This window comes from Alligator mississippiensis, chromosome 3, assembly GCF_030867095.1.
Source record: "Alligator mississippiensis isolate rAllMis1 chromosome 3, rAllMis1, whole genome shotgun sequence".
NCBI classification, from domain to species: Eukaryota; Metazoa; Chordata; order Crocodylia; family Alligatoridae; genus Alligator; species Alligator mississippiensis.
The window spans coordinates 228,902,007-228,974,095 of record NC_081826.1 but is presented as its reverse complement, the minus strand read 5'-3'; the positions used below and the strand labels follow the sequence as shown (position 1 = coordinate 228,974,095).

At 43.8% G+C, this 72,089-nt stretch overlaps 1 protein-coding gene across 1 annotated transcript; it reads right to left on the bottom strand.

Moving 5' to 3' along the window:
* Positions 1-22,213: 22,213 nt before the first annotated feature.
* On the bottom strand, positions 22,214-70,747 carry LOC132249570 (transmembrane protein 232-like). Its single transcript, XM_059724953.1, has 5 exons — positions 70,629-70,747; positions 70,008-70,233; positions 42,226-42,404; positions 23,408-23,655; positions 22,214-22,751 (listed from the first exon to the last, which is right to left on the bottom strand). The coding sequence occupies exons 1-5, from the start codon at positions 70,677-70,679 to the stop codon at positions 22,619-22,621; spliced, it is 837 nt and encodes a 278-aa protein (XP_059580936.1). The 5' UTR covers positions 70,680-70,747; the 3' UTR covers positions 22,214-22,618.
* Positions 70,748-72,089: the final 1,342 nt, after the last annotated feature.

Here is a 72,089-nt window from a genome sequence, read left to right as displayed (position 1 = left end):
TGCAAAATATTCCTTATGGATTTCAAGCCTCATGTATACATTTTAGCATAAGAGTTGGAATATTCAAGTTATAAACAATGTTGATAATTAGAGCAAAAAATTTACTAAAGCCATATTTTTACTTATTTATTTCTTAGATCTATTTAGTAGTAGTCATTTGGTTTAAGCCTTTTTTCCCCTCCTTTGAAACCTCAAAATAACAAGATGACTATGTCAGTGTGTTTTGGTAAGAGGTAAAATTTGACTCCTTGACATGACTAAAAATATCATCAAGTACACTTCATGATTTGCAAACACTGGTCTGATTATTTCATAAACATGATTGATACATTTTTTCGGCATAGGTTGAACAGAAGTAATTGGAAAACATTTTTAAGAACTGAAGATCACAGATAACATTATTTTTATAGAACACTGATTTAGGTTGCCATCTTGTGGCACATACATATTTTTGGGCAGGAGAGAATATTCTCACTATTGGCAATACAGTCCTCCCCTTAGCCATGACTAATGTGGTTTAGAGTTGTCTAAGAACAAACATAATTCAGCTGAAAGGATATAATAACTACAGCAGTTACAAATAAACTCCAACACTGCTTGAGATTAATTTGCCTTTTCTAGGTAGATATGTAGGTTCTTTTTTTTCTTTGATCATTTCCCCCCTTTATTATATTTAATATTGTACCATTATAAATATTGCAAAAATCATGGAGCCCAGATTTAATTATATGTGCAAATTAGGCATGTAATTACATACAAATGTTGGTACACTGCCATGATTCTTCCTGATTTGAAAGGAGACTCCTCTACTACCGTTTTACATAGAAGGTGAGCAGGTACTACAGTGATAGACAGAAGTACAAAACCCTTAGATAACTATGGCACAGGGTTCAAATTTGAAGAAAGCTGTGTAAAGAGAAGACTTGAGGCTTGGGAAGGTGGAGGCCTAAAAATCTTATTGAAAGTACCTGCCAATTGGTGCAGTTTGGTCCATTTTAAAAGCAAAAATATTGCTCCTCGGTAGGACTTAGCCCCAGTGATGTTACCCACTGAAGGGGTGAGATCCATAGAGGCTGGGATAATCCTCTTTAATTTTTTGCCAGAATTTTAAAAAAGAGCCTCTAAGAGCCACCCTCTCCCCTATGATCCTTCTTGTCCTTTTAAACAAATATATTCTGCTACACTTCTCCAGAGGATTTTCAATTGTGTCATTCAGAGTAACTGCCTGAAAGTTCACATGGGGAGAAACATTCTGCACTATTGCATGAAATGTAAAATACAACATTAAAGGCTCCATGCTGAAGAGCTGAGGGGAGCAAATTAAGGGAAATGATTGGCAATTCCCTGAAAGAAGCAGGGCAGGAGGGAGTGAAAAGAGAAGCTCTGTGGCATTTTCCTTTCCTCTCTGGAGCCCACGGGAGCTCATCTGCAGTAACACCATGCAATTGGGACTTGACAGGTCTAGGGGAGGGAATCATTAAGACAGATGGGGGCAGAGCCAGGGAGCAGCTGTTCTATGCAACCTGCTATCCTCCAAACACTGGCAGGTTTATGAATGGAAATCTATGCAGTAATTAATTCTGGTAAAAGACACATTAACAGTTCTTGGGCTTTTACCCTCCTCTGAGAAGGAAGCAGCCAGCTACAGTGGGAACAACAGTTCATGCCAACATCAAGAAGTCATGCTGCTAGTGGATAGACCAGCAAGATGGCTGGGTGGAGGGAAAGATCTCCATGGATGATGAAGGTTGTGAGGAGAAAGAACCTGATTTCCTGGGAATCCTCCCATTCTTCAGTTGTTTTGCCCATTCCATCCTATGCTGGACAACTCCTGAGATTTCAGATGTTTACCATTCTGATAGGTCTCAAGTGGCCTAGTAGAGACTGATGGTTGTGCTTAGATTGACCTTTCTGAGCCCGCTGCTGACCTTCAGCAATCCAAAATTCCAATGTTTAAACCAGTTTCATTCCCTCTATTGGTACTTGTTTAACAATTTGTCATTTTGGGTTCCCACATGGCTGGTATCACAAAGTTACTTATCATGTAAATAACATAAAAAGCATCCATCGGCAGTAAAATTCAGCTGTCTAAACCCCACTTAGAATTTACAAGATCAAAATTAACCAACCTTTTAGCAACCATTTCTGAACTAATCTCCCAAACCAAAAAAATATTTTTTCAATCTATTTTTCCCTCTTGCATTCCCTGAGAGGTAGGTTTGCTCTCACTTGTGTATTTCTTCTGTGCAAGTCCTTGCAAGTCTCTGAGCACACATTTCTGGGTGAACTTCTCCTTGAAGTCCACTGGCTGAACGTCACACTTGAAATGTTTGCTTTGTGAGAATGGGGGTTGTGTCATCTTTCCAACAGTTATTCTATGAGTAATTTCTATAGCGTCAGTGTTAATTATTATCTATTGAATGGCAGATATTGGTAAATGCTTAAGGGTTTTTGAACCTGAAAGCTCGCTTAATAACTTTTCTCCAACTATTTGGGTTGGTCTAATAAAAGATATCAAATTCACCCAAGGAATCTTGTCTGCCTATGTCCTTAGACCAACACGGCTACAACCTAAACATCCCAGTAGTGCTTAAGTTCAAGAACAGAATCTTACACATTCCTTTCTGAGGTATGAGGTCTAGACCTTTGTTCCAACACTGGGGAGTCACAGCAGACTTTTTATTCCTTTTTCTCTATTTTGTATTTAAATTCCATCTTCATCTCCTGATGCAGCATCCCTCCCATTTATTCAAGAGGATCTAGGAAAATGGATGAGAGGGGGAAGAGAGACTCCACTCCACCAAGAATGAAGTAGAATTTTCCTTGTTAGGCTGGGGAGCCCTCCCTGTTTAGGAGACAAAATGGAGGAAAAAATCTTCTGTTTTCTACTTAGCTACTATATATTTTTAAACCTATAGGCTGGGGAACTCCCTTCTCATCAGTGCAGAGACAGAAAAGTATCTTGGAGTCATTATTAATGCCAAAATGAACATGGGCTGACAGTGTAGGGACGTGGTCAGGAAGGCCAACCGTATCTTGTCATGCATCCACAGATGCATCTCAAGCAGGTCCAAGGAGGTGATTCTCCCCCTCTATGCGACACTGATCAGGCCACAGTTGGAGTACTATGTCCAGTTCTGGGCGCCGCACTTCAGGAGGGATGTGGACAACATGGAGAGGGTCCGGAGGAGGGCCATCCGCATGATCAGGGGTAAGCACGGCAGGCCCTACGAGGAGAGGCTAAGGGACCTGAACCTGTTCAGCCTCCACAAGAGAAGGCTGAGGGGGGATCTGGTGGCTATTTACAAACTAGTCAGATGGGACCAGCAGGCATTGGGGGGAGTCCCTGTTCCCCTGAGCACTACTAGGAGTGACAAGAAATAATGGTCACAAGCTGGCAGAGGGTAGATTTAGGCTAGATATCAGGAGGCACTATTTCACTGTCAGGGTGGCTAGGATCTGGAACCAACTTCCAAGAGAAGTGGTGTTGGCTCCTACCCTGGGGGTCTTTAAAAGGAGGCTGGATGAACACCTTGCCGGGGTCGTTTGACCCCAATACTCTTTCCTGCCATGGCAGGGGTCAGATTTGATGATCTGCTCAGGTCCCTTCTGACCCTACCAGCTATTAAACTATGAAACTATGAAACCATAGGCTTTGCTAGGATATCAAAGTGTCTTCATCAGTCAGGAGGAGAAGAGCGATGAGCAAGAGCTAACTTTCTCACTCTTACCCCACCTCCAGCAGACAGAAGACCGGGCAGGGTAGAGGTCCAGGATTGTCACAAACCAACAACATACAGTATATTTACTTTAGGGCTGTCAAACAATTTAAAAAGTTGATCACAATTAGTTGCATGATTAAACAATTAGTTGCAATTAATTGTGATTTTAATTGCACAGATAAAAACTCAAAATCGTGTACAGAAAAACTCAAACTATGCAAAATTATGCAGGTACTTTGTATGGTTGGGGATGTGTGGGGTGTGTGTAGGAATTTGTGAAGGTGTGGGGAGCTGTGGGTGTGTGTGTGTGTGTGGGGGGGTTCCCACATACCCTGGCAGGATACAGGGTAATGTGGGTCAGGAGTGAGGGGCAGCAGCAGGGCTGGGGGGGCTGTGGCTTGTGAGTGAGGGGCAGATGCATAGATACAAACAAACACACACACACACACACACACACACACACACACACATGCACACACACATGCACAGACACTGCCCAGCAGGTAGGTCTGTAGAAGTGAAGGGGCATGGGGGAGGGAAGGGGTTGTGGGGGGCAGATCGAGGCCCCCATGGTAAGGAAGGGAGTGGGGTAGGGGTAGGGGCAGGGGCTGGGGTGAATGGGGCCCCAGGGCAGGGCAGGTTGTGGGATGGAGCCACAGACCAGGCTTGGGAGGGGGCATGGCTCCTGCCACTGCGCACATCCCCAGGGAAGACACAGGGGGTACATGCCCCACATATTTGCATGCAGGATTGGGGTGGGCTGCACGCTATGGGCTCAGGGCTCTTTGCCCTGCTGCCATTGCCCTAGGAGCTGTGCAACACAATGCTGTGCTTCCTGCCACTGGGCAGGCAGGGGACGCACAGTGCAGTCAGCATGCAGCTTCCAGAGCAAAGGCAGAATGGCACAGATAGCCGCAGCCTACCTCCACACCATGTACAAATCTTGGGGGCACGTGCTTCTCCATCCCATGACCTGCCCCAGCCCTGGGCCCCCATTCATTTCAGCCCCTGCCCCACTCCCTCCCTCACTGTGAGGACCTCAATTTGCCCCCTACCCCTTCCCTCCTCCATGCCCCTTCTCTCCCATAGACTTACCTGCTGGGCACTGCTCCACATGCTGCTGGGCTGCATTCCGCACCACGTGCAGGCTGTGGCTGCTTATCTCTATCTGTCTGTGTCTGTGAACACTCCTCTTCCCCCTCCCCACTGCTGCCACAGCAGCCCAGAGCCCATGCCCAGGCTGCCCTGTGGTCCTTTGTGCTGTCACCACTGCCCAACTGGGTGGCCCAGAGGCAGCAGTGATGGCAGTGGGGCAGAGCGCAGCCCAAGCATGGGTGCCAAAACCACATGCATGATTAATGTTAAAAAAAATAATGCCAACACTGATTAATGCATTAATCATGCACGTTAACTGCAATTAATTGACAGCCCTAATTTACCTGAATCATAGACAAACTTGAATTTAGGATGACCCACCTAATAATTAGATTCTAAACATGGAAAATGTAAAATGTGTTATTATTATAAACAGACCTACTGACAAAAACTAGCAAGTAATAACTTCAGCAAACATTACCTTTTCTATATTAGGTTCTGTCCAGAAAATCATGATGAATCCTACTCCATTTTTTTTTTCATCCTATAACTTTAGATTGTTCATTTTCACATGCATCCCCACTCTCAGGGCCTTGTCACACATTACACTTAGCACATGTTTTCTATAGATCGTAGTAAGCGTTACTATGAATTAGAGAGTTTTCTGAGCAGTTGCATGATAGTGCTTACTATGCTCAGCCCTCTGGACAGGACGAGCTGGCTATGTGGTCAATAAACAGCTGTTTGTTATTCCCAGCCCTGGCACCAGTGAGAACCGCTGGTACTATCTCTGTGGCACAGTCCCACAACAACATAACACATATAACTTAACTATCTGCAGATACTCCTCGCCCAAAAAGTCCTAACTTTACTTCCATATTATAGCACTTAACACATTTTCCTGTTTGAACATGTAGACATTCATGTTTAAGTGTAGTTAACATGTCCTAATTGTAACATTTGACAAGGCATTCACTCTTTTCACTACTCTTTTTTACTATTCTCATCTTCTTCCTCCTCTTCCCACTAAACATCTTCAGTTCCATCCATGACACTGGTCAGGTTATACTAAGGCACCTCTTGAAGCCTTTAATAATGAACTCTGAAGATAGCCTTCCTCATGAAGTCAGAATTTATTGGCAAAGGAATGCTGTGTTTAGCTTCTTAATCTTTACCGGGTGTAAGCACATGGTTCTCTACTGAGAACTGGTCTGAATACCAGAATTATAATTGGTTCTTACTGGGCTTATTCACTATGACATCTAGTACTTGGAGTTAAGATGTCATACCACCAGATATGACTACAAGATTACGATTCACTGACTGAACTTTTGCTTTCATGTCTGGTGTTACATGACCTGAATTAATCTAACACTAACATTCCTCTTTTCTTCACCAGTGCCCCAGGTCTCCTGATCCACATAACATCTAATTAGTCATTCATCATTTCACTTGACTCCATTTTTGTTCCTGGCACCTAACCACTATTCCTGGTGACAACATTACCTTTGTCAGAATTTTCTGTTTCAAAATCACATAGACTGACAATTTTCTAACATCTGTTGATACCACTAACACCTCTGTAATTCATGACTTTTCACTTCCTGTACTTCTCAAAATTATGGATGTTGCACTTTTCTCATGCACAGTGGCATTGCTCAAAATAGATACATGGCAAAATAGACAAGAGTCTCATTATTATTACCTATCTGGCCTAATAAGTAAATGAATCTTGTGTAGCCCAATAATGTACCATTGGAATTCAGCAAGTTTTTTGCTGCAGTCTGATGGTAACTTTGGGTAACTGACATTCTTCATCCCAGGTCTAGTGTACTACTCTGCATTATTCAGCTACAACACTCATTACTGGCCTTGAACAGTGTTAGTACTAGCTTGGAGTTTGGAGCAGTCATATCCTTAGTGTAGAAACCTTCTCTGACTGTCCTCCACCTGCACAGCTGTGGCTTGCTAGGGCTGTCAAATGGTAAAAAAAAAATTATTGCAATTAATCGCGAAATTAAAAAAAAGTTATGATTAATCACTTTTAATTGCACAGTTCCTTCCAGCTGCCGCCACCAAAGGCCCCCCCCCCCCAGGATCAGAATGAAATTCAAATTCAAAAGGAAGGGTTAACCTATCTGCCTGGCTGACACTGCTGCTGCTGCTCCCTGGGCTGGGCTCTGCCCAGAGAAGAGCAGGAGCCCAGCAGTGGCGGGGGTTGGGCAGGCAGGTTAAATCTTCCCTGCCTGCTCCTCTAGGGCAGACAGTGCAGGCAGCTACAAGTAAGCTGGGGCGGGGGGGGGAAGGGTGATGGGGTGGGGAGACTAGTATGAAAAGTAGAGACCTTGAGCACCCTCCATGGAGTGTAGCCTCTGAAAATCCAAGTAGCTGCCAAGTGTAATGTTAGAATACAGTGTTTTCTCCACCAGATAATTATCCCTGGGGAATGACCATCTTTCCCAGCATCCCAGAGCTAGTTTTTAAAGTTTTGCCCATAAAGAAACATTGTTAAAATTAAATAAAAAACATATTTTATGGAATCAACAAATATGTTGTAACCTAAAGAATATTGGATTCTCCCATCCCTATTTGGAATTTGACCAAAACGCAATAGCCTCTGCACTGTCTATTACAAAATGTGCCTTAAGAACTTAATTATCAGAGATGTTCAGCAGCCTTGTTTTAGCATGTCACTTGAAAGACAGCACTTTGTTCCCTATGTCCACCATAGAGCATTGGCTCAGGACTGATTTATTAGGGAGAGGAACACATACTGAATCATCAGAGATGCTTCCTGTGCCACTTATCTTCCATCATGTACTGGTCCAATGTTATCATTGTAAAAAAATATCTTGGTGGTATAGAACAAAGTGTATTGCAAATCACAGAAGCAGCTACCTTTGATTATAAAGTGAATGCTTACAGCATTCTGCTTAAAAAGATAAAATAACTAAACTTTTTATTATATGCTTGATAACATTTTGTCACTGTACAAAAGATAAATGTCAATGGAAGAATGAGTACCTAGCTCTGAATAAAATGAAATATCTCTTTCTAAGCTGTTATTGACATAAAAGAGGTACAAACAACCAAGTAGCAATAATCTCAAATTACTTCTTATGTGTATGCATTCTTAAACATTGAATCAAAACCTATCAAAGGAGCTTAAAGTGGAAGTCTTCTATAATGACAATATGACAAGCTCCTCCTCATATATTCTTTCTGTCTTTCAAGTTCCTCCCTATAGCATAGGTTATAATCTAACATTACACATTTTAAGACAGAAATTGCAACCAGCATAGTGGGTTAAATTTCTAGAATTGTAGTAATGAGGGCGTTGTTTGGCAAAGTGTGCGCCAACTGCAGCCCTACTGTGTGTGCTAAACTGTATCTCACATATGCATACCGATTAAATTTTAACCACTGACTTTCCTGTTATAATACAGTGTCTTTTGTTGGTGTAAGGCACTGCTACATGGCTTTTCTCCACCAATTAAAATGACAACTGACCTTGTTATAATATTACCTTTTTACAGTGCCCAAAATGAATGGCCTACTGGTGATTAGAAGAATTAATTAGAGTACTAAGCCACAGAAGGGTGTAATTATTTAAAGAATGAGAGGTGTAAGCATTTACAATATTACTTAGCTTATTTTCCTCCTTACTTTTCCTATTAAAGCTTCTGCACATCAGCAGAACCAGCACCCTGACAAAAATGCTTTTGAGAAGAAGAGACCTGGCAAAAATGCTTTTGAGAAGAAGAGACCTAGCATATTTGTTGGGGCCTGGACCCTGTCACTTGTACTTATGTTATGGAGTTTAAGCTGACCAGTGAGTTATATACTGTCAGCTATATATTATGAGTACAGGCTGTATAATCCTATCTCCCCATGAGTAGATCAGTATGGTATTGTTAGATTATCTAAAGTATTACATGGCTTTCATGGTCTTCACCAAGTTCTGAATGTGTATGCATGATATAAAATATGGGTTCTATTGGTAGATTAGTCTTGTTTTGGTAAAACTGCATGTCTTACAAAATACTTGCTGAAATATCTATGTATCTCTACACTTCTCTGACTCCAGGGGAGCCCAGTTCTGCTCTCAGGGGATGTGTCTAGAGGAGCCCACATGTGCCTCTTGTTGCGTCTCAAAGCAGTTTGAGATGCAGCAAGAGGCACGCTGGAAACAAAAGAAGTTTCCTGCACTGCATATTTGCAGTACAGGCTCAAAATGTGATACCTGGATATACAGATATCAAAAAAACCGAATCAGAATAAAAGTGGGGCAGGTCATGGCCCAGGGCTGTACCCTGAGGCAACTGGAGGCTCGGGTCTTCCAAAGACATTCTCTAGTAGCTGGCCAGAACATTTCTATGGCTGCTTCTTGCCCCAGTGCTGCAGCATGTGAAGGGCAAGGAGCAGTGCAGGCTGCATTGACCTGGTCCTGGGCTCTGTCCCCAGGTAAGTAGGAACTGGGGGTGGAGGAGACTGGAGCCAGGGCTGTGTGGGTGTGGGAGATTGCGGGGGAAGAGGACTGTGGGAGGGTGCTGCTTGGGAGGGGTGGGTCTCTCGCCTGCCCCTCACAGGTCCCTTGCTGGGGCTACAGTCCCCCCGCAGGGCCCATAGCTCACCCCCGCAGCAGCAGTGACTGTCGGGGCGCTGGGAGCCCTCCTGGCACAGCCCCCGCATGGTGTGTGGCTGTGTGGCTCGGCCCTGGCCACCTGGCACCCAGTGCCATCTGTGCTGCGGTCACTCAGGGTCCTGTGCCACTCACGGAGACCATGTGTCATGCCGGGCCCAGTTCTTCCTGCATAGAACTAACCTGGCTTGATGCCACATGGGACCCATGCAGGCAGGACACAACACGTGGTCCCTGTGAGCAGTGTGGGGCCCTGGGTGACAATCCGAGTAGCACAGAGCTGCCTGAAGCCGTGTGGTGCTGCGCTGAGCTGGGCTGGGCCTGCACCATGCAGCACAAACAGCACCGAGTGCCAGGCAGCTGGGGCTGAGCAGTACTGCCAGATGCCGCATGGGGGCTGTGCCAGGAGGGCCCCAAGCACCCTGACAGCTGCTGCTGCTGCAGGGGTGAGCTGTGGGCCCTGTGGGGGGACTATAGCCCCAGCAGGGGGGGCTGTGGGCCCTGCAGGGGAGCATGTGTGTCCTGTTGGGGAGCTGTGGTCCCTGTAGAGGGGGCTGTGGGCCTATGGGGGGGCTGTAGCCCCTGTGTGGGGGGGCAGTCTATGAGCTTTGTGGGGGGACTATGCCCTGCAGGGGGCAGGGGACCCACCCCACCTGAGCAGCCTCCCCTCACATGCCCCCCACACCCACAGTTCCCCCACAATCCACCCAAAAACCCCACACCCCCAAGCCACCCTGCAAATCCCTCACCCACATACTTGGCCCTGTGGGTCAGGAGTGAGGGGACTGGGACAGGGGGTAGGCTGTGGATTGGGGCTAAGGCAGAGGCAGGGCACTGGCATATCAGTGCTGCACATCCTGGTGAGCAAAGCAGGTAGGGGCAGCTCTGATTTTTCTATGACAAAAAAGCCAAAGGTAAATGCCACAGTGTATAAATATTTAGAATTTATTTTATTATGATGATAGAGGCACCAGTAAGCTTCCAAATTGCTTTACACTTGTAAAAATATCAATAAAACATTGACCAACTGATCTCTCTCTATATAGTGGCATTTCATTTTAATAGCAGAACACTATTTTGGGTATTTTAATGAGAGAATTTGGGTTTCTTATCAGAGAATTTGTAATTTTTAAACAGGGAACACCAGGATCTCTGCTGGTGAGAGGAATGGCAAGACCTGGGCAGAGGAGCCTGTCCAGAGCCAGCACCAGGGACCCAGCTAGAGGGCAAATGAGGTGGCTGATGTCCTGGCCATTTGGGGCCAAGAGGACACACTTACACAGTTCAAAGTGGGCCACCACAAGCAGCACATCTTCTGTGTGATAGTTGCCCAGATGGCAGAGCGGGGGCACCCCATTGGGTCTGGCAGGCACACAGCCATGGGGCCGCAGGTTAAGGGGCAGATGCTGTTGCAGGTGGCAGCAGCCCCCACTGCCAAACTGCTACAGGGGAGTAGAGGGTGCAGGGGCCACTCTAAGTTAGGGCTGCTTCACTAGTCCACCTGGCACAAGGGGTAGTGTCCCCATATACTAAGTGGCTGGACCTCAGAAGCTCCTGAGGGCAAGTAGTCCTGAGCTGCTTGCCAGGGCAGCTTTTTATACTGCTGGAACCAGCAGAGGTGCTGGTCCCAGGTTCTAGCTCCCCCTGGCTGCAGATCCAGGAAGAGCTGGGCAGGGTTATGTTGCCCCAAGTGGCACAACTTGCCCCACACCAAAGTGCATGTCTGGCCATGTGCACTGAAGCAAAAAACCCTGGCTCAAATTTGTGCCGGTCCTTTTTGCGCTGCTGCAAATGCACGTGCCTGCATGTGTAGATGCGCCCAGGGAGGGTAAACTCTCTGGGCCCAGTTCTGCACTCCATTAGACGCAATGCAGCAGGAAGTTACTGAATGTGTGCTTTTGAAAGCTTATGCATCTCTAATTTAGTTAGCCTATAAGGTACAACTCTACTCTGCCCACTGCACAACAGTTAGTCATGAGAGTAGTCATAGTCAGGTGGCACATGAGTGACTGCTCTCTTTAAGAGAGAACCTAAGCAATCCCTGAGGTAGCACTTGGTAAACCTCTGTTTGGAAGATCAGAGGAAACAAAGATAAAGTATTACAAGCAGGTTTCTTTTTTGGCTTGGCAACATTAAAAAGAGCTCTGCTTTTTGAACTGATTGTGAAATGACTTCCTCATTATGGTGGTGTCACTGCTGCTACAAGAAACAAAATGTGTTGTTTACAATAGGAGCTGATGAAAAGACAGAAGGGGAGAGGGGAATAGAGGAGATGCTGAGAAACAATTCAGTCCTTCAGATGACACATTTTTCTGTGTGACATGTCTTTAGCATGTTTGCCTCTGTATTCTCGACATTAGAATGCCTAATGGGCAATTTGTTTAATTGGATGACTGTGCTTAGAATATTTTACTGGGAAACAAAGGGACAACAAGTAAATATGTCTGCTCAGATTTAGGACTGCTGAGAAAAATGGGAATTTGCAGAGTTTATTAGGCCACTGACATAACATAGTGGGAAGGTGGGGTCTTATCTTTCTCCCACTTGTTTGTTTTTGTTTTGGTATCTGTGTTAGCAGTGGGTTCACCGCTTTGCATGAACGTTTTTATCTCAACATAAGACAAGAGAGAGAGAAAATGACAGGCTTTGGCCACTGTGCTCTGGTTAACAGTTAAGTCTGTAGGGACAATTCACTTTACATATGATGGATGTTTAACAATTACTAATCTTAAATTGCAGGGGCACAGCTGGAGAGGGAAGTAGAAGCTACTCAAGAAGATAAATGATTATGACAATTTATTAAAGATACATGGTTAGTGCTTGATGCAGCTCCCCTCTTTAAAAGAAGTAGTAGTAGATGAAAGGAAGGATGACTTGAATCATTGTAAGGAGAGATTTTGAAAAAAGGAAATGAGTACTAGGATGGTGGAGGGAATGAAAATGGCAGTGATAGACAGTGCTTTTTAGCTCAGAATGGACAATGTAGATAGACATTTTTAAGCGTGGCTGCAGGCATTCAAGTGATAGTGCAGTTTGCAGGTGAGGGAAAAAGTGAAGGAATATTATTGTTTCGAATAAATCTGGCTAATGAGAAAAACAAGCAAAAGAACTCAGTGAGAAGCTCAGAAAAAGTTAAAGATGTTAAAGGAGAATAAAGAATTGGGCCTAATTTTGCTTAGATTTGCACTGTATATTCTGAATGAACTCACTGGTATGTAAGTTGATTTCCAACTTGATTTCCTTTTATGATAAGGTGACAGGCTTTGTGGATGGAGGGGAGAGTAGTGGATGTAATATAACTTGACTTCAGTGAGGTATTTGACACTGCTTCCCATGATTCTCATTAACAAGCTAAGGAAATACAGACTAGATGAACAGATCCATACATAACTGGATGGATCATCATGCTCAATGAGTAGTCATCAGTGGCTCAATGTGTACCTGGGAAGATGTATTAAGTGGGGATCCTCAGGGGTCTGTCCTAGGTCTAGTATTGTTCAATATCTTCATTAATGATTTGGGCAATGGGACTGAGTGCATGTTTAGCGCATTTTCAGGTAACACCGTTTTTGCTGGAGTTGCAGACACTCTGGAGGGTAGGGCTAGGATCCAAAATGACCTGGATATTAGGGCAGTGCAAAGCTTTGGTCACTGATTCAATTTGGCAGAGATTTGGCCTGATTTGGTGGCCAAATCTCTGAATCTGAATTGAATCAGGAGACCCTTTAATCTCTCCGAATCGAATCAGAACCCTACAAATCAATTTGGAGAGATTCGATGATTCGGACATAGACACAGCTTTAAATGTTTTTTTCTACATACCTCAAGGTACCAGGCAGCTTGTGAACACTGAAATGCTAGAGAGGATGGAGTGTCCCATGGGAGTGCAGTGGGGGGAGTCCCCAGTGCGCTCGGTGATGGGCATGGAAGTGGACCAGAAACACTTCCAGTCCACTTCTGTGTCTGTCATGGAGACCCTTCCCCTGCCGTCCCGGCTCAGTGATTAGAGCCTCCTGGGTCGGGGGGGGGCACCCGGGGTCCCCCTGCTGCCAATTACCAAGCCGGGGGGCGCGGGGGGGTGTCCCCCATGCACTTGGCAGCAGACCCAGATGTAGACCGGAACTACTTCTGGTCCACTTTCAGGTCCACTGCTGAGCATGTGCCATGCCCCCCCCCCCCCCCACTCACTTCTGTGCTAGGGCTCCATCTGCCCTAGCATCTCAGCATTCACAAGCTACACCTGGTATCTCAAGGTATGTAGAAAAAAACATTTAAAGCTGTGTCTGGCCAAATCACTGATTCTCTGAATCAGAATTGAATCTTCAGATTTGGATTCAGCCGAATTTAATTGGGACAGTGATCTGAATCAATGAATCAAATCACTGTCCCCCTAATTGTGTCAAATCTGAATCTGAATTGAATACAGCCTGCTTCACACACCCCTACTGGATATACTGGAAAAATTTCCCACAATCAACCAAATTAAATTCAGCAAGAATACATGCAAAGTCCTTCACTTGGTATGAAAAAAGCACGCGCAAATACAGACTGGAGAATGACTGGATGGGCTACAGTACTGTAGAGAAAGGTTACAATAGACCATAAACTGAATATAAACCGGAAGTGTTCTCTTGTTGCAAATAAAGGCCAACAGTATACTGGGCTGTATTAATAGGAATGTCACTTGCAAATCAAGGAAAGGGATTCTTCCACCCTATTCAGCCCTGGTGAGGCCTCATTTGGAGCACTGCATCCAGTTTTGGGCCCCACACTTTAAGAAGGATGTGGATAGATTGAAAAGAGTTCAGTGTAGAGCAACAAAGTGCAGAGCAACAAAAATAACTAGGTGCTTGGGAAGTAAAACTTGAAGAAAGGAAGACAGAATTAGGGTCATTCAGTCTGGAGAAGACAGGATGGGGGGGTGGGGGTGGAATGTAGTGGGTTGCCAGCTAGACCAGCTCAAATCAATCCTTGGGACCTTTAAACTGGTCTCAGTAACAGTCCTTCTCTGGGCTCAGAAACATGAGCTATATTGCCCTAGGTTGTTCTGCTTCCCAGGGCTCAGCCAAAAGTAAAATAATTCAAATGAACATCCCTTCAATCCTGTCCCAGCAACACAAGGTTCAAAGCCCCAGGTTAATCTACACCACGGGGTTCAGTTGCAACTATAAAAGAATCCAATATAACCACTCCCAGCATGGGTTAGTCCTCATCCTCTAGTCTTCCTTTGAAGACTCCTCCCTCTCCATGTGAACATTTTCTCCTCTAAGTCCTCCTCCTCACTTCTTCCTGTCCCCTTTTATTTCTGGATCAGCCAGTCAACTTCCCCTCATTTATTTATTGACTGAGACAGCTGCAGCCCCTTAGGCAGGTGGCCTGTTACCAGCTAACTAATTGATCCAGGCTTCCACCCTGCAGTCTGTTACAGGGGATTTGATTAGTCTCCAAAGGGTGATTTTAAAAAGAATGGAGATAAATTTTATTTGTGGCGGTAGGGGAACAATGGCCTCAGACTATAGCAGAGAAAGTTTAGGTTGGGGATTATAAAGGCCTTTCCCACTATGAGGGTGGTTAAGCTTTGGGTAAGGCTACCTAAAGAAGCTGTGGAAATTCCATCCCTGGAAATTTTCATGAGCAGGTTGGACAGACACTTCACTGGGATGGTTTAGTCAAGGAAGATCCTCCCTTGAGCATGGTTATGCTAAATGACCTCACGAGGTCACTTCCAGCCCTACTTTGTTATGATTCAAAGTGCTGCTTCCCTTACAGGGCTTGATTCTGTACTCTTGAAGGCAAGAGAATTCACTGATAGCAGGACTGAATGACAGTATGCACCAGACACCTATACTTTTAGTTCATTCTTGTTTTATTTTTTTTAACAGAGCAAAACTGAGCCCTTAGTGACTAACAGCTTTGACAGACTGCCTCGTGTTAGCATCTGAAAAGCACTTGAGAAAAAATCAGACAGTAAAACAAGACAGCTTATTTGCTGGACCCCATTGTGGTTTCTTTCAGGCAGATGCATTTGCATATTATCTTGGTATTTCAAAGAAAAATATTCTAAGCACAATCACCCAATTAAACAAATTGCCCATTAGCCATTCCCATGTCATGAAATGAGGCCAAACTCACGAAAGACATGTCATACAGAGAGATGTGTCATCTGAGAAATTGTTTCCCAGAATTTCTTCCTTTCTCTTCTCACATTCTTTTCATCAGAGCTAGAGTAGTTATAGGCTATAAGCTTGACTTTTTTTTCTTGGATCATTGCTGGCCCAGCAGAGACAGGGCTATAGTAAGCAGTCAGGTGAGGTTTTATGAAATTGCAAGGCTCACATCACCCATTCTTTCCTAGTGGCAAGTGGTTTAAATAATTAGTGGCATTGGGTAGGAAGGAGATACAGCCATGACTCCTAGTGGATTTGCTGATTTAGCTTATTCCTGGCCCACCTCCACTAGCATGGCTCCAGGAGTCCATGTCCTCGTGTACAGAAGGGAAGAATGAAAATCAAGCCAAGTTTACTGTAGGGTCTCCTAATACTTCAGAATGAAGTTATTGTGGAAACACTTAGTGAACAGGGCAAGGTTATTGTGGCCTGGCTAGAAAGGAATATTAATTGCAATAAATTATCTATTCCCCTCAGATTTTTATATAGTTATTCAGATGCTAACATGCTGAGGCAGTTTGTCAAAATTAGTATCCTTTGCAGATTTGATTGTGCCCTTTGTTTGGAAAAACAAACAACTAAGAAAGTAAGAACATCTCTGAGCATTATAAAGGCAGTAGAACTTGCACCAGATACTACTATTTTTGTACTAACTGATGCGTGTATGTGAGAGAAGGGGATGCACTACCCATCTGGCTCTAGAAAGAGTTTCTTCATTCAAGTTCTAGTAAATGCAAGCAATATTTGAATTGTAACTCTGGGTCTATCTGCTCTTCTTTTGACTACTGAGTTTATCACATCCTGTCTGAATTTCCTTACTGTCTTACCTTCCTGGAGGCCTCCTCTTCCTCTTCTTTACTGGGAGGTTGGCTTTGTTCACCAGCCTCCATGGCTCAGGTGTCCCAGCAGTAGTAATAACAATATGCTAGAAGAGCCATGGTGTGAGGCGATATGGTTGTGGGATGGAGGGCTCTTGGTAGATGGTAGGAGGAAAGAAGGACTTGCAAGAGGCTTCAAGTAGAAGGGAAGGGTAGCATATAGATAAGCTACTCAGGGAATGGGTGAGGTGGACAATAAAATTATATAAAGTGGTTGCCTACAAAGACCCCTTCCAGTTCTATGTACTGTGGTCATAACCCAGTGCTGTATCTGGAAAGAAAGTTAAGGAGTAAATAAGCAATATATCAGTGAAACTAAAGGCTCAGAGCAGCTATTCAACACACTTATTTATTTGTTTAGAAATTTATAGTGTCACCTGTCTCTAAAACAACTAGATGCCATACATCAATAAAAACAATCAATAACAAATCAAGAGAATATAACAGAACCCTTGCTTGTTAACAAGCAAACCCCATTCCTTATTATAAAATTCAATGAAAAGCCTAGCCAAACAAATAACTTATGCTGTGCTTTGATGCTTGCCAAATACACTATCTGATGGACTGCCAGAGAGAGTAGGTCCCTGAGGAACAATGCTTCCACTCAGAATGACCTTTGAACGGACATGTAAGGTTTCCCACCAAGAACCTGCAACCAGAGTGACCTGAAAGGGCAGGATGTTGGGAGTGAGATAATCTCTTTGATATGTGGATCACAGACTATTTTGGGGTGTTTTATCAAGCATAAGCAATACCTTTGCCTTCAGCTGAAAGTGAATAGAATCATGGAAGACTGATATTACAGACTTATAAATGTCTGTTGCATTCAAGAGCCTTCGTGAAAGTTTCTGACTCCTCTTGAAGGGTTGCTGTCAGTACAGTGCATAGCAGAAATCTAGCCTTAAGATTAGCAAGGAATGGATCTCTCTGAGAAGTCTGTGTCATAAAGGAACCACAACACTGAGTTCTCTGGGATAATATATATTTATTTAGACTTATAGCTCACTCCCCCCCCCTCCCCCCCCCCCAAAAAAAAGTCTTGGGGTAGCTTACAGTTAAAGCCAAAAAAAAAAAAGAAGAAACAAAATAAAATAGTTAAATAAGAAGATACAACAAAACAAACTTGGGAGGAAGTGATCACAGAATTTATGATCCTGAGATGGGGAAAACATGAGGTCAGCAGAACTAAGGCACTTTTAAAAAGAAACATTTCAACTGACTCTAGGAGATAGTTGGTATGGTGGCATGAGAAGATAGACTGAAGGATAAAGGTGCCCACAATGTTTAGGAACTACTAAAGGCATAGTACTGGAAGCCCAACAATACGGCTGTACAAGGAACTTCTAGGATGCCTCATGTGAAAAGAAAGCATATACACAATGGAAAGATAGGCAGATCACCAAAGCAGCATGCTAGGAAATAGCAAGAACTTTAAAGGACAGAATCGGGAAGGCAAAGGTAAAAAATGAGCTTCAGCTGGTGAGAGAAGTTAATGACAACAAAAAGAGGATCTATAAGTATGTTGGCCAGAAAATAAAAACCAAGGGAACTGTGGGTCCACTGTTAAATAGACAGGGTGAACTCCTAAAAGAAGATGCAAAGAAGGCAGAGTTGCTCAACAGTTACTTTGTCTTAATCTCTACAAAAAAAATACCTGCAAACAGACAGTTTATAAGGATTATCTGGACAAGGTAGAGGACAAGCTGAGTGATAATAACACAAGAAACAGTCAGATAACTTTTGATTGGACTGGATGAATTCAAGCAGGGCCTGATCAAGCCTGAACTTAACCTCAAAGGTACTGAAGGAACTGGCAGAAGAAATCTTGGAGCCCTTGGCAATAATATTTATGAAGTTGTAGGCAAGATACCAAGGGACTAGAAAAGGGCCAACATTGTGCCCTCTTTAAAAAAGGCAATAAATAGGACCAGGGGAACTATAGACTGTTTAGCCTCACCTCAAAACCCAGGAAGCTACTGGAGCATAATAAATTCCTATTGTCAGTATCTGGAGAAGGAAAGGCTTATCATGAGCAGCCAGCATGGATTTACCGGGAACAAATAGTGTCACACTAACTTGATCTTGTTTGACAAAGTAACTACTTGGGTGGACGAAGTGCAGTAGATATATTGTATCTGGACTTCAGCAAGACTCTTGACAAAGTCCCATATGACCTACTCATAAACAAATTAGAGATATCTGGGCTAAGCAAAGCTACTACAAGCAGGATAGACAACTGGCTCAATAGCCACAAGCAAAAAGTAATTTTATCAGAATGGCAGGAGGTTTTGAGTGGAGTCCCACAGGGGCCTGTCCTGGGCCAAGTGCTGTTCAACATGTTTATTAATTATTTGGATGCTGGGAGAAAGAACTTCTTGAGCAAATTTGCAGGTGACACAAGACAGGAGGGATTGTAAACATGGTGGAGAAAAGGAATGTGATTCAGAAGATGTTGATAGGTGGGAGGCTGGGCAGGAGCTAACAAGAGGAAGTTTAGCATTGACAAATGCAAAGTGCTACACCTTGGGAAGAATAATTAAAAACACAAATACAAAATGGGTGACAACTGACTGAATGGCAGCACTACAGAGAAGGATCTAGAAGCCTTGGTGGATCACAAACTCTATGCAAGTCTGCAGTGTGATGTGACAGCACAAAAGCCAATTCAATTTTAGGCTGCGTCAATAGAAGCATTAGGTGTAAGACATGGGAATTGATAATGCCTCCTTACTAAGCACTGGCTCATCTAGGGCACCTATAAATGGACAAAGAAGCTGCTCTGACATGCTGTAATTAATTACAATGTGTAGGAGCATGGTAATTACCACCCTCCAACAGACTCCAGCATTACAGGGATCACTGTTTCTGCACTGAAAAATGGCAGCGGGGGCACTTTAACTAAAGCTTGTTTGACAATGCTGAGACACATGATGCTCTGGGGGGAAAGGGGAAGATACTGATACACATGATGCTCCAGGTGCTTTAATTAGAGTGGCTCTCTAAGAGCCTCTCTAATTAAAGTGCACCCCCTTTCTCCCGCTCCTGGAGCATGTCTACAAATGCCCCTAGAGTACTATGTGGAGTTTGGGCCTTCACACTATAAAAAGGACATAGAGAGGTTAGGGTCCAGAAGCAGATAACACAATGAAACGTAGTTGTGTTCAACTTGCAGAAGAGGCTATTAAGAGGGGACATGACTATTAAGGGGGCTATTAAGAGGGGTGAGGTGGGCACGCTAGTAGGGAGGGAAAGACTGCAGAAAGACCTGGATAGGTTGCAAGGGTGGGCTAACAAAAACAGGATGTGTTTCAATACGGACAAGTGCAGGGTGCTGCACTTGGGCAGTAGGAACCAGCAGCACACTTATAAGATGGGAAACTCCCTTCTTGAGAGCACGGAGGCAGAAAGGGATCTTGGAGTCATCATTGACTCCAAGATGAACATGGGCCGACAATGCGAGGTCACGTTCGGCAGGGCTAACCAGACCCTATCATGCATCCACAGGTGCATCTCAAGTAGGGCCAAGGAGGTGATTCTCCCCCTCTATGCAACACTGGTCAGGCTGCAGCTGGAGTACTGTGTCCAGTTCTGGGCACCCCACTTCAAGAGGGATGTGGACAACATTGAGAGGGTCCAGAGGAGGGCCACCCCCATGATCCGGGGACAGCAGGGCAGACCCTACAACGAGAGGCTATGGGACCTGAACCTGTTCAGCCTTCACAAGAGAAGACAGGGGGGACCTTGTGACCATCTATAAACTCACTAGGGGGGACCAGAAGGGTTTGGGGGAGACCTTGTTTCCCCTAGCGCCCACTGGGATAACAAGGAATAATAGCCACAAGTTGCTGGAGAGTAGGTTTAGATTAGACATCCGTAGGAACTACTTCACAGTTAGGACGGCTAGGATCTGGAACCAACTTCCAAGGGAAGTGGTGCTGGCTCCTACCCTGGGGGTCTTTAAGAAGCGGCTCGATGCCTACCTGGCTGGGGTCACTTGAGCCCAGTTTCCCTCCTGCCCAGGCAGGGGGTTGGACTTGAAGATATACAAGGTCCCTTCCAACCTTACTTCTATGATTCTATGACATCAGTCACGGAGAGCTGACTCAGTGCCAGGTGAGGTGACATATCAGAGCACTTCTGATGAAGAAGGGCATGGCAGAGTTTTCACATGCTCCAGTGATCTTTAGATACTGTTACAGCCAAGCACAACTTACAGCAGCTGAAACACAGTTGCCTGAAGAGAAAAAAGTCCTGGGTGCAAGTGTCAAACTGAATAGGAAGGAACTTAATGGTAGGGCTGCGCAAAGCTTTGGTTCCTGATTTGACTCGGCTAAGATTTGGCCTGATTTGGTGGCTGAATCTCCAAATCAAATCAGAGGACCCTTTAATCTCTTCAAATCAAATCAGAGCCCTCCAAATTGATTTGGAGAGATTCAGAAAGATTCGGCGATTCGGACATCGACACAACTTTAAATGTTTTTTCTAAATACCTCTAGGTAGGAGAAAGATCATGAACACTGAGATGCTGGGGCACATGGAGTGTCCCACAGGAGTGCAGGGTACTCAGCAGCAGACTTGGAAGTGGACCAGAGGCACTTCCAGTCCACTTCCGGGTCCCCCAGGGAGCACATGGGGGGGGCCCTACGCCCCACCGCACCCTCCTGGCTCAGCAACTGGTGCCTCCTGGGCCTGCGGGGCACCCAGGATCCCCCTGCAGCCGATTGACAAGCCAGTGGGATGTGGGGGGGCCCCCAGGTGCTCCCCAGTGGACCCAGAAGTGGACCAGAAGTACTTCTGGTCCAATTCTGGGTTCACCACCAAGTATGTGGAGGGCCCCCTGCACTCCGGTGGGACACTCCATGCACCCCAGCATTGCAGCATTCACAAGCCCCGCTGGTACCTGAAGGTATGTAGGAAAAACATTTAAAGCTGTGTCTCCAAAATCAGCGTTGAATATTCAGATTCGGGTTTGGCTGAATTGAATCGGGGACAGTGATCTGAATCAACAAATCAAATCACAGTCCCTGATTCAGGCCAAATCTGAATTGAATAGGGCCCGCTTTGCACACCCCTACTTAATGGCAAAGGCCAATAGAGGCCTCATTACATTTACGTATGTTGAGTGTCACAGTTTTAAATTTTAAACACCACCAACCTAGACTGTAATGGTCAAGAGGTCCATTTCCAAAAACTTTTCTGCTCAACTGCTCTCTAATCCTGCTGCTTTCAGAACAATGGTTATTTCAACGGTTATAAAGAACGTTTTTGGATCTTAAGGCACAATGTAACTCTAAGCATGCAAAGTTTCTGGGTTACAGTTCTCCCTGTTTATGCAACAGACTGTATTCATAGTTCAGTTCAGATCTGACATATTTTTCCTTTGATACACATGGAAAAATAATGACTTATCTTTTTCCAGAAGCTGTAATATGTTTATATATAGCTGTCTCATCTGAGGATATTTTTCCCTATTACCATTCATTGGTTTGTAAGAACTTCCCATCCCTGAAGAGAAGTATAAATTGTCATGATTGTTTGTAGCTGAGGGAAAAAAAATAAATAATGAAGTCCTCTGGTCATATTATAGTATGAACTTTACCATAAGAGTTTGATTTTAAGTCGTTTAGATACTTGATTTTTCCAAATCAGGAAGTGATGTTTTATATTGACCATAAAAAAATGGCATAGAAAATACACAGCAGGAGCACCTTGTGGGTGTGCTTTTTATTTTAAGGAAAATGGGGCACTACAAAATGAAAGCAACTTCTTAATTATACAACAGCAACAATTATACAATGCCTTTCATCTTCAGGAGATTTTACTATTATTAACTAAGTTAGTGTACTACGGCAACTGAAAGATACATAGCAAAATCAAGTATGGCAGGCAAAATTGGTTTGAATATCTAGTCAACATTTCATTTGTATTCAAAAGTCAGAATGAGTGTTACATGTGATTTTTCTTCCCCTTTCAAAGAAAATAATACAATGAACAATAATAATTTCCTACTTACCTCTGAACATTTGTACACAAGTTTTGTAGGTAGGCATATCCATTTGTGCATGAATTTGTGTAAACAGTTCTGTTAATTTCTATCAATTCCACAAGACTTATCTACCACTGTCCATTTACACTAAGAATTATAGGGACAGCTGAAGAATTAAGAACTACACCACAGAGAAGAGACAAAACAAAAGTGTGGAGTATAAAAGATTTAACTGACATTCCTGGGCACCATTCTGCAGACCTGTTGTACAAAAAGAACATCAAAAGACTCAGTGGAACATAAAGTTAGCATAACAAGTAATGACTAGTTCCAGGATTAGGCAAATGGTCAGTATTTTGCCTGAGTATGATGTCTTTGTAATGTGTAGTTGAAATTTCAAACTTCTTATTTGCCCTCTGGAATAAAATGCATGTGCACTAATAAAACTGAGTTCCCTGAAGTTACTTTTGTATGTGGCATGACTGCAAAATTGGGCAATAAAGACTTCATTTAAACCCAGTGTACGATATTGAGTGATCTCATTTTACCTTGATTACCGGTTACCTTCTTGAAAACAGCACTGCTAAAGCACCCTACTCAAAATAAATTCAGAAAGCCCTTAATCTTGGGCAAGATGTTTTCCTTATTTAAGCACTTGCTTTAGACTTGATAAAGCATCAGACTGAGATGACATGCAGACAAGACTGTCTAAATGCAAAGCATATAAGTGTTTCATCATAAACATTAGACCTTATCCAGAAAGATTAACTATTTTGCCGAACGTTTTCAGATGCCAGATTCAAGGGGCAGGTATTGTTGTAAATTATAAATAATATTAACTTGGGATCTCTGCCTCATTTTTATAAATGGAGGAAAAGTGGAACATATACATGTGCCACGACAGAAAAGACTATTACCTTAAAGAAGGATGTGCAGGTTTTTTTTCCATATGGGTCTGCTTTGAGTCTTGATGTTGTGGTGAAGGTTGCTTCTTTACAGGTTTGTTTGACAGAGGGATGTTGGGGCCAATGGGTGGTAAAAAGAACTGGCACATTGCACTGGCAATTCGCCCGCCTATACAGTGGAAGGAGATTATGGTTCTGGGAGCTGATGGTGCTTTTCCACTTGAACTAATTAAAGGGTTTGCTAGAGCCTTTGCCTCATCCTATTGAATGAAAAGTGGAAAAAAAAAAAGAATGACATATACCAGAATAAACTTCTTAAACCAAGCCAATGACAAAAATGATCAGAGCTATAATCCATCTGCAGACAGAATTATAAATAAAGCATGTAGTGTTCAATTCTGTTTTCCATGGCTCACTTTGATTCACTGCTTCTGCTAGACTCACTACATGTAAGGGAAAAGTACACTCCTGATTATTTGCTTAAATTGATAGAACAAAATGATAAAAGTGAAATAATATCTTTGTTTTTAATGTTTTGGACATATGAATAGCATCTCTCAGTTCTAATAAATAAACAGGGTTTTTATTTGTATGTTTCTCCCCAGTGGTGAAAATCTACTACACATGCTTGTGAAGACATTTTGAATAAGTTACCAGTCTTATAAAGAGGTCTTTTATAAAATTTAGAGCCATGGTTTGAAGTATAGCTTCAAGATGCATATGCAAGCTTGCTTGTCCAACCATCAGAGTATGAAAAAAGGCAGTTTTGTACACAAATAAAGTAAAAGGTTTGAGTATGTGATTTGCAACTCTAAAATGCTCGTTCATAATGATTGCTAAAATGGGTTTATATGTGCACATAAAAGCACATGAAAAATTTCAGAGACCAGACTGAAAATTTATTTAAATGGGACATTGATCAAATGTATATTGGCACACACAAAAATAAATTATAGCCTTTTTGATTAAATGTTTGGAATTGTCCCTCAATCCAAGAGGACAGACATTAGCTGTTAAAGAGTTAAATTACAAACTCAGGCTTTTTTTTTTTTTTAAATATAGGTCTTCTTTCTTATTTATATGTATATTCTCACAGTACAAACAAACCCACTAGTAACATGTTTCTATTTCTATTCACTTTGGTGATGATGTCCTTGCCTATTTTTTAATTACTTTTCTTCTCTAAGCAAAAACATCAGATGAAGCACCCATAAGGCATATTATTCTTGGCCAGAATCTGGCTATAGTAATTGAAGCTGCTGGCTTCAAATCTCATGTAATGTTATAATCAGCCACTTTTTATGTTTACAATATAATTGCTCTTCCTTGAAAGTAAATAGGATGTCATATCCTGTCAATTTTTCTTGAAAATACCAATGACAAACTATTTTCTGAATATTACAAATCTTTATGCAGCCTTTTACCAGTCAGTCAGATTTGATTTTACTTGCCTGTCAATCCTTGTAACGGTAAACAGATGGAATGGGGAAAGCTTTTTTGTATTTGAATGTCAATCATACTCCTTAACATTACTGGGACTTGCTTTTGGGTAACATGTTTATTAATATCATTATGTAGGTACATTTGGTCAATTAAGAAAGTTAGTAACTGTACATCTTGTTCCCACAGTTTGCTGCAGTTTGTAAGCATTTTAATTGTTGTTATAGAAGCTTCTACTAGTGTCACTGTACAGTTACAGATGTGTCAGCATTTTCATTATACATCCTAGTTTTTAGGGGTTTATGACTCAGCTGTAAGAATATATTCCATGAGGCTCAGCTTACATGGCTCTTCTGCACATCCGATTGTGTGTATAAAATTTAATTTAAATTATTTTCACCTTTTTACCATAATAGAGGGGAAAATGTTGCAGTGTTGCAATATTTTTCTCTCAAATGTTTTATAGTAGAGGTGCCAAAGATACAGTCTATGAAGCCATATCATCCAGGCCACAATGCTTCCTGTTGCATGCAGGATGTGCTAGCCCTGGCTCTGGTCCCATGTGGTGCACAGAGCCATAGACTGCAGACTGCATATGACATGGGGCTAGTCTGTGGCAGGTGCTACATGTTCCACCCATACCAGATTAGCCATATGTGATGCATGTGGCAAGTGGGGCTAGATCCGGTGCACATACCGCAAGCAGCCCACATAGCCAGTCCAGGGTGAGCCTAGATCAGCCCAAGGGGCTGGGCCCAGAGACTGGCCCCACACCCCTCTTCCAGCCTGCAGGGACCACCCCTGTTTTATGGTATCCTTGTCTCTTCATAAGAGAATCTTGAACCTAAAACAAATACAAAGAAAGCTCCTTTAACTGGTGAACAGAGAACTTGTTCTCTTCTATTCTTACTTGTAATTTAATTTTTTTTTGGTGTATGGAAAAGGTGGCTTCCTCCAGATCCAAATTTATAGCAAGCAGGCCCACTATAAATTCCTTGTTCATTCACAGAGGACTTGGGGCCAAGCCCAAAATAGGAGTTAGATGTCTAAAACAGGACTTATAATACTAGAGGTGCCTAAATCCAAAGCTGCAATTCAAAACCCCACGCAGTGCCCACTAAACCCTGGAGGTGCCTAAGCTCAGATCCTACCTAAACTTTTTAAGATCTACAAGGGACCTGAACTGATAGACATCATCAAAGCACACTGTAGCAGGGCACTAAGGTGCCTGCTCCTCTTAGAGCAGAGAGGGCGCAGCACTTGAGACAGGCCTGTGAGCCCAGAGCCAGAGAGGGCACGGCACTGAGACGGGGCTGCAGAGAGCTCAGTGCCAGTGAGGGCGCAGCACTTGAGACAGGGCTGCGGAGAGCCCAGTGCCAGAGAGGGTGCAGAGACAGGGCTGTGAGAGCCCGACAAGGACAAGGAGCCAAATTAATAAGAGTCGTAGGCAAGACAATGCCTATGTCATCTGTGAGGCTTGGGGCATGGTAAAGGGGTGGTTGGAGCCATGCATATGGCCCATAAGGCTGAGAGACTTGGGAACTATCCACAGTGAAGCGGGACATCAGGGGGTTTAGAAATAACAGGGTTAATAGGATCTAGCCTGACTGTGTCCAAAACTAAAGCTCTAGGGCAGCTTCCCTATATTCATCATACCATCAAGACGTGGCAGGAAAGAAAGAGGGTGCTTGTAGGGCAAGACTGGCATGGTTAAGGACCTGGGGGTAACATGGCCACCCCCCAGGTACCCCACCCTGTTACACACACCTAATGCATACCAGCAAGATCAGGCCCTCCCCAAAAATAGTTGTAGTTACTTTCTTTTTAAAACATAAATAAGGAGCAGGAGTTGGTCATGGTTGTACCACCACCCATCTTTTACAGAAGTGGCTAGTGGTTAGAGTTATCATTCAGGTAGTAAGAGACCAGGGTTCTGGGCTGTCTTCAGTCTGAGAGAATCCCGAACTGGAGCCCTAGGTTCTGGTATCTGCTCCCAGGACTTTTTATGCATTTTACATTAACCCGTCATTCAATTACAAATGCTTAAGTGTGTCCTTTGGTGATGACCGAGGCAAGGACCAAGGGTCTTTCTTTTTGTTCTACTTTTTTGTTAGGATTCTTTTGAAATGTAGTACTGTATTTGAAGGAGTTAGGTGTGCATTTTGAGGAGAGGGTGACAGCCACAGCTGCTCTGTAGGACAGGGCGTATGGGCTGGGAGGGGACATTGGTAGAAGGTAAGGGCATCTTCCGTGGGATTGAAGTGCGGTAGTGGGGTGGGAGTGTGGGGAAAGACAGAAAAAGACTGCATGCATTCAGATGCGAGTGGCAGCTGGGAGGCATAGCTGGAGTGATGGGGAGGGTTTGTTTGGGTTGTCTCTGAGTTGTTTGTTTATTGTAAGCCACTCTGAGCCTTTTGGATAGGGCAGATACAAATCTAATAGATAAAATCAAAATAAAAGAACAGAAACAATCTTGGGAAAGGGGACTGGAGCCCACAACTCCTGCCCTCCCAACTGAATGCCCTCATTACCAGGTTTTGGAGCCATGCTCCTCTCTCAGGGGTGCCTCCTGAGTCTTGGGGGGAGCACACTTTGTGGGCAGGCCCGGGGTGGGCCAAAAGCCCCATATACACTCCTATACTTCTGTGCCATGGCTTAGTGCTCCCCCCCCACCGCCAGCCAGCACAGCAAAAAACTGCTCCATCCTGAGCAATGCCAAGTTGGAGGCCAATCTCAGGGGGGGCATGTGCCCCCCCTCCCATATCCCCCTTACTAGTCACCTGTGATTGAAATGTCTCTTAGGGTAGGGAGGATCTCAAATCCAGGACTCATGCTTCATGGGAAAGTGTTGTAGCCACTAGACTATTATATAAAAATTGGGGGACTCCACCACTTCTGGCCACATCTTTAAAAATACTGAGCCCTGTTTAATTCTTTCAAAGAGCATTTGCAGGCACCTCCCTTCAGAAGAGTCCAGGATTTGGCTCCCAAGTAGCTAGAGATGCCTGCCTCAGACACCTAGGCTCTGGAGAGTGGCAGAAATTCAGGTATCCCAATGTTCCACATTTTTTTTATTGGCTAGTTTGATGCCCCTCCTTGCCCAGCCTGTGGTAAACAGCAGTTTCTTCTCTTGAAGTACAAAGGAAATACGAATGTAAGGCAACACATCCATGAGGCTGGCTTTATGTCAGTCAGAAAAGTTACTCATTCGTATTTTCATTCTATACCCATTATTATAATTTAGTTCTACAGAAAATAAATGTAAGAGAAACCTATAAGAGAGGACTATATGACATATGAAGAACATAGCATTTAGCCTTATAGGTCAAAATGAATAAGAATGTAGTCATAGTTGCGTATATAAATGTATAAGAGCAGGGTAAGCAAGCGAAAAGGAGGGGGAGAGGAGTGAGAGAGAACATTTTTTAATCTTTCACTTCTCCTAGCAGATGGTAGAAAGTACTTAGACATGATGACTCTTCCTAGATGTGCCAGCATATGCTGTGGAATTGCCCATACAGAAAAGCCTTGCTCATTGCAAATCTCTCAGGAACTATCACAAACAAAGCACATCCATTAACATTTGCTTATTATGTGAATGTGTGTTTGTGGCAATTTCCTATTTTCCTCTCAGACATTAGGGCCACAATTTAGTCTGTTTGATAGATTTATCAGATTAAGTTCTCAGCATTTAGGACTCTGCTCTTTTCCCTTTTCTTTTTAAAAATGCATACTTATCTTTTTTTTTGGACTCCCAGGTCCAATACTCACTCTTGAGTCTTGTTAGCAAGCCCATACCTTTAACTTATGATACCAGTTCTGCTGCCATGAATCTGAAAGCTTGTTATGGGCATGTGGCAAGCCCAAACCTATAAGGCAGGGAACCCTATGGGGCCAAATTTTTCATAGTTTGCACCAATCAATCAACCACTGATGTCAGTAATAAAAGGTTGCTGAGGTACAAATAAGTCACATATACAGTGCCTCTATGGTATGGTGTTGTATGGAGGTACCCCAGACAACTTTGGTACCAGAAGAATTATACCTGTATCAGCACAGTATTCCACCCAGTGTAATTAGCCCTACTGAGAAATGGGATTTTAGGTACATAGCAGCACTGAACTAAGTCAGCTCTATTTCTTCTCATACCCGAGTTAGCTTGGATTAGTATTAGGGATACTTTGTGAGTGATTACAGCCAGGGACTGCTTCATATCAGCTGCCCTTTTTTCTTCAACACTAATTCTCAGAATATTACTGACCACACAAAAAAGCCATGGTCAATTTAGAGAGAAGGCAGGGTACATTTGCACTTTCTGGAATAACTAAATCAGAGATGTATAGTGTATGCTTTTGTGAGCCCAAGCTCACTCCATCAGATGCTGTGAAAGGACAGGAACAGAGCAGTGTATAGAATGGAGTTTCTGTTTTCCGGGGCAAGGACAACAGAATTCCTTTGGTTGTCACCTACAGCCCCAGCTTCAGCACCTTTGGAGACATCAATAATGACCTCCAACCCCTCCTGGAAAAGGACAACTGTCTCAAGGTAGCCATGAGGGGCAAACTTGGTTTGCAGGTTTGTAGCCCCCAAACCTCAAACAGCATCTCTCAAGCAACAAGCTACTTAACTCCTATTCTCACCAAGGCACTAGACATTGCAACAGACCTAGATGTCAGATGTGTCCCTTCATTAATATAGACCACTTCATCTCTGGACCAAATAATGCAGATTATAATATCAGAAGTTCATTCACTTGCAACTCTTCTCATGTCATATATGCCATCACCTGCTTATCATGTCCATCTGCTGTCTACGTTGGACAGATGGGGTGATCCTTATGTGTAAGAATGAACAAACACCAATCTGACATCAGTTCCAGAAGGACATACAGTTCCAACAGAACACTTTATCCTCTCTGGACACTCCATGGTTGACTCAGGGTAGCAGCTCTTAGACAGCAAAATGTTAAAAACAGTCTTTCACACAAAACTGCGGAACAAGAAATCATCCACAGACTGAATTGTGGTAAGTATGATCTAAAGAAGACTATGGATTCTTATCTCATTACCTTGATTAATTTTTGTGACCACTGGGCACAGCTACACATACAAATAATCCAGGAACAGTTTACTCTAGAGTAAAGTACTCTAGAGTAAGCTCTCCCAAGCATGCATCTACATATGCAGGGACACAGGAGCAGATTTGCTGCTCCTAGCAGCCGGGGCCCACTACTGGAGTGGGGCTGGAAGCTCCCTAATGCCTGGGCCCTGGTGGTGGAGCCTGCCCTAGCACAGGCAGCTCCCAGGGCCAGGAAGCAATCTCTCACCCCCTGCTGCCCGGCTGACCAGGAGCATATTTGCACTAGTCTGACGTCTACACGTGTGCTACTGTGTAGTAAGTAATCAAGCAAATTAAGATTAGAGCAAGTTACTGAACAGTATGTATCTCCTGTGTAGATGGTGAGGCTTAGCGTGTAATAATTAGGTCTAACCTCAAGTAAAGCATTTCATGTAAACACGCCCTCTTCATTCCTATTGGTTTACTGCTTGTTTGCCTCCATCAGCACCGTCTGGCTCTCCCTTCTCCTTTCTTTCCTCTCCAATTTCTCCTTCCTTTCCCTGTCTTTGTATTTAAATCACTTTTTCCATTTTATACACTGCTCTGTGCATGTCCTTTCACAGCAACTGAAGAAATGAGCTGAAGTTTACAGAAGCTTATACTATACATCTCTGATTGAGTTAGTCTAGAAAGTACAACTATACCCTGCCTTCTGCCTGACTCCAGTCTAACACAGCTAACTGCCTGGAGAAATCATAGCTAGCTACCCACTTATTAAGGGAAACTGGTGAGCTCGTAAGAGTAAACCCAACTTAACAAAAGATAGGTTTATATGGTGACACATCATCTCAGGAGGAAAATAAGGATGGCAGCTCTATGCACTTCTGCCAAGGTCACCCACAGCCAGATGGCAAGCTGCCATTTCCTCCAGTGTGCAGGTAGGATTCCTTCTACACTGCCATCCCCAGCTGTCCTACATGGATTAAAGGTGAAAAAAAGAATTTAGTAACATTGCTAGCATATAACATTCTCTCAAGACATTCCTGTCCTGGTGTATAAACTATACCACAGTCTTTGCACTAAATCTAGCTCTCAGTGTGGGTTCCGTCTGGTGCTTTGTGGTTCTAGCTGCTACTGTGAGACCTTGGAGAGTTTCCATTGGCTTCGCTATTTCATTGGTCCCTTTGCCACTTCTTTGAGGAGCTACTCATGTGAATAAGTCCTCACCAGTGGAAGTAAAAGATACACACCCTAGCAAGTAATTGGATGAAGTAGGCTGTAGCCTACAAAAGCTCATGCCTTTCTGAATGAGTTAGCTTATAAGTTGCCACCCTACTCTGCAAGTTACAAAGAGGAAAATGGAGCCCTTGGAGTAAACCCTACATCAGGTAGGCTCTTCACTTGTGAGTCAATTCTTCTTGGTCTTTGGGTGGCCCCGGTGGGGTGGAGGGGGGGGAGAATACAATATTACTAAACAGTGTATTTGTTAGGTTGCTGTTTATATGATAGAAAGAAATGAGAAGTATCAACTAGAAGGGAGAATGAAAAAAGGGGTGGCATGATAAGATAGGGCAGCATCTTTTTTCAGAGGAAAAACCTGTTTCATTAATCAAAGTAGCTCAGGATATGATCATGACTTAATATCTACAAAATCTAATTACTTGGGGTAACTTAATCTCATTGCCTACTGTCTTTCCTAGCTCTAAAAATATGCATAGCAGCTCTCAGTCTTTTGCATATGGTTGCGGTGGTCAGACCACTGAAAAGTTACATTGCTTTTTACTGAGGTGTCAGACAAAGATGTACATTTCCACATGCTGGGAGGAAATAATCCATTAAAATATTGTAAACACCCATGCTGAGTGCAAGTTCAGGAACGTTCAGGAGGTGCTTTCTGTGCATTGAGTTAAGCAGCTGTATTTTCAGCTCTTTCACCTTTCATGGACTGATTAAATTGCTGTTGCCCCTCTAACCAATTTCAGTATTTTGCCAGCTTGAACATCAGGGATCTTATAAAGAAAAAAACCCCTTTTTAGTAGTGTACTTAAATGCAGATGTTGTTATATAGGCATGTGGATTGAGATTTCCCACCCCCCTGGAATTTTGTGAGGACATTGCATGGAAATCTCATACCTTCATGCAGATACCATGCAAGGAAAGCGGAGTGGTAGTACCAGGGCAGATCTGGGGGAGGTGCACTGGTACAGTTGTACCACATGATTCCTGGTCCACCCAAAGTTTGAAACCAACAGCCTGAAAGTGGCAGTGGCAATGACATTTCTAGTCAGGCAGGGCTGAGGGAGTCAATTGACTTCATGGCTCATTGTAATCTACCTAATCCCTTTTAAACTCTTCATTCCACAGGTGTTAACTACCCCTCTCCTTTTTAATGGTTTTGGTGTTTTACCAATAAATCTATTCTTTGTTCTGCAATTCTGTTGTCTTTTGGCTGTTCCTGGTAATTAATCTCCTATTTCACAGCCCTGAAGATTATTTTTAACTCATTCCAAGTTGTATTTGTTTTTGCTTCAATCTTAAATTGAATAGTACAGCTCTAGAACCCTAACATATAAATAAATCTTCTAGTTTATTTTTAACTGGAGAAAAAAATGTGTTGTTTTATATGTGATGATGCACCTCACCATCTGCACCCCTCTGCCCTTTTCAAAATTTTAGATCCACCTGTTTGGTGGTAGGTATTTTGCTGCGCATGGGGGGCACTTGTGAGGCCTACTCTAAGATGGGGATATCCCTAGATTATCACTAGGGATCTGTAGGAGACCTATGCTCCCCACATACAGGGGGTCTTTAACTTTGCTCTTTAACTTTTCTCTCTAAACTTAGTATTCCCTTGCATGATTGCTCTCTTTGAGTTAGGCTGCTGTGGTCCCTCTCCCCTGGGCTTGAATCTTCTTTAATTGTTAATGGACTCAGAACAATAAGAATGAGCATTTTGATGTACATGTTCCTCTGCCCCAGTGCTTTTACTCAAACCCAGTCTTTGTTCCAGCCCTGTGTGTGTGTTGGATAATGCAGAGTGGTTCAGGCAAGTCTGAAGAAAGTGGGAGATGGACACAGCTGAGTCCCCCTGCCTTGTGATAATGAATAATGATGATATGAGCTTCAGGACCTGGGTACATGACACATTTATACCAGTATAATAACCCAGAGTACATAAAAAAGTAGTCAGATAACATAAACACTTATACTGGTGTAACTGTCCTGAATCTAGGGTAAAGTCAGTCCAGAAAAAATCTGTAGTTAAATTACCCTTTTTTAAGGTACACTAATTTAGATGTTGTCTGACTGTTTCCAAACCATGGTAGCCAGGGATGGATTAACACATAGGCAAGCTAGGCACATGCCTAGGACCCTGGGCTGTGGGGGACCCCACTGTTTCACTCCACGGTGGTGGGGCCCCCCAAGTGGGTGGCTAGTAGGCCATGGCCTGCCCCAGCTCAGAGGCAGCACCCGGCTTAATCTAACTCTTCCCCGAGCCCACCCATGTGCCTATGTGAATTTATATATAGAGAGAGAGTAGGGGCCCACAAGTTTGCTTGCTTAGGGCCCACAAAAAAGTGAATCCAGCCCAGATGGTAGTCATTTATGATTAATAATTACACTAACAGCAAGCAGCTATTACTAGATGACTGCTCCAGATCCTGATGTAATCTATGTCAGGGCATAAAACCAGTGTAAACTACAGCCATGTGGGTGCATCACATGAGATATTTACTGCAGAACTGTCTAATTAGCTCCTCAGTAAATGTCTCCGCATCTATACATACATCCCTATTAGGTCACACAAAACTTATAACTCTGGAGCCAGCTAATACTTGTAAATACTAGCCTGCTCTGGAGTTTTTTTGTGCAGAATACTGCTCATGTAGATACTGCCCAGATGGCTGGGGCATGAAGGTACTTCAGTGTGGGGGCTGCCTGCCAGCTAGCCGCACGCTGAAGCACTCTCGTGCCACGCCAGTCCCTCCTCAGCACACTGAGCCCAGTCGGAGAAGCTTCTGAGCAGCCCTGGGCTTCTGCCAACTGGGGCTGCTCTGACCAGGCTCAACATGCTGTGCATCAATAAACTCCAGAGCAATAAACTCTGGAGTTTTTTCTCCTGGGTGCACATTCAAATGATGTGCCTGGGAACAAAAAACTCTGGAGCAATAAGCTCCAGAGTTTATTTGTGTGCATTAATTAATTGCACATGTAGACACACCTAGTAAATGTGTCTTATACCCAGGACCTTACATTGGTAGAATCTAGAAATGCTTTTTGGACATTTATTAAATGTTCATGCAGCCAAAAAGATGTCAGAAGTAAACAGCAATGGAAAGCATTAAAAAAAAATCAGTGAACTTAACCTATGCAGCATGTGCAATATAGTAATGTAATAAGCTATGCCATGCTAACAAGTAAAGTAAACCATTTGTCCATAACTCTTAGGAGTTCTAATATTCATGAACAATGCATGCCCCCAGCGGTTTGGGGAGCACGGTAGTGGCAGGACTGCAGCATTGGTGGTGGGAGTGCAGCAGCGGTAAGCGGGAGCTCCCACAGATACCACCGGTGCTGTCGGCAGCGGAGGAGAAGGGATGGTGAGTGCTGACCAGGGGTTGGCGACCAACCACAGGTCGCGGTGGTTGCCAGCGAGGATTGCTGACCTCCCGCAGATGTCGCTGACGGCGTTGGGCAGCGGAGGCAGGGGAGGAGTGGTGGGAGGTGACTGCCTACAGGCGCTGCTAACAGTGTCGGTGGCACCTTTTTGTAGGGGGTGCACCACCACACTCAGGGGGTGCATGTGTACCCACATGTACCCCCTACACATTGCCTCTGCTAATATTGTAGCTTTGGATACAAGATATTGTCAGGATCATTAATGCTTTGGCTACAGTAACAAGAAAACTCCATAAATTATATGATAACATTGACATAGGAGACTCAACAGCCAGATGTACATATCAACTTAGTTTTGTTTGTATCATAGCTTCCCCATCCAAAGTTTGTTATAGTATCTATTTTGGCATCTATTAATTTAAAAGAAAAGAAAGGAAAATGGAAATTAAAGGGTGTCTGTACACAAGCATGGAGGCTGCTCTGAGGCACTGTAATTATAGTACGTTGGAGCAGACTTGGTTAATCGAGTCTGGTGGAGTGTATTATTTACTGCACTCCAGCAGCCTCCCATGTCTCATGTATCAGCATCCCCATGCTTCAAAATGGCAGCAGGGGTGCTTGAACTAAATCTTGTCAATGAGCTTTAGTTCAAGTTCCCCATGCCATCATTTTAAAGCACGAAGACACTGATATACAAAATGCAGCGGCACTTTAATTAAAGCGGCTCTCAGAGTCACTGTAATTAAAGCATTGGTCCCCCACCCCTGAAGCACATGTAAAAGTGCCCAAAGCAATCTGGTAAGAAACAAAATTCAAGATAGACAAACCAGTTGGTTTTTTGAAAGGTTTGAAAGACAAACCAGGTTGGTATCCAACACGATGCATTGAATAAGAACTGGGATAGCTCTGTTTTGCTTATTTTGAGAGCAATGCATAGGGATGAGAATTCCTTAACAAACCTTTTGGAAATCCAAAATCTTGTATCTGCAAGTTGAAAGAAAATTGAGAGAATTTTTATTTTGAATCAGAACTGATACCATTCAGCTATGGAAAGTTGTAGACTGTTTGCTTCCCCTTTCTTCTCCTACTTCTCTTCAGTGTCGTTTGAATGATTTGAACTGACCTATTTAGAGGCATGTATGGTTACTCTCCTGCTAAGCCTGCAGAATTTGCAGTTCTCATGGTGTTGAACTGTATGGCAAATGTGCACCTGCCACATTTTTAAAAGCCATTCCATTTTCCCTCTTACAAACAATATGAGTACCTTTAAAGCTGCTACTGTAATCTTTTTAAGGACATGGAGGTCATAAGTCTAAGAAAATACATTTGTAATGGATTCCAGTCAGCTGCTTTTTTTTAGCAACTTAATTTTTTCATTATTTTGCAATAACCTTTAAAAAAGCATCATGCAAATCTGTCTCACTGAAAAGGTATCATTTTATACCTTATCTGCATGTATGGTGTTTGGGGAATTGCTTCCCCTTTCAAAGCTCATCATAGAAATCTCATTGTAATTCCTGGTGCAGATAGAAAATATTTTTCCTAGAGAAACTATCTTTTGCCCATAGGGACATATTTAATCTACTGTAAGCAAGAACATTCCCTCTTGACTTCAATGGGAGATGAATCTGCTTTACACTGTGTCTGAAATTACATCCATAAAAGATTGTATTATCCATCTCCAGGCAAAGATTAAGTTATATATGTCTGTCTAATGCCAGTTGGAAGGAAATCTTCCATATACTTGCATGTAGGTTCTACAAACCAAACATTCTTGTGCAGAATGGGAACAGTCCTCATATGGAAGGATCCTGGACTCTGCACTAAACACTAGGTACTGTTATTTCACCAAATGCATTAAAACTGCAAATATCAATAGCCTATGTGTCCCTGGGTGTGTTTATGCAAGATATTTACTGTGGAGCTGCCTAATTAGCTCAGCAGTAAACATCTCAATGTGCGCCCTTTTTAGGGTGCAGTAAACAAATAAACTTCACAGTGGGGTAGTACTTGTAAATGCAAGTACTATCCTGCCGAGATTTTTTAGTGCACAGCAACATACATGTAGATGCTGATGGGGCTGGCTGGGGCACAAGGGTGCTCCAGTGCAGGGGCTGCCTGCCTACTGGCTAGCCCCGCACTGGAGCACCTTTGTGCCCCAGCCAGCCCCTCCACAACAAGTTGAGCCAGGTTGGAGCAGTCCCAAGCTGGCAGGCTGTTCCCCGAAACTTCCTGCCAGCCGAGGCTGCTCCAGCCTGGCTCAACGTGTTGTGGTACCAGGCGCACATGTAAATGCAGTGCCCAGGAGCAATAAACTCTGGCACAATATGCAATGGAGTTTACTGCTTCAGATGAATTGCAGGTGTACATGTGCCCCTGCATATTTCTCTCCCTGAGCAGTTGAGTGAGGTGACTGAAGTTATAACAAAGCTTTTTGCCACTTTCATTGTCACCTTCAGCAACAAGTGTTCAGATGCAGCACTGCAGACTAGAGAAAGACTTCATACTAATTGGCTAGGCAAAGAATATGATGAAGAACTGGGTTTTCACAGTGTTTCTGTCACCTGTGATTGTGACTATGAACCGCAAACAGTGCAGCACCATTTAAGATACCAACAACTTGAGATAAGTGCTCCACAATTATGTGCTAGTGTAACAAGAAGGCCATATCATGTGCAAACAGATAACAAAGAATGATGTGAGGGCTTGGAAGACAATCCCTTTCATACCTGCATGTGACAAGGCAGAATATAGCCCTTCATTCTGCTGGGCAAAGGAAAATATTTAAAAATATGTAGTGACTATTAGACAAATCCTTCTGTGTTTCCTAGGCTATCAAAGTGCTGAATTCTTTATCTCCCAAGCCTATTTCCATCTCAGTTAAATAAATCAGACATTCCTATCTAATTTCCTAAAATAATAGGAATGGGTAGAGAATTTAATACGTAATTTAACTTTTCTGCTGGCACTGCTTTTGGCAAATTTATCTTCTTTATCCATCTTATGTGCAAGTCATTCCAGTTCTGAAATTCTGTTTTTGTTTTCTGAAGAATGGAGTCTAAATTCAAAGAATTCATGCCCTTTAAAGCTTGCTCAAAACATAATTGCCGGATATTTTATCACCTTCTGGAGACAATGTGGTTGTTTAGATCAATGCCATACATTGTTTTTCTATTTATGTTATGCCCTGAGATAAAGTGAAATATGTCTGATGCTTCAAGAAGTTCCAGAATTAAAGGATTTATCTAGTTTAATTTCTATACTATATGGAAATAGTGACAACATACAGAGGAGAGTTTTGTACCTTGTCTAAGGAATTAGAGGACTTGATAGGGTCATGCGTTGACTCATGATAGCTACTTCCAAAGAGTACAATGGGCAGGGTTGCCAACTGTAAATTTACAGATAGTTTTTGAAAAAAAACCCAGCCTAAAATGCCTGTCTGTGAAGTCAATAAAGAAAAAGTGAGATTCTGTAAAAAACTAAAAAAGTGATCAACTTTCACAATCCATCATGGGAATGAAGCTAGATTCAACTGTGCATGGTGTACAGAGAGAGCAGAGCTGCACCACCTGGTATCTAAGCAGGAGCACTGCTTGGCATCCTGCAGTGAACTGTCTATCAGAGCTTTCTGGCCTGCTGAAGCTTTGTAGTTCCTTCTCCTTTCCTGCCATAGCCACGTGCTGCCACTGCATGTCCCAGATATTAGCTGCTTGTAATGACTGCTCAGTGCTCACCTTGAAGGTATGCAAAGCAGTGCATCTCCAGGTCGCACAGACAAGGAGGAAGGCATTGTGGGAAGGATGGAGCTGTGGGGCTAGGAGGAAGGGGAGAGGGGGCAGGTGCCAGGGAGGAGGGAGCAAGGCTGGCAGGAATCTGGTTGGGGAGTGAACTGGGGAGGGGGGAGCAGCATGACATGGGATCCAGTCAGGGTTGTCAGGGTGTTGGGTGAGCAGGGGACCCCCAGGCAGGAGCAACATGGTGTAATATCATTTCCTCAGTCAAGCAGGGTTGCCAACCCAAGATTTTTTTTTTTTTTAACTGAGAATCTGCAAACCTTTTACTGACAACTAAACTTTTTTTCCCCAAGTGTTGGTGTTAAATTCCTAAATTTGAACCCAGACCTTCTAACTGCCATCTAGGGCCTAGCAGAATGTTTCATTTACATTATGTAAAATAGATATTAGTAAAACCATGTGTCAGTAAAAAGGATTGGTTGTCAGTAAAAAGTTTGCAGATTTGCAGTAAAAAAAAATAATCTTAGGTCGGTAACCCTGAGGATGGGTAGAGTAAACAATAACATTCTATAATATATCCCTGTTTGATACCCCTTAAATGTTAAATATAGTACAAGAACGTGTCTGATGAACACAGGGAGAAGAGTTAAGCAACTTAGAATCTTAACCCTTTTTTAAGTTTTACTGAATCCAAGTCTTTGTAATGTATGCATATCTAAACTAAAATGTTATATGTTAAACAATTCAGTAGGATCGACTGCTTTTACAGCATCAAACAAATATTTTGCTGTTTCTTGTTCCACCAAACTAAATAAATAAGTCCTGCCTCATCTAGGTAGATAATGCTGTGCCGGCAATCACCTTTTTGTGGGGGGGAAATGTAGGTTGCATTTAATACCAATTTGAGAGAGGAACCGGAACAATAAAAATTGCTCACCCTCTCACAGACAAGAAGATCACATTTTATGCTACCATTCTTCATATCATCTGACACGGTTCTGTATTTTTTATCTATCTTCAACTGAGCTCTTCTCTTTAATATATTATCAGGGGGTTTTTCCCCACTGTTTACAATTTGAGTTTGCTGGGACATAAATTTTGCTGAAATATGTTGTTTCACTGGAGCAGAAACATATCAGCTTCCACTAAACTCTACTAAGTGAGGAGAGGATAGAAAGACTCTTTTTTTACCCATGGGTGGTTCAGGCACTAGTCTGGGATGTGAGATACCCAGGATCAAGTCCCCACTTTACCAGATTTTGAGTATCTGAGATGAAAACATCTCTGAGTTCCCCACAGTCTAGGGCTGTACCATATCCATCCAACTACATAAGCACACAGACCTATGACATAATTCAGGTTTTGTAAAAACATCAGAGGGTTTTTGTCGCAGGGCACCTTAGTGCCTGCTCCTAGAGAGGAGAAACTGCCAGGGAGAGAGCCCTGGCAGAGCCAATTGAGCACAGCTGCGGGTTGCCGGAGCAACTAAGGGGAGCCAGCTGCCTGTAGGGGGCAGGGCCTGGCCCTTATAAAGCCCAGGGCTAAAGCCAGGCTGGCAGTTCTCTGCCAGCAGCCTGGGAGGCAGGAGCTCTAGGAGTGAGGATGTGGAAAGGAGCCTAGGAGCAAGTACCATGGTCATATGGAGCAATGTTGTGATGGCCATAGGGCTTCGGGTTTGAGTTACAGCCAGACAGCTTGAGCTTGCATTTGTGTTACAGCCTAGGGGCTTGTGGGTTTGCTTTGACGTTGTGATATTACACCCGGAGGCTTGGGTGAGGCTGTAGGGGTTGGAGGAGGCCTCAATCATAGGGACCCCAGAGAGTGTGGGGTGCCCTAGCACCAAGAGGTTGCATTAATTTCACAGCACCAGTGAAGGCGCAGCTTGCATGCCAGTGTGGGAGCAACTGGTGGCAAGGAGCGCGGCCAGTGGGTCGTGGGCGCAACCAGTAGGTTGCAGACGGGGGACATAGACCCCGGATCGCATGCGGGGTACATAGACCCCAGCCCCAGAGCGAGGGGCAATTTCATTGAGAAGCCCAGGGTGGGCACGGTGAGCCCCAAAGAGGGGGAGCGCCACACTGTATTCTTGAGAAGCCCCATGGGGGCACGGCGAGCCCCAAAGAGGGGGAGCGCCACATTGTATTCTTGAGAAGCCCCGTGGGGGCACGGCGAACCCTGAAGAGGGGGAGCGCCACATTGTATTCTTGAGAAGCCCCATGGGGGCATGGCGAGCCCCAAAGAGGGGGAGCGCCACATTGTATTCTTGAGAAGCCCTAGAGAGGGGCGATACAGAGCAGCCCTAAGGAGGGGCCGTACTGAGGAGCCCTAGAGCGGGGCCATATTGAGGAGCCTGAGATGGGCATAGCGAGCCCGGCCGCAGGCTAGTGCGGCAACACCCCTCAGACCGAGGCAGGGCGCTGCGGTTGCCCCCGAGAAGAAAGGGAGTAGCAGCGCGGTGAGCCGGGGTCAGAGAGGGTACCCGTGCGGTTGGCCGGAAGGGCCGGGGCCCGCTAGGGAGTCCCTGAGCGGGACCGCACCATCAGGAGAGTCCCAGTGAGAGGCTGGGTGCAAGAGAGAGAGCCCAGAGTGGGCTACACTTTAGAGGAGGCCCAGGAAGCGGGCATACAGACCTAACAACGTCTATTACATCTGCGAGGCTTGGGGCGTGGTGTTAGGGGCTGGTAGGAGCCACGCACAGCCCATAAGGCTGGGGTGCTTGAGTAGCACCCATCGTACGGGGCGACCCACAAGGGGTCCAGGAGCTTACGTGCCTGAGGAAACACAAGGCAGCCTCCCTATTACATATTCCAGCAAGACATGGCGGGCGAGAATGGAGGGTGCCCTCGGGCCGAAGTAGCGCAGTGAAAGGGCCTCGAGGAGATCACGGCCCTCCGTGAGGACCCCGCCGTGACAGTTTTGTCTAAATTTCAATTAAGAACAACAAAAAAATTAAAACCACAAAAGTTGTTGCAAAATAACATTGATGTCTTCCTGTTGTGTCTCTCTACCATGTTCTTCGAGAAGTTCAAAATTACAAAAATACTTATTTTCACCATACTTTTTCATTCTTCAGTTATAGCCTAATCTCCAGAAGAAAGAACTATTTTGTGATTAAAGTATTTGATTGGGACTCAAGGGCCTGGGTTCAATTTCAGATTATTTCACAAATCTTCAGTGGGATTGCAAGTAAAACACTTTGTGTGTGTGTGTGTCTGTGTGTGTGTGTGTGTGTGTGTGTCTTTCCTTTCTGCAAGCTTTGTGAACCAGGTGTGCCTTACCCTGTGTTTATACATTACCTACCACAAGGAAGTTCTGGTGCTTCTAGGCAATATTGTAATACATCAGATAAACAATCCTGTACCACTGACTTCAGTGGAACCTTTAAAACTGTTCCAGGTGAGGTATCTAGCACCTTAGAAAACACCTGGTTTTATTTAATTTTTTTTTTCTATTTAAGTTTATATAGAAGTTCAGAAGTCATGTAGAAGTTATCATAGAAGCTTGGGTTGTTTTGTTTTCTTTTGTTTTAACTTCTGTCTGTCCACCAACCATCATCAATGTTGGCAAAAAATCAACCACTGTTAACAGTTAACTGCTTGCCAATGCAACAGAAGGAGAAGTCAGAATCTGGGTGTTATTTTAATAGGATAGTAGTATATTAAAGAAAACTGGAATATTAGTAGGTATTCTTTGCCACATCACAACAATTTTAAATAGGTTATTTTTCACTTAAAAGGGAACTGTTTTGAGCCTATTTTAAATATAGAATGTTTATGTTTTTATGGGTATGACATGAAGCAGAGAACACCAGCATTACTAGCTAGTGTCCTTTCTAGCCATGGAGCAGAGGTTATTCCTATAATTGAAAGCATCCTAATTTTTCACTCTAAAATAATTATTCAAATTATATTACAATATAATATAATCAGTCTGCACTAGTAATAATCTATTCTGCTTACTAAATTTTATACATACCTCAGCTACTGTTACAGCTGTCAGGATTCTGTCATCCTTTATACTGTTCTTTTGTTTCTGTAAAGCTTTCCACATTGCATTCCTTAATCCTTCTCGGCTCACATCCCCACTGAGTTCACTGCACATCATAACTAGATTGTGAACCAAACCATAGCGAATAACCCAGAATAGATCTTCACCTGCAAATAATTACATTTTAGTGTGTGCCACATGTAACAATTTTGCTATCAGATTAATGTATTTTAGGAAGAGACAAAGGAACAGAAACCCTTTATTAAATGCAGAGTTATAATAATACCCGTAAAGTAAGCTTTAGGTTTTTGGTGGGGAGAGTTGCAGAGAATTTGGCTTAGTGAATTTAGACATTGTAGAGTGGATACTTATTTTTGTAGCAGGAGAATCAAATCCTTCAGCGGATGGATTTTGTTGGCATGTGATACTATAAATGAGTTTGTGGGGAGACGGTGTATTTGTGTGAGGGAGGTGGGGGAGAGGAGGAAAGGCTCAAAGGGAGCTTAGATGATGTTTTTGCCTGTTGTTAATGGAAATGAGTCTAAAACTCAGTATCCCAGGCTTGCAGAATAATTTGATCTCAAATGATCTTAGCAAACTGTCATTCAGTTCTCATAGAAAATACAGCAGTTCCCATTTCCATTTGAAAGTGAAAGGGGAAGACTTCAGATAACAGAAGACCTTTAATGAGTCAAAAAAACAAACAAGTTAAGTTAGTAGTCATCCTTAAACATTTCTTCTTCTGTCTTAGGCCCCATGTATGTTACACTTAAGGCATGATTAACCAGTTCATTTTGAACTCGAAAGCTTGCTTAATAACTATTCTCCAGCTATTTGGGTTGGTCTAATAAAAGATATCAAATTCACCCAAGGAACCTTGTCTGCCTATGCCTTAAGTGGTCACCCAGCCACATGTTCAATTAATGCCATGATAAAAAGAGGAATAAGCTACAAAGTTATTCCACAAAAGATGTGTAATAACTTGTATCTGTTTCCTATCACTGCCATTAATTGAACATGTGGCCAGTTGAGGGATGAATGGAGTTCTCCCTCCCCACCCTTTCCCATGACTCAGAGATTGCAGCTGCTGTGGTCTCCCAGCTGCAAGGGTGTGTGAAGCCTCCCTCTACAGTTGGAAGATCACAGCAACTGCAGCCTTCCTGTTGCAGGGACCCCTGGGGCTCCCCTGAGGCTGAGAGCCTGGTCAGTTGATCCAGGCTTGCACCCAGGGGAGCTTACTTCTGGTTCAGGGGGAGCCCAGGATCAGGCTCCTCCTGCACTAGCAATAGAGAGCAACGGGATCTAATGTACATCTATACAACTGTGCCTCCTGCCATGTACTTGTGCCATGGCAGGAGGTGCGATTGCATGGATCATGCATTAGATCCCATCATGCCATTACCTGCATGTGTAGAGGGGCCCTCACACAACCCTATCTCAATATTTATAATGTCCCCAGTACTCTCTTGTACTTAATATATGTAATACTACAAAATATTGAAGTATTTGTCCTGCAAGATGCTAAGTGACTCCTGAAAGCTGTCGAACAACTTTAATTTCCATTGAGGTCAACAAGAGTTCAGCATACTTAGTAACTTATAGAAGGTGCTTAGAACTCGCTGGATCAGGAACTAAGAGTTTTTAATAGAGGCCACTGTGTATTCAAATTGCACTTAAGGAAAAGTGAACTGGATTACTTCTAAGGCATCTTCCTAAAAAAAAATTCAGAATGATAAATATTTAATAAGAGATTTACTTGCCCATGTTTGAATTTAGATTAATTTAGCATGAGTTTTGGAGTAAATCCAAAATTCTGCAGGCTGTGTTTCACAAGCATAAAATATGCATACCTTAAAGAAATCAGAATAAGTATCATTCTTCATCTTTTGCACACCGGTCCAGCAAAACATTTAGATTTACCGTACAAAATATAAATCTACAAGAATCAACCCATCTACATAAATAATATTATTCCATCATTCTGACTAGCTTCAGCAAACATTATTTCCATTTTTAAGTTAATCGTTTTAGTTGTGAGCAGTACTGTAGTTCATACATATTTGTGGCCAAGCAGAATGTCCAAAAGCAAACCAAGAGTTTTTTTTCAGTTTGAAGATTGCCACTTGCTAGGAGAGAGTGCTGTAACCCAACTGGTTGCCACTGTGGGGAGCACTAACTTGAAAGATAGTCTCAGAGGTTTTAAAACTAGCAGGAAAGGCAGAAACCAAATTCATAAGATCCCAAATAACTCAAAACAACATGGATAACTTCATACCTGGTCATACCTCTAATGCACTGAGATATGACTAGTGGACTTGGAGACATAGGGCACATCTGCACAAGATGTTTTACTGGGCAGGAGGGCAAATTACTGCACAGTAAGTGTCTGTGTCTACACACCACATGCCACCTCATGGGGCTCCAACTGGTTCGAAGGGAAGACTGTGGACCGTATCACACTGTGGGGCAAGGCCAAGGTACTCACCCAGATTGTGCAGAGCGAGCACTCCAATGTGCATATCTATGAGGGCCTGTCAGGCCTCATGCAGGCGTGTGGGCATGACTGGTTGGTGCACCAGTGTTGCATAAAGGTCAAGGCCTTGTGGGCACAGTGGGTCACTGTCCCTGACCACAACTGCCAGTCAGGGGCTGCCCGCAAGTCCATGCGGACTTCAGCATCCTGAATTGTCTGGATCTAAGCATTCTGGATTCAGCATCCTGAATTGTCTGGATCTAAGTTGTCTGGATGACGTGTAGCTACCATTCCTGGCTGGATGGCTGGGCCTACATGCAGCAGGGCTGAAGACCCAGGACAGCATGGACCGTGCTGGCAGTGACATCCAGGAACATGTTTTTGGTGTCCCTGCTGAGGTCCAGGTGGCAGCACGAGGTCTGGGTGGCAGCAGCACAGTGGCAGGAGGTCTGGGATGCCACAGGGAGCCAGGCTGGGTGTCCATGCCACATAGCAGGGCCACCAGGGCTGAGACTGCCATGGGCCAGGCAGTGGTTCCCATGGTAGGCCAGCAGGGCCAGCACAGTGGCCATCAGGAGCCCAAGGTGGTGGATGTCACTGCTAGGGCTTGGGGTTGGAGTAGCCATGGCGCAGTGGGCAGAGGCTGTGGTGACAGAACTACTGCATGCAGCCACTGTGCTCTGCATGCTGCTGTGGGCCAGGAAATCAGGTGGCCTGGGAGCAGCATATGGGGCTGCCTTTTAAAGGTGGCAGCTGGAGCCCCCAGCTCTTCCTGGTGGCAGCAGGGGGCTAGTGCAGGGCCCTGGGGCATGGGAGCAGATTGCTGCCATGAGCAGCAAATCTGCTCCTGTGCCCCTGTACATGTAGATGCCTGCTCGAGGTGGGTTTACTCTAGATTTATTAACTCTAGGGTAAACCCATCCCATAGCAAATGCGCATGTAGCCACACCCACAAAAATCTATTTTGTCTGATTTCCTCAACTCCAGTAGGGCCCTAACTAGTTACACTGAAGAACCTGAAGCCAAGGACATTTAGTAGTCTTGTAAAGGAAAGTATTCAGTAAATCTGTTCTTTCAACCATGAATTATAAAGTGAAGGTGCAAATGATTGAAAGCAAACACAGGATATATGCAGAACCAAGAATCTGGTGCGACTGATAATCATGTGGAAGGATCACAAACAAACACAAGAAGATTAATTAGGTGAGAACTAAAGAGGTTATACAGTTTAAGAATGAATAAATGAAACATACAATCCAACTCTATTTTCAGAGAGCATTTCATACAAAATATATTGCCAGATGCTTTATAATTTAAATAAGACTATGTAATATGAAAAATAATAAATGAGAGCAGTGAGTGACAGAAAGTAAGAGGTTTAGGAAAAAGAAGTGATATGAGCATTTGGAAAAGCTTTTCAAACAGAGAGATTAGTGATAGGCATAAAGATTTTTTCATATGGCAGGAAGGCTCTCACACCCACAGTGTCAGACTGCATGAAGAAACAGAGACGAGGTCAAGTACAAGATTGAAAGGAGGAGAATATCAGAGAGAATCAAAAGGAAAATGGTCTATAAAGGGGCTGAATGAGCTCCACAGAAGTTTTAAAGTACACGGAAGGAAATTTTAAACTGCATCCTGAAATGAACAGGTGCCAATAGACTGACTGAGCAGTTCTTTCCACTGGCAGAGAGCTAATCTATAGCTATAGGTATTGGATCTGATCCAACAACAGATCTTACAAAGTGGCTATCAAAAGGAGGGTAGGTAGTGAGCTCAGATTGTCAAAGGGACAGAGTACAGTATTTTGAATATGTTTAACTGTGAATTAACATACCTTTCAGTACGTTTAGATTTATTTAAATGTCCAATTATTTATTTTTATTATTTTGCTAACTATAAGTGAGTTTTCTCTGGGAATTTACATTAACATATACCAGAAATGCATAAAGGGTACCTATATACACACATACAGTAGTTCTACTTGAAGAGTACTTTCAGTTCAGAAAGATTCTGCAGGGAACATTTGAAAATGTTAGCTATAGAAATATATACTGCTGCAGACATCACAGGTGGTAAAATAACAGAAAAAAAATTTTTTCAATATCTATAATATTAATTTACCAGCATCTGTTGAATAATGAATTACCTGATTGGTATATATGCAGCAATAGAGCTTTAATGGGATGTTGGGTACAGAGGATGCAAGTTTAACCGTTGTTTGTTACAGCAATGTAGGAACAAAGGGCATGATTCTCTCCTTGCCCTCCAAATGGTTTGGAAAATAGAGGGTCTTAGATTATAAACTTCTGGAGGCTGGTGTGTGTGCTACCATAGTAGTAATTAACAGCGAATACAATAGTTTGACAAAATGAAAATATTTAGACATTATCTTGGCTTCTCTATCAACATGCCTCACTTTCACAAAAGATGATGAAAAGTGTTGCACACAAGCCATCTTTCTTTATATGCTTGAAATCTTTGTTCAATGAGGAACAATATATTATAAGGACAATACGAGAGCCATCAATCTGAATGTGGTTTGCTTTAAAATTGCAAGATAAATTACAAATCATAAAAGCATCCAGCCAACTAGATTCTAGCAAGTCGCAATTCCTTTTTAAAAGCTATTGATGATTTAACAACTGAACCATATGGCTCATCTCTTGTTGATTTAAACTCTGCTACAGTCTCCCCAAAGAAGAATATTTGTGAGGAGAACCTATTGCACCCAAATGCCATGCAGTTAACAAAAAAAACCCCACAAACAAAAAAACCCCCAACCAAATATCTGTTTATAAAGACAGATGGCAATATGTTAGGATTGTCATAAAAAGTGGACTGCAATCTAATAATCATGTCTAGACATTTTGCTGAGAAACCTGACTGTTATAAAACTACTCATCCAAGTCCCCTGCAGCAACACAAGGCAGTCTTCTGTTCTGCTTTGGGTGACCTAGTGGCAGCTATCAAAAAATGTTGCTTTAAATATATGAAAGGAAATATGCCCCTGACAGCTCAGCAAGTGAATATTCCGGCAAAAATGTAAAGCCTTGGCGACAAAAGTCCTTAACAACAAGAAGAAAGAAAGTGAGAAAGAAAAATCATTAGGTATACAGGGGACTTGAAAAGGATGTTCTGAGTTTTCTGGTTATTCCTTTTTTGCTAATTTAGCATACACGGAAAACAAAAATTTAAAAAGTGATTCAGAAACAACTATATCACTCAAATGCAATTAAAACACAGAAGTCAAGACACTTATTTATCAAGTAAATCTTAAATGAGAAATATTCTTCCATCTACTGCCCTTTCTGGCAATGAAAAAGGTTGAACTGTTAACAACTAAGTTGCAAATATTGCTTCCTTCTTCTAATGTAGGATGAAACAGATAATATGGCAATTGACTGCCTCTTGTCTTCATGGAAGGCAGCTCTACTGTCTTCAGCAGGAGCTAACTTTATGCTTGGTGTCACTTAAAACATTATACTGATGTTTGTATTTGAACATTACAGGGGAAATAAGTATAGAATATAGAAAAGTATATATGATATATATGATAAATATAAAATTATAGAAAAGTAGGGCTAGAAGGGATCTGAGAAGGTCATGTAGTCAGCCCCCTGCTCAGGGCAGGGTCATCCTTGACTAATTCATTCCGGTCAAGTCTCTGTCTAATCTGCTCTTAAAAATTTCCAAGGATGGAGCTTCCACAGCCTCTGTAGATAACCTGTTCCAAAGCTTAAAAACCTTCCTAATCTCCAACCTAAATTTTGCTGTAGTTTGAGACTATTTCTATTTCTTAAAGTGAGAGGCCTAAAATTGGACACAGTACTCCAAGTAAAGCCTCTCCAGTGCTAAATAGAGCAGAAAAATCCCACCCACCCCTGATTTAGAATCATAGAAAATTAGGGTTGGAAGGGACCTCAGGAGGTCATCTAGTCCAGGGGTTGTCAATGCAGGGTACTTTGAAAGGCCCTAGGGGTATGTGCAGGTGGCATCCACCACCTTGCACTGCCACCTCCCAGGAGCAGGGCCGAGGGGAGGGGGAGGGCAGTGGCACCCCTCTGCGGGCTGCACAGGCACCACCCAGCTGGCCAGACATGGGACTGGGAAGTGGGAAACTAACACAGCAGCTGCTGCTGCCATCCACCACCCCGTGCTGCCACCACTCCACATCTACCCATGCACCACTCCCTCCTCCCCGCTCCACATCTGGCCACTGGGGATAAACTTTTTAAAAAACGTTGAAAACCCCATATCTAATCCAACACCCTTCTCAAAGCAGGACCATCCCCATCTAGAACATCCCAGCCAAGGCTTTGTCTACCTAGATCTCTAAAACCTACAAGGATGGAGATTTCACCACCCCTCTGGGTCACCTGTTCCAGTGCTTTACTACCCTCCTAGTAAAAAAGAGTGTTTCCTGATATCTAACCTCAACTTCCATTGCTGCAACTTGAGACTACTGATTCTTATTCTGTCACCACGACACCAGTCTAGCTCCATCCTCTTTGGAACCACCCTTCACGTAGTTGAAGGCTGCTATTAAATCCCTTCTCAGTCTTCTCTTCTCCAGACTAAATAAGCCCAGTTCTCTCAACCTCTCCTCAGAAGTCATGTTCCCCTGCCCTCTAACCATTTTTTTGCCCTATAATGGACTCTCTCCAATTTGTCCACATTGGTTCTGTAATAGTGGGGCCCAAAACTGGACGCAGCACTTCAGATGTGGCCTCACCAGTGCCAAACAGAGGGGAAGAATCGCTTCCCTCAGTCTGCTGGCAATGCTCCTACTAATGCAGCCTAATGTGCTGTTAGCCTTCTTCACAACAAGGGCACACCATTGGCTCATATTCAGCTTATTGCCCACTGTAACCCCCAGGTCTTTTTCTGCAGACCTGCTACTTAGTCATTTGGTTCCCAGCCTGATTTGCAAGAGACAATCCTGTTAATAGAAACCAGTATGACCAATATGCTGTTGTTATTATTATTCTTATTATTATTTTGCAACAAGAACATGCTGTTGCCTTATATTGGCTTATGGTCCACTGTAACCCCCAGGTCCTTTTCTGCAACACTGCAGCCTAGTCAATCATTCCCAAGTCTGAAAATGTGTTCTTTTTTGGTTAGTAATGAAGTTCACCTCCCTGCTTGACATTGAACTCCTCCAGGGAAGAAGCCTATCTAATCTGCACATCACAGAGCAACCCTCTCACAACAGGACTCTGAGGAGCCCAGGGGAAAAACTTCCACCCTCTACCTCCCCTGTGCAAAATGAAGTTTCTTTTCTACCTGAGAGAACTTTTACAATCTTTGAATTCTCCTCAGCCTGATGAAGGGTGTTTGGACCCAAAATCTTGCAAAGAAAGAAAATGTTTTTTCTATTATTTAATTGGACTAATCAAAGCTATCACCTCTAGTCCAAGAGTTTTGTTTTTCTGTATTTCTTAGACTAACATGGCTATAACATATTACTAAAATCAAACTATATGATATCCACTGCTGTCCCCGCATCCACAGAGCCAGTCAACTTATAGAAGGAAATCAAGTTGGTCAGGCATGACTTGCTCTTGGTGAATCCATGCTGACTGTTCTTGATCACATTACTTAGATATCGATTCTTTGATGGCCAGCTCCATGATCTTTCCAGGTATTAAAGTCAGACTGACTGGTCTGTAGTCTTCTAGATCCTTCCCTTTCTTAAAGGTGGGCACTATATTTGCCCTTTTCCAGTCTTCTGGGACCTCACCCTATCTCCACAAGTTCTTAAGGATGATAATCAATGGTTCTGAAACTACTTCAGTCAATTCCTTTAGTATTGTGGGGTGCATCTAGCTTCTCTAATTAATCCCCTACCTGTTCTTCTGGTACTCTAGGCTGCCTGTCATCTTCCCTATCTTTGCTGCCAACTGCACTCATCATCTGGTAGCAGACTGTATTCATGATGGCTGAAGTAAAAAAGACATTATATACTTCAGCCTTCTTCACATCATCCATAACTAGATTGCCTTCTACATTCAGAAGGGATCTACCCTTTCCTTGATCTTCCTCTTAGTTCTAACATACCTGTAGAATCCCTTTCTATTGCCTTTTACATCCCTGTCCAGTTGTATTTCAAACTGCACCTTGGTCTTCCTCATTTTCTTCCTGCATGCCCAGGCAACATTCATAAACTTTTCCCTAGTAGTATAGTCAACTGTCCATTTTTTGTAGATTTCATTCTTGAATTTCAACTCATTGAGAAGATTGCTATATAGGGTAGTATCCTGTTGCACTTTCTGTTCTTTCGTTGCACTGGGATAGCTTTCTCCTGTGCTCTTAAAACAGTCTCCTTAAAGTGCATCCAACTCTCCTGCACTTCTTTTCTCCTCTGATTTTATTCCCAGGGGATCCTAGCCACCAGTTCCCTGAGTTTTAGTCTCCTTTTCTGAAGTCTATTGTCTTTATTCTGATGCTCTTCTCTTTTCCTTCCCTTAGGATCTTGAACACTATCCTTTCATGGTCACTGTCATCCAGGTTACTTTCCACCTTCACATTCTCAGCCAATTCCTCCCTGTCTGTGAGCAGCAAGTCAAATGTGCATTAGGGAAAAAAAATAGAAATACTGCTGGCACCTTATTTTCAGGATTTTTCAAGAGATGTAGTTCTTGACCCTGACTCAGCAACTTACTCATTATGTGACCTTAAGTATACCACACAGTACAAAATTTACACCTGTAAAGAGGGTAGACATCCCACTGAAACCATCAAAATTGAGCATTTAAAATTAGAAATTTGCTCTAAAATTATTTAGGCACCTAAACAGAAGCTCAGTTTTAGGCACAAAATTTTAAAAATCTTGGCTCTCACTTATATTGTCAAAAGGCCTGCAATCTCCATTTTCCCCTGCAGAGATAACTATATATTAAATCATGAAATTAACCTCATGTGTTGGGTATTTCATGAATTAAATATTGTGCTTTTTGTTATATTCCACTCTAATCCCCTCTCCATTTTTGTCCCTTTGTCTATTTTAGGACATAAACCCTTGACAAAAGGATTTTGTCTTCATACATTTTTAAAGCATTTAAAAGAGGGCTGATACTGTATAAATATATACTGATAGCAATGATTAATAGTTTTGGCAAATGTTTGAACTGAGACAGACAGCAGAGTGCAATTTTATAGGCAATGAATCTAAGTGCTACAAGATCAAGATCCGTGTCTTCCTAGACATGACATCATTCCTGAAAGAAAAAGACAGCCATAGAGATTTTAAGAGGCAAGTGCATTTCATGGAAGATTACAGACTTATTAATGTATTTCCTAACTCTAAGAAGTTCTCCTGAAATTGCCCGTTTCCAAAAAATAAATATATTTTTTGCCTATTTTGAATTCTTAGTGGGCTCAGAATGCATAGTCAAGTAATAGGATTGTTCCACTTATTTTTTTCTTATTTGTAATTTGGTTGGCCAATGTTTCTTCATTTGATAACTTATTAAAGAAGACAACTAGGCTCAGAGATCTAGTTAAGTAGCCTCAAGTTTTTCATTTCTATATACCTGTATATATTCATTCACCTAAAAGTATTCATAGGACACACCCATGCCCACCCAAACAAATTACGTACAGCTGGACTGATTAAGAAAATACTTCTATCTATAAGTGTTAACAGCTCTTATCACTCAATCTTCTGGAAGACGCCAACATAGCAAGTCTAATGACAAGAGCAGAGTGGGTTCTATAAAAGTAAAGAAAAAAAAAAGGACTGACAATTGAAGCAAAGCTTGCTGGCTTTATTCTCTGTTGTGTACAGTCTGAGAGTTGAACTTGAGCCTAAGCATTCTTTAGCAGCTCATGAATGGATGTTAAGCTACAAGAACCTAGCCATTGCAAACATAGTGCGAGAGAGGACATGGTAAATCCACATTCACTGTGATGGCAATGGATTTTCTCAGCTGGAGGGGTATATTAGTTAAAAGTCTGTACTGATACCTGTTGCTTACAAATACAGGACAAAGAACTATTTGGACTTTATTCAGTTGTCTTCTGTATCTCCAGAAAGCTTCAGCTTTGGTGGCGGTATTAACTGTTCTGTTCTTCTATATAGAGCATTTTTTTAAATGTCTATTTTACTTCAGGTGGTGTTTAAGAATGACTCCGAGACAAGATACTTGATAGAGATTTGCTTTACTCAGTGCCTCAATTCCAAACACATTTCAGTTGCACAGAGTTTGTAAAGTAAATGATTACTCTTCCCTCCTATGGTGAGATATTAGGTAACCTCTAATCTTTTTCTGTTATTACATGGGGGTCATCAAATGAAAAAAGTTAAGAACCACTGCCACAGATATTTCTAATGCCTTGGATATCTGTGTTCATTGAGATTAGTGTAGTTGTCCTTCTGTGGGATAACTTCCACAAAGTCAAATAGGTATGTAGGACTATTGAAGGTCTTTGTAGTGTCCTGAAAGATATATCTGGCCATATCAACCTGGAAAATGTTGAATAGTGAAGATGCATGGGCCAGAATTCCTTTATTCAAATACAAATGGAAGTAGGTGGAGCATTAGCATGTCATGGAGACATAACAGTTTCAAATGTATTTTCGTTTATTAGTATAACATTATAGTGTTTTGGACTTGTCTTTTCCTGTATTGCTTCCCACAGATCTGTCTTCTGTGATGATGACACACAGCAGTATGTTTTCAAGATTTTGCTGGCTTAAGGTAACTTCCTGTATTCAGACTCGATTTCATTTGTAACCCAGGTGGTACGTGGGAGGTACCCCCTCTTCAAATGGAAAGGATGTTAGCGGGAACGTGTATGCTGTGGGGAGCATGGCTGCCTAGCTGTAGGCCAGCTCACGTCTTTCCCTACAGGGCAGAGCAGACCAGACCAGGAGTCACAGTGCTTCTTAGAGGTTTCATATTACAAAATAAAATACAATTTATAACCCCAAACTTGCATACATAGGTGTGTGTGTATATGTGTATGTGTGTATATATATATATACATATATATACACACACACACACACACACACACACATATGTGTACACACACACACACACACACACACACACACACACACACACAGCCTATTTACAGATATGAATTTACCCAAATAAAAGCTCTTATTAACCCTGAAGCTCAAGCATAGGTCTGATTCCTGGTGGCCTTCGAGTTAGTCTGCAGCCCCTGCCTGTCAGCCTGCTCTCCACCCCTTGCCCTGCCCTGTGCTCTGAAGGGGCACCTGCCCCATGCAGGGGGGATGGGAGCCTGAGTTGCCTAGGGCAGCCCTTGGTGTTCCATCTGCTCTACAGCCTGTGCACTGCTCCGTGGACTGATGGCCCTGCTTCTGCCTCATGCAGGGTTGGAGACCGATGCTACCTTGTGCAGCTTCTGTGGTCTTATCAGCTCCCAAGCCTTCCATGCACCATTCTGTGCACCGGGCTCTCCAGCCCCTGTGCACCGGTCCCTACACTGAATGGGGCTAGGCTCCTGCCTCATGCAGGGTTGGAGACCCAAGCTGCCTCATGCAGCTACTGAGGTCCCGTCCGCTCCCGGATCATCTGTGCACCGACCTGTGCACCATCGCCGTGGCTCCTTCCACGACGGAGCAGGGACGCAGTTTCTTGCTGCTCCCCATTCAGTGATGGCATCTTCAGGGTGCTTCTGAAGCAGCTGTTCCACCCCACTGCTCAGCTCAACCAGCTCTTCTCAGCCCTTCTACATCACGCCTCGTTGAAGTCACCCATGTGCTGGGCACGCTGCCTTTTTATTCCTTCAGCAGGCTCCACCTCCAGATTAGGAGTGGGCCAATAGGAAAGCCTGAGGGGTTAGCTCCCCCTCAGGTCCTCCTCTTTACCTTGCCCCTATGTTGGGGTGGGTCGAGCCTCACTCCTTCCTTTTCCTGATTGGTGGGGAAAGGAAATACCCCTGCCAATTGTTCTGAGCCTTCCAACTCAAGCCAGGAAGCCAGGCTGCTACCAGCAAGCCTGCCAGACATTTAAAAATTGAACATGTATACATATATACACACGTAATTCCCAAAATGCAATTTCTCTTGGAGAAACACCAATCCATTTTATAATACGTCTGAACTGCAATGTTTTCAGTTAATGTCTTCCAGCATTTTCATGGTTAAAAATAAAAGTTAGATCTTATTTTACTGTGCTCATTGCTCTACATAGGCTTCTTTTGTGGGTACAAAATGGGAAATATATAATCCTGGAAAGGTTTTACTATTCTACCTTTAAAAAATCAATGTGATATTCTCTCTGGTCTTCTATTCTTTGCCTTGCTTATGATTTTCTCCTTTCAAGAATCTCTGTAAAAAAATCCTGGTGTAAATGCAAAGGACAGGTTCTTGAAGGTAGAGTTTAATAAGTGATCCACAAGAGCTTTGTAATTGTTACTGTGATTGAAAAGAAGGTGATGATGGATGGGAGACCTGTCATTTTGAGTTATTGTGTGAACTACTGAAGGGTTTTCAAATCCGGATAATGTTGCTCCATGCCAGCTCAAGGAAAATGTAAAATCTGAGCTTTACAACAAAGTGGTAAGGCAGGTATTGTGTCAAATGTTGGGAATTCTGATAGGCCACGTAGCACAGTCCCATGACACACAATAACTGTAAAGGTATGCTGTGCCTAAATATAGAGCCTCAGGCTACAGTCTCATCAGATCTAACTAGCTGAGCCAGGGCCAAGGTTTTCCATTAGTTGAGAGAGAACCTCTAGTGAAAACTCAGAAGCTGTTATAGCAATCCAGTTCATGTCACTCTTCTCTGAATCAATATGAAAACCATACCCTAGAACAGTGGGGGCCAACCTTTTGGGCCAGCATGCCACAAATTAGTCTCATACACTCCTGGTATGCCACTCCAATCCCCTTCCCCTGCCTGATCAACCACTCTGCTTTCTGCTTCCTCCCCTGTGCTCCCTGGATGATCTGCTACTCTGTCTTCTGCTCCCTGCTCTATCTGCCACCGTGATGTCTGTCCCCTCCCTGGACTGTCATGTGCAACACACAGAGGCTGCCCATGCTACTGGTGGCATGCATGCCATAAGTTGGCCACCCCTGCCCTCAAACAGAACAGTTATTAGTAAGATGCTGTTGTGTGTGTAATATTTTGGGGCACTAGTGTTTTGATGATTCATAGGTATCAACAGGCCCAGAGAGCTTTTTTGTGGACCTGACCTGTGCTAAGGTCATACCTTTCTTCACCCCACAGTAAATGATTTATGTGACTACGCCCATGAATGCTGCGTGCCCCAGCAGCAGGGGGTGGCGAGCAAAGACTGCCTGCAGGCACTGCTGGCAGTGTTGGCAGTGCCATTTTGCAGGAGATGCACCACCAAGCTCAGGAGATGCACGTGTACCCGTGTGTGTTCCCTACGCATCGCCAGTGACTATGCCCTTACCCAAGACCCACATCCAAAAGCTTACCATTAATTAATTGTAAACCTAAGCATATAATTGTGAATAAACCTATGTAGAGTGGAGGGGAAAAAGACACTGAGAAAGCAAATGAACTCCTAAGGGCACAATGGTTTAACTACCGGTCTGCTAGAAAAACAAACTTCTAATAAATATTCACTAGGGCAAGGTAGTATTTGGATGGATCCATCTGCCTGTTTCAAAGTAAGTAGGTTTGAGCAATTAGTTCTCTGGCTTTACAATCCTTCATGAAAATTTATTCCCACTTGTCTGGGAAATAGTATAGAGGGTCAAGTAATTCTTATCAAATAAAAAGTGGTTAAAACATACCTGTGTTCTTTAATGTTTTACAACTATCCTTCTACCTATGTTCCTTTACCATGGCTATCATTGTATCCATCTGCTTTAAAGGATTTGCTTGGTAAAAATGACTGAACTTTCCTTTCAGTCTCTCCCTCTGTTATAGCCTTCTAAAAATCGAGGTCTTTTGTTTCCTCCTAAACTGAAACCTACAATTACTTATATCTACCAATCCAGGCCAACTACTCATTTCTTTGCAATACAAGACCTGACCCCTTCTTCACAATGCATTTTGATTAATTTGTCATTAATACATATGCTCTCCAGTAACTTCGCTGAGTTAAGTCTGGTTCCTAAATTCTAATCTCACGCAGCTCTGAAACTTCCCCATCAACCAGACCCATGCAATGCACTCTGGCACAAAACTTGCAGGTATATAAGAAATAAGTATTTGTAGGTATGTCATAGAAGAATAGGGTTGAAAGGGATCTTAAGGGTCAGACAGTCCAACCCCCTACACAGATGTAGGATATGTTGTTTCTAAGCCATCCAAGACACATGCTTATCTAGCATCTTCTTGGAAACCTCCAACTTCCCTAGGCAGCTTGCTCCTTTGACCTCTTGTTCCTCCAGTTAAAAAGTTCTTCCTGAGAGTTAACTTAAATTTTCTGTGCTGTAGTTTAAATCTCCTGCCTCCTGTCCTGACCTCTAATGGCAAGGAAGACCAGTTTTCTCCATCTTCTCTAGCAGCCTTTCAAACATATGAAGACTAATATCATGTCTCCCTTAATCTTGTTCTCTTCAAAATAAACATATCCAGTTACTTCAGTCTCTCATAATTTGCATTCCACCTCCATTAGCATTTTTGCCATTCACCTCTGAATCATCTCCAGTTTCTCTATATCCTTTTTAAAATGGGGGGCCCTAATCTGGAGACAATAGTCTAGCTAAAGCCTAACCAACCCCAAGTGGAATTGTACTATCATCCCTGAGGTCCTACATTCTCTGCTTCTGTGCACAATGACTCCAGTTGTGTTTGCTGTTTTTGCAGCAGCATCACGTTTCTGAAGTATACCGTGTTTATGACTTGCCCCTTCCAAATCCTTCTCCATTGTGCTACTGCTAAGCCCTTTATCCCCTATTCTAAGTTTGGGCCTTTGATTTTTCTTCCCTACATGTAACAGTTTACATTTGTCTTGCTGAATTTCATTTTGTTGTTGATAACCTAGGCTTTCAGTTTAACATTCCAAAGGACTGTATTAATCTTATTCTCTAAAAGCTTTGAAACCACTGCTAGTTTTGAGTCATCTGCCAACCTAGTCACTATTCCCTCTATCACTGCATCAAATTCATTGATAAAATCGTTAAACAAGACTGGATACCAGCTTGATATGGAACCCCACTTGAGGCTTCATGTCAGTCTGAGACTGAGCCATGTATAGACTCTTTGCCCCTAGTTATTCAGCCAATTATGGATCAACCTCTTAGCAACTCTATCTAGCCCTTATTTCTCTGTCTTACTTATGAGAATGGCATGCAGGTCCCACTAAGGCCAGGTACACTGTATCTTCTACATTTCCCTTATTCACCCAGCTAATTATCCTGCCAAAGAAGGAAACCAGTCTGGTTTGGCATGACCTGTTTTCAGCCAGTCAAGTTAGCAGCTATAATGAGGTCAAATGAAAGCTCTGATGCCAATCCACTGTAACCAAAGGCAACAGGCCATGCCCACTCCAGCCTTTAAATCAGGAGTAGGCAATTATTTGGGCTGGAGAACCTCTTAGCAAGTTTTGGTGAGCTGTGGAGGGCCACACACATAAAATTAATGGTGGCTTAATTAAATAAGCAAATATTAATTAATTTAAGTTAATTAATGTACAATAATAAAAAAATGGTGTATTCATGTCCTAGAGAGAGGGAAAGAGAAGGAGTGGGTGAAATGTAACATGAAGGGACTGGGGATTGGAGAAGCACCAACAGAGAGATAAAGAGAGGAGGAGGAGGAGACCTGGGCAGGACAGAAGAAGGAGGGAAGCAGGGGTGCATGGGCAGTGAAGCCCAGCCACAGAGCAGTCTAGGGAGGCCTCAGGGAGATGGGATGTGAGGATGGAGGCTGGCCAGGAGGAGTAGGACTGGGGGAGTGGGGCTGGGGAGCCCTAAGCCTGGGCTGAGAGGCAGCTCAACTGTCACACATGGCTGGAGGAGGGCAGCAGGGAATGAAGTGACTTCTTTACTGCCAGAGCACACTCAGACTGCCTCTCCCAGCCCTTACAGGATAGGCCAGGCAGGGGCCACCATACTTGAAGGGAGCGGCAGTGGGCACCATGCCCAAGATGCAGGTGGGGGTGGCAGGGCAGGCTACCCTTGCATGAGGGAATGTGTGGCCCATGGTGGGTGGGTGGGGAGCAACCACTGCCACTGAGGACCCACCCCCAGCTCAGCTCAGTTCATCTCAGCCTGGGGAAGACTCAGAAGAGTTTGCAAAGGGAAACAAGCGCTACACCCCCTACAACCCAACTGTGCCCCAGTACATTTCCACTCTCTACAGCCTTGGTTGGGGCCAGGCTGGAGCTGTTCACCTTGTGCTACCCTTGCCTACCACTCACGTCCCAAAAACAAAAAGGGTGCATGTGGGTTTCCCCCTGCCCTGTCTCTGCTGCAGCCATTAATTTGGGAGCTGAGCGGCAAGTATGCATCAACCCTGCAAAAGTTAGTGTCAACATCCCTGCCCAGCCCAGGGCACCCCACCTGCCCCTGCTGCCCCTGGCAAGCCATGACCCAGCCCCAATCAACACGTTGCCCTTACCTCGGCCAGCCAGTGCCTCCTAAATGGGGGAGAGAGGAGGGCAGAAAACACTGCTGGGACAGCTGTAGGCTGAATAGAATCAATTGGCAGGCCAGATATATCCTGTAGGCCATATTTTGCCCATCCCTGCTTCAAAGACTAGGCTCGGCCTGCAATACTCTGTCTGAGCAAAGATTTAGGTGCTTGCTTTTGACTCATGTGTTCTCTTGCTTCGTATATCAGATTTCTGCTTTTGACTCTGGCTTTGGAACCTGATTTTGGCATACCCTGGCCCTGGCTTTGGTTTCTGATTCCAGTTCTGGCTCATATCCTGACCCTGGCTCTGGCTCCCAATTCCAGTATATCCTGACTCTGGCTTTGACTCATAATTCTGGTTCCATCTCCTGGCATATTCTGACTCCAGCTTTGACTCCTAACTCCAGTTCTGACTCATGGTATCTCCAGATGTCCAGCTCCCTGAGAACCCAGCCAATGACTTTGCCTGTGTCAGGTGACCACCCCCAAACATCCATGCCTATGTTCCTAACAGCAGCTACTGATCACTCCTTCATTCTTCATATTTTTACCACCTAAATGTTTTTATATTTTTTCTACTAACTGCTTAGGTATTGAAGTCAGGCTGACTGGTCTATATTTACCTATATCTTCCATTTCCCTCTTTTCAAAGATGGGCGTTGTGTTAGCCTTTCTCCATGCATGATATATACCAACAAATAATTATGGCATTAGTAAGGCAAGTTGTAATCAGTCCCCATTGCATCCTGCTTTCCTCAGTCTTACTGTTAAGTAACTTTTTTCTGTGCCTCAAACAACATAAGATCATAAGATAAACAGTAACGTGTTATGTATCCAGGTCAGGTGTGCTGTTAAGAAGTTGATTTTTATACCATTTTTGAAGCCTGACAAGTAGAGCTGGTGAAGCCTTTTAGAATCAGTCTCCAAAATGAAAAATACATATATTTGGCTTTATTTTTTATGACAGATGTCACCGACATTGCTGTGTGGGAAGTCGTTTAAGAGGCATGGGACTATTAGTGAAATAGTAAGGTTAATAATAGGCTTTTTGTGTAATGTATTTTGCCTTGAGAACATCTGACAGAAAAGGAGGATGGATCATGAAACCCCTGACAAAAGGAGCAGTAGGACTTCCACCTTTCTTAAGAGAAAACACAACAAAGGAATACAAAGCCTTTTGGTTGTCCTCAGCAGTGAATGTAGCTACAGGTGGGAGTGCAAGTAATTTTTAAAAGAGGGAGCGATTAAAAAAAGAAGCTCATCATTTATCTGTCTGCTGCATAAAATATTATTAATTCTATTGTCATATGACCTATGAGTTCCACCACATGGATTAGGACCCCATGGTGCTCTGCTGTGCAGACAATGGAAAACAGTTTTATGAGCATAAACATGGTAAAGTAGTGACAGAAATATAGATGTAAAAGGAATGAAGGAGATTAGTCAGCTATTTCAAAATAAAAAGTTAATTACAAAAAAAAGAACACACACACATATGTATATAGAGAGTCATTTTTCGTGCATGTCTGCCATGGACATGGTGTTCTCTGGGTCGTTAGCACTTGTAATGATAGCAGACGTTCTTTGAGTAATTGCACATTCACGAGGACTGCTAAGAAACATTTGATAAGGTAAAAAGCCTATTTTCAAGCAATACTTATGCAAATCATATGTGATACCAACATCTGATCATGGGTCTTGAGTAAAGCACTGTGATATGTCACCTGTTATAAATAAATTGTATCCTGTATTTCTCCATAGATCTTAAAACGCATGCAGTTGCCATACCACAGAGCAACTAGGAGGTTGAATACAGAAGTATTTAGAAGGGCTTCCAAGAGGACATCAGTGACTGCATGTCCATTTGCTGAAGCTGATCCTAAAATTACAAATTCAAAGGGGTTGATAGTTGGGTATCCAGGCATTTTCATCCATATTTATCTGATTTCTGTACAATTATTGCATGTGCAGCTCTAGGATTTGCAAACACAGGGCACATACAAGCATTACATATCTGTTGAAAGAATCATTTTTAGTCTGGTAGAAATGCTTGGTGTTAAAAATGCTTACCTTGGCCTAAAATACTATGCACAGTGGAAATGCAAGGCTCGCAAGGATTAAATAAGGAAGGCCAAAGCGCAACTGGAGTTGCAGCTAGGAAGAGAAGTGAAGGGTAACAAGAACGGTTTCTGAAAGTATGTCAGCAACACGAGGAAAATCAGGGAAAGTGTGGTCCCTTACTGAATGGGGGAGGAAACCTAGTGACAGATAACAGGGTAAATGCTGAAGTACCCAATGCCTTTTTTTATCTCAGTCTTCCCAGGCAAGGTCAGCTCCCAGACTACTGCACCTGGCAGCACAGTTCGAGGGGGAGGAAGGGGGAACATGAGGAGCCAACAGTGGTGAAAAATAGGTTTGGGGCTATTTAGAAAAGCTGGACACATACAAGTTCATGGGGCTGGATGTGATGCACCTGAGGTGCTGAGGGAGTTGGTTGATGTGATTACAGAGCTGCTGGGCATTACTACAGACTGGTCAGCCTCACCTCAGTCCCTGGGAAAAACTATGGAGCAGGTCTGCAAGGAATCCGTTTCTAAGAACTTGGAGGAGAAAGTGATTAGGAACAGTCAGCATGGATTCACCAAGGGCAAATCATGCCTGACCAACCTGATTGACTTCTATGATGAGAAGACTGGCTCTGTGGATGCAGGGAGAAGAGCGGATATGATAATATACCTTGATTTTAGCAAGGCTTTTGATAGGGTTTCCCATAACATTCTTGCAAGGAAACTAAGCAACTACAGGTTGGATGAATAGATTATAAGGTGGATAGAAAACTGGATGGATCGTTGGGCTCAAAGGATAATCAATGGCTCAATGTATAATGGGCAGGTGGTATCAAATGAAGTGCCCCAGGGGTAATTTTTATTCAATACCTTCATCAACAGTATGGAAGATGGGATGGAGTGCACCTTCAGAAAGTTTGCAGATGATATCAAGCTGTGGGGAGTAGTTGATATGCTGGAGTGGAGGATAAGACTTCAGAGCAACCTAGACAAATTGGAGGATTGGACCAAAAGAAATCTCATGAGGTTCAATAAGCAGAAGTGCAAAATCCTGCACTTAGGACAAAACAATCCCATGCACCGGCACAGGCTGGGGACTGAATAGCTAAGCAGCAGCTCTGCAGGAAAGACCTGGGGGTTTCAGTGGGCAATAAGCTGAATATGAGCCAACAGTGTGCTCTTGTTGCAAAGAAGGCTAACAGTATACTAGGCTACATTACAAGGAGCACTGCCCGCAGATCAAGGGAAGTGATTATTCCCCTCTATTCAGCACTGGTGAGGCCACATCTGGAGTACTGTGTCCAGTTTCAGGCTCCCTGCTACAGGAAGGATTTGGACAAATTGGAGAGAGTCCAGTGGAGGGCTACAAAAATGGTTAGAGAGTGGGAGAACATGACTTCTGAGGAGAGGTTGAGGGAACTGGGTTTATTTAGTCTGAAGAAAAACTGAGGACAATAGGGTAGAGCCTAGCGATAGGCAGCAAGGGCACTACCACAGCTTGGCCAGAGAAACAGCAGTAAGTTGCTCCAAAGGTTGAGGGGACACACCTTTGGCTGGTCAGGAGAACACCCGACCAGAAGGGGAGGAGTCCCGGGGATATAAGCTTGGGTCCTGGTTGCAGAGGGGCAGTACAGCCCTGAACTCTGCAGAAAGAAAAACCCTATGGCATCTCAGGCAGGCAAGGAGTGGGAGCTGTAGGCCATGTCAGGTATTCCCAGGGCTTAAAGAGCCAGTGAGTAGGGAGGTGGCTTGGTAGTGGTATAATAACTCAGAGGGCTTGGAGTGTTTAAGTTTAAAGTGGTTGCTTACATTTTTATTTTAGTTTTAAACTGGAGGACTGGATATGATTGTACAGGTAGAAAGGTGCAGGGGTGCCTGAGGGGCACAACAGGTTTTGAGCCCTGCCATGGGCTGGGGGAATGAGAAAGAAGAAGCCTGAAGTCAAGAGGGCCGAGCCTGAGCCCAGAGGGGGCAATGCATGCAGCCAGAGGCCAATGAAAGACTGAGACTGAAAAGTCAGGCCAGAACCAGTAAGCCTAAGCTGCCAGTCTACAGCCAGAGTAACCTGCAGGCTAAAGCTAAAAAGGCCAAAGCCTATACAGGAAGGTAAATGGCAAAAGTGACACCTGTGAGGCATGGGTGTGGCTATAGAGCCAAGAGGCCACAATTAAAAGCCCTAAGGCTTAAATAAGAGCCAATCAGGCCACGGATGGTAACTACTGGCTCACAGTACCAGCAAAGCACCAGTAGATCTGCTGGGATGTAATAGGTACCCATGGAGAACTGTCATTTTGGCTAGTGAGCAGGGGGCCCAGAGACCATGAGAGGTCATTTAGACATTGGTGAGAGCACTCAAGGGCAACCTCTCATTCAACATCAAAAGAACATCAAGGCATGGCAAGAAAGCTAAGTAGGAGAGGCTATACAGAGGATTGGGCCCCAGGCAGGATTAGGGTGGCCCAAAGGGAGGTGCCGTGGCTTCCACGGGGCTTGTCCTGTCACAGGGATCTCCATCCTCAAAGGTTCTGAAGGCCTGGGTAAACAAAGCCTTAGCTGGGATGATACAGTTAAGGATGGTCCTGCTTTGAGCAGGGGGTTGGACTAGATGACCTGCTGAGGCCTCTTCCAACCCTAATTTTCTATGATTCTATGAATATTAAACCTCCTCTGAGGTTTAAGTTTAGTCAATAGGAGTTAAATAGGTTAATGAAAGCTTGTTTGTTTTCCAATCAATAGAAGCTCCTCTGCTGTCCTCTCGATGTCCCAGTGTGCATTGCTCCCTTCCCCCACCTCCAGAGGGGGATAGTCCGACTCAGACTCCACTGCTCTGGTTTTATCATAGACAAAACCCATCCTGTCAGCCCCAGGGCTGAAAAAGCCCAGCCCATCTCCACAGACCAGGGGCTGTGCAGCTGTTAACCCCCTTAGCAGGTGGAGAAAAGCCACCCGTGAGCACCCCTTTGGACCCACTAGCATCCCATGGGGCACATCAACACCAGCACCTGCAGCCCTGTGCCTGAAGCCACAGGTACAAGGCTCTGAAGTGATTTGGGGGGCAAATCTACCCCTCTTCCCATGGCACTTCAGAGCCCCATGCCAACAACCCCATGTGTGGGGCTGTGGGAACTGGATTGAAGTGCCATGGAGGGGAGCATCACCCCCATGTGGGCCTTCAGAGCCCTTTGCCTGCAGCCCCATATGCAGGCATGCCAGGCACAGAAGTGCTATTCAGGGGAGATGCTCCCCAATGCAAGGTTTTAGAGCCTTGAGCGCTGGCCATGGTGGCAGGGTCTCCTAAAACCAGGGCCCCAGCAGCATCATAGGCCAAGCCGCCCTGGAGCAGTCAGACCCTCAGGTTGCACCAGAGAGGTAGGGTCTATTGTGGGCTTTTGGCAAAGAAAATGACAGGATTTAAAGACAGAAGACCTACTTTGGGCCTGCTGTCTAATATACTGACAGCTGAGGGAGGGAGTGGGGTCTTGTTACAAGAGGGCCATGGTTCTTGTGGCCTCCAGCCAAGTAGCCCTATGCCATACATCAGTGGTTCCCAACCTTTTTTGTAGTGCAGACCAGCACAGGAGTGGGGTGGGGCTCATGGAGCTAGCTGCCCTGCCACCCAGCTTTAACCCCACACGTGACTGCTGGTGGTGGAAGCCGCTCGCCTGGGAAGACAGGCAGGGGTCTGAGTGGGGGGCTCGTGCCACAACCCAGCAGCCAAACCTTTGCAGCCCAATACCAGGCCACAGCCCAGTTGTTGGGAACCTCTGCCCTACACTACTGTCACCAGTTTCCAGGCAGACTGGCGAGCCTGAAAAGCATGTGCTCTGGGGCCCCCTGGCTGGGTGCCCTCTACAGTGCAGGGTGTCTGCAGAGCATGCACCTGGCCACATGAACTCTTGTATACAGGTCTATCAGGGTTTTCAATTGCTTTAACTAAACTGGTATACTTCTGTAGTAGGCCTACAGGTGCCTCCACCTTTATGGTTCTTTTCCTGCTAGCACTCCTCATTTTGTATTCCACCTGGGGTTCACCTCACCCTGTGAAATGCTTTCCAAACAAAAACAAAAAAGGCCCAAGGCACTTATCTTGTTCCCAATACAGACTCTCAGGTTTCCTTCACCCTGGCTGCTGCTCTGAGTCCTTACTTCATAGCCCTGGGTTCTGTCCCTGAGCTCTTCTATCAGGATCTCCATCCCCTGTAGTTCCTACCACCAGACCGCTACTCTGATTTGAGGTTTGGGCTTATAATGCACTTTCTGAGACACCTAACCCTCCACTTCTGCCCCATGTCCATCAGGCACTGCCTATACTTGGGCTCAGTAGCCTTTTTGTCTCAGGTTTCTCTGCCTGTGAATTTGGTTCAGGCAAAACAAAGAAAGTTTGAGTAAAGGGGTGGGGGGGGGGCATAGAAAAAACAGAAATAAAAAGACAAAAAAGGGGGAAGAGCGGGCCAGTCACTCCTAGACACCTTCACTCTCTTGTCATGGGTTAGGGGTCCCATTACAACTTCTACCAGTTCATTGGATTGCTTGCACACACCCAGTGCTATGTATACACTTTTCTGCATATACATAAGCCCTGTGGGTCTGAGTTGGTTAAATGTTGAGATGATATAAAATGGTATTTAGAAGAAAGAAAGAGTTTGTAGAGAATGTTAATCTATGTTATTCCTTTGGCACGAGGGCATACTTCACTGTAAAACAAATCAAAGGGAGCTAAAGAATTGGCAAAATTAAACCCTGCCTAAAATGAATAATTTTGAAAGTTTAGACCTAAGTAGGAGTCTTCTGTTTCCAATTTTTCTCTTATAATTCATTATTCATCTGACACAGTTTATAATCCTAGTGTTATTTACACTACCATTACAGTGCAATTATACTTTTTCTCTTTGATAGTTATAAATTACCACTTATACATGTAACTAGATAAAACATTGCATGACTGAGAATAATAAGTGTAAATATGCTGTAGTTAATATACCTGTATTCTAACATTATGATTAAGGAGAACCCTGTAAGGTTATATAATAAGTAAATCAGTTATGTAGTTAACCTTCTGGTTATATATATTAATTGTAACAGCATCTTCTAAAATAAAAGCCCAGGGTATTCATACCTTAATATCAAGGTAACTATACTGTAATATAGGAACTTTATAATACAATGTGGTTTGGGAGGGAGGTTATTTTTGTTTTATGGAGTTATCTTTTTGGGCTAGGGACAGACATTACACATAAACCGGTTTAAATGATCAGAAACTGGTTTAAACCTGTAACAGAAGTTCAGTGCACATAAACCAGTTTGAGAATGGCTGAAACTGGTTTGAGATAAACCTGGTTGAATGTAGTATCAGTTTCCTCATCCCCCGCGTCGCGTTCGTCCTGAGAGGCTCGGCGGTCCCCAAGACCCCCCTCAAGAAGGCGGATGCCGAGATCCGACGGCTGCTCAAGAAGTGGCTGCACCTGCCGCTGCGGGCCAGCAACGATGTCCTGCACATCCCCTACCGGCAGGGGGGTGCCAACGTGCCCCGCATGGGAGACCTCGGCGACATCGCCGTGGTCACCCACGCCTTCCGCCTCCTGACCTGCCCGGACGCGACGGTAAGTATCATCGCCGCCAGCGCCCTGGAGGAGACCGCCCGCAAGAGGATCGGCAGGCAACCCACCGGACGTGACTTGGCCACTTTCCTGAGCGGCTCGCTGGAGGGCGAGTTCAGTCGAGACGGCGGGGACTTTGCCTCGCTGTGGAGCCGAGTCCGCAACGCCACGCGCCGCCTCGGGAAGCGCATCGGCTGCGCCTGGACTTGGACCGAGGAGCGCCGGGAGCTGGCAGTCTCCCTGCAGCCAGCCCCGCACGCCGACTCCGTGACCGTGACGCCCCGCACGAGGACCTTCCTGGAGAGGTTCCTGAAGGACGCCGTCTGCAACAAATACGCCGGCGACCTGAGGGCCAAACCCGACCAGGGCAAGGTCTTCGACGTCACCTCGAAGTGGGACGCCAGCAACCACTTCATGCCTAGCGGGAGCTTCACGCGCTTCGCGGACTGGCGCTTCCTCCACCGCGCCCGCCTCAACTGCCTGCCTCTCAACGGGGCCGTCCGCTTCGGCCACCGGGACAAGAGGTGCCGACGGTGCGGCTACGCGGCCGAGACCCTCCCCCACGTGCTGTGCAGCTGCAAGCCGCATGCCAGGGCCTGGCAGCTCCGCCACAACGCTGTCCAGGACCGGCTGGTGAGAGCCATCCCGGCCGCCGCGGGGCAGGTCTCCATCAACCGCACCGTCCCGGGCTGCGAGAGCCAGATGCGCCCCGACATCGTGATCACCGACAAGGAGGCCAAGAAGATCACCATCGTGGACGTCACCATCCCGTTCGAGAACCGGCGCCAAGCCTTCACCGACGCCCGGGCTCGCAAGCGGGAGAAGTATGCCCCGCTGGCCGACACCTTGAGGGGCCACGGCTACGACGTGACGGTCGACGCACTCATCGTGGGAACGCTCAGAGCCTGGGACCCCAGTAACGAGAGCGTCCTGCGTGCCTGCCACGTCTCCCGCCGCTACGCCAAGCTGATGCGCTGCCTCATGGTGTCCGACACCATCCGGTGGTCCCGCGACATTTACGTGGAACACATCACGGGCCACCGCCAGTACACGGACCCCAGCAGGAGAACAGCCGCCGGACCGGACCCGGAGGGGACCGCCTGAACCGCCCCCCTCTGCAACAGACGGACCTTCGCTTCAAGAGGACTCATCAACAACGGACGACGACCCAGCGCCACCCGAAGAGGACCCCCGCGATAGACTATATCTAGACTGAGACACTTCATCTTCGGACCACTTCTTCCACCATTGCGGACCATTGTCACGGGTATGTGTGTTTCTATCCTCTTTCTCTCTCAGCGTCGCGAAACCTCTCCCTCCCTCCCCTCCCCCACTCCCCTCTCCCCTTACCCCCGGGCTTAGTTGGCTAACTTTGTATCGCATGTAACCTAGGTGCGTTCCCAACCTCACCCCCATCCTTCTATTGTTAGTCCCTCGCCCGGGCATTCTGTATTTCCCTATCGGCTTTGTCATCTTTTTTTTGGATTTACCATCCTTACCATCTACTAATAAAAGTCAATCAGACTTAACTGATTTGACTCAAACTGGTTTATGCAATGTTTGTCCCAGACCCCTTGCTGGTTTAAGATAAACCAGACTCCCCCAGCATCCAGGCTTGCTCTCTGAGCTGGGTGGGGCTGTCTGCTCCACAGCAGGGCTGGCCCCTCCCCTCTGCTCCCTGGCTGCAGTTTCCCACCACCATCACCACCACTCCCTGCTAAGCAGGAATTCCCTGCTCCTCTCTGCCTTGCTGAGGAGGTGTCTGTGTATTAACTAGCAGACCACATGTGGGCTACAGTCTGTGCTGAATCAACAGGTAGAATCAACAGGCAGAATCAATAAGTAGCTGGTAATGTCCCTCTTTTGTTTTCCTAATTGGATGATAAACACTGTTATTAATTCTCTACTGGGTTTATCACAGCATCCTGCCTGAGCCTGGCCACACTCCCTCAGCTCCATGCTATGGAAGGAAGGGAGGCCTGTTCTAATGCCCCCTGCCTTCTAGCCTGAGCCACTACAGGCACATGCCTACATTTCTGGGATGTCTGTCCATCAAAACTGATTTAGCCTAGACTAACCTGCAAAGATTGAATCAATTCAGGCTCAGGCTTTTTGAATGTCTGTCCCTAGCCCATGGGTTTAAAATGGAATATGTGCAGTAGATGCACTAAAGTGGCGTGATGCAATTTGGGCCTGATTATTTTTTAATTGGATTACTTACATATTGGATATGACCTTTTGTGCACAAGGTTGGTTCTGGACTAAACGGAGTAACTGAAGTTTCTTTAAGCAGCAAGTAACAAATGAAACAAAAATGTTGCTCTAATGCAAACCAACCTGTCTTTGAAAGTCACTAACATCCTATTTTTAGAATAAGGTAAATTTTTCTAGAGAAATGTAAATCAGTCAGCACTATAACTAATATCAAAGTTGCTGCCAGCATGGAGTACTTACTTTGATTGCTAAACTGAAGTTATATGTTAAAAGTACTGCCAACTAAATTTCATTCTTAAAATGCTTGATTAATTCAAATATTTTTGTAATTTATAAAAGTGACATATTGATTAGATATTTTCTAAAAAGTTAACCAGAATCATAATAAATGTGTCAAAAAATAGTGCCACTTCTGACAACCAATGCTCATGGCAATTAAAAGCATACAAATAACATAACTTCAAATTGTCAGCAATATTATAACCTTCACTGTTCCAAAAAAATAACTAAATTCATTATTTCCATCGTTTACATGTATTGGGAAAATGCTTTATATAATACAATCTGGAAGAAAAATAATGATTCAAATTGTGATTTGATTAAGTAATCTCAGTCAGAATGAAATCTAAAACTGCAACCTGAGCTATATGATCTGTATTTAAAAACCAAATGATACAATTTGGTGGCTTCAGGGAAAATAAACTGAACAGAAAACAGACAAAACTTTTTGAAGCTTTGAAACAAATTATCTCCAAATTTTCATGGAAAGGAAGTGAACAAGAAACTGAGTTTTCTGAAACTGGCCTTTTTCATGTGCTTATGTATCATTACTATGTGTATTAAAATGTCAGGGTTTTTTTTTCTTATTAGGTACTTACCATCTGCTGGAGTTTGTGAAAGGTTATATTGCAAAAGGTCAAAAAAACTTGCTCCTCTTAATTCATCTGGATGTTCTGATGTTTTTTTGCAATCACAAAATCCAAGAAAAGCAGTTTTTTGTAAATCTGATGTATTAGCACTTAAACAAATGTCTCGGAGCACACAGATGTACATGTAGCATATTTCCCAGGGCCAGGATGGTAGATAAGTTATGGACCTCTCTTCCTGTTGGTAGGAATATAAAGCTTCAATTAAATATCTAGAAACAAATACAGATTCTAATGGAAGAATTGAGTATTTTACAGTAGTAGCAGATTAATATACTTTAATCTAATTTCACATTTGGCCATGTTAACTGTTCAGAAGTGAGTGGGTAACTTAGTAGAAGAAATAGTCATTCAGCAATCAGTCGGGGTGTTTAAACTACAAGAGAATTGCATTCCCAGGTGTTTAGTTTATTGAAAAACTGGTCTGCTTGCTCTATCCCACATCTCAGAATTGTAAGGTGAACATGACCTTCAGTTTTCAGGAATAAAGAAAATAAATGCCTTACTTCTATCCAATTTAATGTTTGAAACAAACACATTTTCCTCTTACATCTAAATTAACAGTGCTGTTACCTGCTTCTGAAGAGACATAGAGCTTGAAATAAAATCTCTCACTAGGTCCATTAAAACCTTCAAGCAGGACAAGTTTAATTTGGCGGCCTCCCCAAGGACCAACAAACCTAATATTGAAGCCAACCTAGATATTTCAGGACAGAAAAAACAAATCTTAGTACAAAATAAAATAATAATTGATTTTTTAAAATATAAAACTATTGGCTGGCCAGAGGCAATTAGTGTCCTAGTTTGCTAGAACCAATTAGAGACAATAAACACTGGCATTTTTGAAGCCAGTTGACATCAAAGCCTAAAGAAAAAGTGAAAGTGTGCCATATTTTTTATAGAGATTTATAAAGTTAATTGTAAAAGTCTAACAAAACCATGTCTTAGAATTGCATAGCTATCATACATTTTTCTGGATCTGTGGTAAAAACAAACCAGTTAGCACTTTAGGAAGAAGTTTCTGTTAAGCTTTAACATAGGTAGAATATTTTGCTATAGATAACAAGAAGGTGGCCACTGCTAGATCTTAAAAGTATTGTATTGTCAGCCAAGTAGCAAAGAGGAAGTCATCAGATAAAGCATTTATGTTACATCTTTTAATGGAAGGAATAAATAGTCTGAGATAGCTCAGTCTGGCAATCCAGTTCATGCCTCTGCTAACCCCTACTGCCATCACCCGGGTCTATGGTGATATATGAGTTATCTGGCTAACTACAAAAGAAGAAAAATGATGACATGTCATAATTTGCTGATGGGTAAGCAAAGGGAAATGTTAAATGACAATGAATCAAACTGGATGGAGGTTTCTAGCAAGTCACTGAGAGAATCAATATTATGTCAAGCTTTATTCCACATCTTCATTAATGAAGACTTAGCAGGCATCCATAAAGATATAACACAAATGTCTCCAAAGAAGTTAGTAACATAATCATAAAAAATGACAAAATAATTTGTCAACAAAATGAACAATTCAAGTTAATATAATTACAGGAGGTACATCTACACATACACATGCTCCTAGATGGTTTTACTGCAGAGTAAATCCACCCTGGGCAGGCAGCTACACGTGCAGGCATTTGAGAGCAGATTTACTCCAAATGGGCTCTCTGGGCTGCTCCCACCCTGCTCTGCTCCCCATAGCGGCCAGGGGGAGCTCTAGGGTCTCCCTGGATACTAGCCCAAGGGCTGGCAGGGAGCGTCAGACCAGGAGACAGCTGGGCTGGGAGATTGCTCCCTGCCCCTGGGAGCTGCCTGCTGCCATGATGCATTTCAGTGGTGACGCCTGGGCTAGGGCAATGTCCTCTTGCTCCAGCAGTGGGGAATTCCTGGCCCCAGTTCCCTGATTGGGGGCAGGGGACTTGTAAAGAGCTACAGCTAGCAGTGAGCCACTGACTGGGCAGGTATTGCCCACCCAGCCGGCAGCTCACTGTTTAGCTGCCCCACCAGTGAATTGGGGCTGGAGGATGGGACCTG

Excerpts from the sequence above, each read along its gene's own strand:
- LOC132249570 (XM_059724953.1), bottom strand. The coding sequence starts at position 70,679 with ATGGACCTAGTGAGAGATTTTATTTCAAGCTCTATGTCTCTTCAGAAG. Across the intron at positions 42,405-70,007 it reads TTCACAAACTCCAGCAGATG|GTGAAGATCTATTCTGGGTT; the intron begins GTAAGTACCTAA and ends AATTATTTGCAG. Across the intron at positions 22,752-23,407 it reads CCTGCACATCCTTCTTTAAG|GTCTGCAGAATGGTGCCCAG; the intron begins GTAATAGTCTTT and ends TTTGTACAACAG.